The sequence below is a fragment of the Temnothorax curvispinosus genome, unplaced genomic scaffold (genome assembly GCF_003070985.1).
Source record: "Temnothorax curvispinosus isolate PA1 unplaced genomic scaffold, ASM307098v1 QBEX01018224.1, whole genome shotgun sequence".
Lineage (NCBI taxonomy): Eukaryota > Metazoa > Arthropoda > Insecta > Hymenoptera > Formicidae > Temnothorax > Temnothorax curvispinosus.
The window spans coordinates 334,155-406,243 of record NW_020228004.1 but is presented as its reverse complement, the minus strand read 5'-3'; the positions used below and the strand labels follow the sequence as shown (position 1 = coordinate 406,243).

General features: G+C 41.2%; 2 protein-coding genes across 3 annotated transcripts; one reads left to right on the top strand and one right to left on the bottom strand.

The window, feature by feature from the left end:
* Window positions 1-33,695: 33,695 nt before the first annotated feature.
* Window positions 33,696-42,034, top strand: LOC112468196 (tubulin glycylase 3A-like). The gene is given in 9 exon segments (XM_025037267.1): window positions 33,696-34,043; window positions 34,289-34,400; window positions 34,533-34,744; window positions 35,206-35,622; window positions 37,142-37,349; window positions 37,422-37,618; window positions 37,879-38,033; window positions 39,656-39,915; window positions 41,624-42,034. Coding segments are annotated over 9 exon segments (2,220 nt in total). The 3' UTR covers window positions 41,935-42,034.
* Window positions 42,035-42,795: 761 nt separating this feature from the next.
* Window positions 42,796-68,915, bottom strand: LOC112468197 (zwei Ig domain protein zig-8). 2 transcript variants are annotated; one of them, XM_025037268.1, is made up of 6 exons: window positions 66,562-68,915; window positions 55,923-56,089; window positions 48,489-48,699; window positions 47,352-47,479; window positions 45,170-45,338; window positions 42,796-43,252 (listed from the first exon to the last, which is right to left on the bottom strand). In XM_025037268.1, the coding sequence occupies exons 1-6, from the start codon at window positions 66,605-66,607 to the stop codon at window positions 43,146-43,148; spliced, it is 828 nt and encodes a 275-aa protein (XP_024893036.1). In that variant the 5' UTR covers window positions 66,608-68,915; the 3' UTR covers window positions 42,796-43,145. The 2 variants fall into 2 exon arrangements, with proteins under 2 accessions (XP_024893036.1, XP_024893037.1); XM_025037269.1 differs by lacking the exon at window positions 66,562-68,915 and adding an exon at window positions 60,958-61,095.
* Window positions 68,916-72,089: the final 3,174 nt, after the last annotated feature.

Genomic DNA, 72,089 nt, shown 5'->3' with positions numbered 1-72,089 from the left:
GGAATTCACTTTCCACGGCAAATAGAGGAAGCAAAATAAATCTCCCTTGCCTCAGTTCCATCTGGATAGATTCCGAGAATGTTGCGCAACGGCACGTAGCGTCGCTCGCGAACGCCCCGGAGGTGACGGGGATTTCTGAGCCTTCGCAGCGTCAACAATTTCCGTCTGCGTTTCCACTTTTTAATTACACAGTCGTTCGGCCACCAGTGTGTTCGCTGGAGAACATTGTTCGTCGCGCTCGAGAAACGTTACCCTCCATGAACTTACCCCATCCGTTCCATTTTTGCGGTCTCCCCCTATTACGGAGATTGCGTGTCTCTCTTGTATTCACTCTTCGTTACGTACCTCAGCCGTCGTCGACGAGCCGGCTAAGTTAACGACTCGCCTTCCCTTTCGTCGCTCGTTGAATCCCACTCGAGATGACGAGCGTGACGACGGTATCGCATTTTGACGTGAATAAATAATATTCACCCCCTACTTCACTTTGCGAATGTCGCCAGTCACAATAACGTCGTACGAAATGTGACGTGGAGAGTGAATCCTCGTTTCGTCACAGAGTTACGATGCCAGTTCGTTGGGTACATTGCTTTGACGATTTCTCATTTATTAAAGGAGAGAGACTGGCTCGCGAGAGATTATACGTGGGACAAACAAAATGTATACCAAACATATTGCCGTGTTACTTACAGAATGATTATTAGAATTTATTACTAAAGAGTGATTTAACAGGACTTGACGGACGTCAAACGCGCTCCGGGCGCGATGAATCGAATCGCAACGCTCGGATTGTCAACGGGTATTTAAACGGGCGAGAACAAACGAGCGGCGGACGTGCTGGGAAAAGCGTCGAACGCGGCCGGCGAGATTTTTCATTTAAAAAGCACGCTAGTTACTCGGCCGTGATGCATTCGTTCGTGTGTCGGTGGCCGTCGGTGCCGTCGATCTGACGTGAGCCGTGCTCGTGTCTCGTTAAACACGGCCGGTCGGGTAACCACGGCCGGGACTTTGAGCGAGCGGAGCGTACACACGACGCGGGCTGATAAACATACGTATGCCGGCGCGTACACGTACGATCGGCCACGTAGTTACACGCACAGGCGTACATCGGATGATTCAGAGTCGCCATTTATTCATATAACTTCTGCACGCAATATAGAAGATAAATGATGCGTGGGAGGTCGAGGTAGTACGAGTAAAATCGAATAAAAGTAACATTTTTGCATATACGAGTTTTCACGTGCAATTATTTTCGACGAGATATAAAATAAAATTATTTATAGAATCGTAAAAAGAAGTACGAGATAGATTAGTTGCATTTTAAATACGTAAATCTTTCCCTTTTCAGAATTAAGCAAGTATTCTTGTTTTAGCCAGTAATTAGAAGAAATGACACAAAGCAAAATTAACGGCAATACGACTAAAATTTGTAAAATAAATAGATTCTCGTTCATTTGTAAATGTTTAAATGTTAAAGAGAACGATTAGTAATTCCGAATCACCCTATATATACAGGTTAGCAGTGAACTACCCTTCTATAGTCGGCGGTCGACACGAGTTAGGACGATGTGTTTCGATATTTGTCAGGACCTGATCCTGACCCGCCAACATCGCGCAGCATGACCTGGTTACGCGGATGCGCCGACCCTCGCCGTGCGTTCATCCGCACCCCTCGCGGCGCTTGGGGGAGAGTGAAAGACGGTAAGGCGGTTTGGGAAGCGTATGACTGAACCCCCGCATATGTCGATATACGGTCGATTCGACGTTTGGATGTCGGAAACAGCGCATTAGATATTCAAAACGCGGATATATGCAATTTGTAAAACCAACTGAATGACGGATGATAAGCCAAAGAATAGCGCTATCCGCAAAAATTTTCAGTATGCAATTTGCTGCCTTTTTATTTTACTACTGCTATATCGAGAAAGATGCAAACGGAATTTGTCACATTAAAGCAATTAATAGCATTATTAATAACCGAGCGATGTCATCTCGTAACGCGAAAGTAAATTGAACAAATTGCAATGAACTGTAGCAGTAATAATTATATTTATTATCGCAATTAGTCGGCACAGTGCTTGTGATGGCAGATATATGCATTTACGAGCCATTCGCGTTAAGGACGATGTAGTCGTCATTCCGCCATTTCACGTCCTATGCCGCAGTTACTCTTCTGTCCAAACAGATCAGACTTCGGCGGTAATCCTTCGAATCGATATCATGTCGAAACGTCGACGTCGCATCGCATCGCGTCCGCGACGTTGATGGTTGCCGACTTTGGAGCACCACAAACCGCTGCAATGGAAGGCCGCTTTTATGTCTCTCCCTGACTTCTTCATCCTCGTAAAAACAAATGTTGTCCTCTTTTTTCCTCTGATCGATAGCAATTCACTATGCCGGCCATGCATTTTTCGTTATACGGTTGATTTCTTCGCGTCGCATCGATCGCGTCGTGTAGTGCAAAGGAATGGTCTTAACTGAGCGGAAGTCAAACGCCTAGTCCAGAAATGATAGTCCAAATTGCGAGCGAGATAAGAAAAAGTCTTGAAGAGCGGAAGTCAAACGCTTAGGCGTTTCCACAAATGATGGTCCAATATGCACCGAGATAAGAAAAAGGAAAGACCTGAAAACAGCGTAGAAGACCTGCATGCTCGTTGCTACATAAGTCGTGATTTTTCAGTGGATAACAATCAATTTCACTTATAAAAGAATTTCGTCGAAAATTGCTGAATGAAATATCCGAAGCACGCGTTTAATGAAAGCACTAGAAAAGCGCGCGCGTGCGCGAGTGCAAGAAGTTAAATAAAACAATAAAATTGTTTCGCAAGAAGCGTTTCTCTCCGAGGAACAATATTGCTTTTATTTTTCAAGAGATCCACGCCATTTCTCTCTGGCGTTTTGTAGAAACGGAGTGCCGTTTCTTTCGCATACTTTCAACTAAATGTGAGACGGGATGCATACTCGATAAAACAACGGTGTAGTAGAAGGGAAGAGATCCGTTACCGGGTTGCCTATGCCCCGAGAAGAGATACGGATGAGATGCGATGAATTATAAACGGGATGAAAAGTGGATCGCGCGAGCATCCGGTGCGGGTGCGCGCGTACTATCTTTACAATACGACTAACGGGCAATTCATTCCGAGTCAAATGCGGGGGAAATCGTGCGAGCGCGCGCGCGGTTGGAAATAGCGTGAAATACCGACGACACGACGTCCGGTAATCAAATTGCGCTCGAGTAAAAAGCCGAGAATTCGGTAAGCACGTTCGCGCGATCATCGGCGATTGTGCCGATTCCTTTTACCTCCCGCTCCTTCCGCGGTTTGCCAAACGTAAAATACAGCTGGAGCGTCAAATCCCTCTCGGGATTTCCGGGAGAGAGACCGCCGAGAGAGAGGGGTAGAGAGAGAGAGAGAGAGAGAGAAAGAGAGAGAGAGAGAGAGAGAGAGAGAGAGAGAGTGAGAGAGAGAGAGAACGGAGAGGGAGAGGGGGGAGAGGAGGGACAGAGGATGTAAAGAAAAAGATGGCGATAGGTTGGGGTTGGAAACAGCCGACCTGAAAATCGCAATTTCTGCTCTTTTCATCGCGTCGCTTCCACCCCCTTCCTCGAGCCGAGCGATTCTGGCAATGGCGCTCTCGATCGACTGCCTCGGCAGATCGGCGAGATCTATCGTCCTCAAGAGCGCCCTTTGGTACGTCGCATCGTATTACCTTGTCATAATGCTAAGAGTCGATTTTCTCTTTCCGCGACACGGGACGGAGGAAACCACCGGCGCGACGAGGCTGCCTTTGACGCTGCAAATACCCCGGAAATGATTCGGTTTCCTCGCAGTGACTATCAGCACGCGCGCTTGCTTGTGTCTGACGACGTTTCCGCGTGCCGTGTTTCGAGAGTACACTGACGACCAAACATTTCAACGTTTCGTTCCATCTCTATAACGTCCAGAAAATTTTATAATTAAAAATTCCTATACATGTACATATGTATATATATATATCTTAATTTTGGCTTTTTAATTGTATCTTTAATTACTAGAATAGAATGTACGGTCATAAAGTTTTTGCCACAGCACGTTGAAGAAAAAGAAATAGAAATATTCGCGTTTACGTGCTAATACACGCTAAACTCTGATAATGTTAACGCGCGTTGTCGCGTCACGAGAGAAGTATCAGGCATTACCGACAACAGGAGTAGACGGAGAACGCGATCATGGTAAATGGGACGCGATATATATTTCTTCTTATTCGACTGCTTCTGCGACTTTTGCGAGCTGCGAGCTGGGAGTCGACGAATGCTATTCAAGTTAAATGGATCCCGAGCTATTCGCCGCCGTTTTCTCGAGAACGTCGCCGAGGAGAGACGACCGTTTTCCCTTCCTTCTCCTTTTTTCCCTTCGAGCGAAAAGCACGACGCTTTGAGAGTCGCGTCTCGATCGAAAGCCACGAGCTTTTCCCCAGGAACGAGGAACCTAGGACTGTCGCTGTTTGGCTTTCGCCGTCTCGAGAGCACCCCCGACCTAAAATACCGAGAAAGGGAAGCTCTCTCTCTCGCTTTCTCTCCCTCTCTCCCCCGACCCCGTCGTCGTTCCCTCGTTCATGTATTAAGTACAAGAGCGGAGTTATACACGGAGTCGCTTTAAGAAAATGACAGTCGCGCGCGGAGTCTTGTCCGGAGAATCTCGAGCGGAAGCACTCGTCGTCGCCTCTCTGAGCTTTACGCTTTAGCGATTATCACGAGAACGCTATTAGATGTTGGCGAGCGACTACACCGGGAGCTTTCTGACGCGCGTTTGCTCTCGGGGCTTTCAACGGGAAAGCGTCAGTAGTGTGTCGACTGTCGACGCGGCGACTGAGGCAAGTATTGGCAAAGTGAATCGCGCGAGGGTCCGGCGCAACGGAAATTCGCTTTGATTAACGCGCCAGATATACGCGCGAAGCGGGTTGGGAAAATAATTGATACATTTTACGATACTTTCGTTACTTTGTTCACCTCTCTGTAATTGTTCAAGGTGTCCGTTGTCCAGCTGGATTGCAAAACGTTTGTTTTTTAAATAAGGACGGATTCAATATATAGTCGTTCGGACAGCACCCACGTTATTGGGATCTTCATTGCCTTGAGGCTGCGCGTACGGCAAACTGAAAGTTCTACCCCGGTCATTTACCAGTTTGACCGGAAGTCCGATACGCCGAGTACGACAAACAGGTTACAATTTAACGTGGCTGAGTGCCGCTTATGCGATGCAGATGGTAGGGAGCTTAATTAAAAATTGAATCGCGACCGAAATAATACATTGCAGCGAGGTTTCCGCAAACGTGCAGATTGCGAATCTACAAGGTTGAAAACAGACGATATGAATAATTAGAAATACGTGTATTTTAACCGAGATAATTTCAGTACCGCATCACACGGGGATTAAAATTTAAAGCGGGCACAATACCGAATTTAGATCTTGCCGAAAGCGTGTCTCTCATTCGCGTATGCCGATACTCGAATTACAAATACTGCATATACGACGCCGCTTCTTTAAACTTTGAAAGCGTAATGCACTTTGAAATTATATCAAAGCAAAATTACGCGGCCGTTATTTCGCAACTATGTCCAAAGATATGCTCTGTAATGGAAGAAACGCTGAGGCTCTTTGAAACTCTGTTGCGAACACCCTTCAGTAGCGCCAGTCACCTTTGTTATCTACCTCTCTCTCTCTCTCTCTGTCGATGCCGCTTTATTATGAGGAACGACAAATCGCATTTGCGAATAAGAAGGCTGTACCAAGCCGTTTAACATTGTTCGGCATTACATCGGATTCAAGAGAGATCCTTGCCCTTAATTTTGTTCGCGTTTTTTGTTCCGCTCCGGAAAAAATTAATCTTAACGATTTGATAATAAGATAAATGTATCAATGCCTGGACACGTACCTATGTCTGGACATTTTTATCATTTTAGTCCTTAAATAAGTTATAACGCGAATTAAAATCAAAGAATCAAAGATAAAAATATTTTTTCGTATTACATTTTTATCTTTGATTTTAATTCGCGTTACACTTATTTAAAAACTAAAATGATAAAGGTGTCCAGACATAGGTCTTAAGATATCCATTAGTACATTTACCTTTAATACCGTTTATAAGCGATATTATAATATATAAAATGGAATAACATATTTCAGTTTTAAATAGCTGCTCCTAAAAATTCATTAAAAACATTATGAAGACCGTCTCGGCATAGAGGTGTCTGGAGTGAACCACGTAATAATGTCCACGGAAAGATTATACTCAAATTATCCAGTTTCGTTCTGTCTCGCGGGTTCCTGCCGCACGAATGAGCCGCGATATGGCGACGCGATGCAGCTTTGATTGCTTCCCAAGTCAACTGAAGCGAATACAGTTATCCTTTGTCCGAAGTCGTAGCGCCATGGGCGATGTCAGGCCCCCCCTCCCCCCCCATCCCTCTATCGATAGGTCGGTATTTATAGCCGACCCATATTTCATTTAGCCGAAACTATCGGTGCTTTGTCGGCAGGTCCCGGCCAAGCTTAATAAAGCCGGCGCGCTGATACCTTTGTTTCTACCGCAAGGCAATGGCTCACTAGGGCGACCCTAAGAGTCGACCAGTCGACGGACACGGGAACGCCGCTGTCGTGATAATCTCGTGATTGCCCCCGAGCGGCAATTACACCCTCGACACAAGACCGTATGGGATCTCAAGATTACGTCTCCGCACTGCGATTCCGGCCACAGCCCCATCGTCACGCCGCTCGCACGGCGCGGTGTGTTTGTTTGGTGGCGGCGTAACATTCTCGCTATTGTTATACCGCCGTGCCGCCGTTTGCGTAAAATAACAAGCCTCACTGTTCTCGCCCCGGTAACGAGTCCCAACTTTAGAATAATACGGCGCACGTTACGCGAATAATTCGCCGCGTTTCGCACGAGCGCGGAAAAGCAAAATTTCTCCATATTATAGGCGAATTTTTCGATCGTACAAACATCGCGCGTGATAAATAAACGGGAGAGTTTTTCGAAAACTAAAGCAAAAACGGATTTTTATATATCTCGTTATATGTATTATGAATGAGGGATGATCTCCTTGATTTGAAATATTTCGAAGTTGCTCTGTGCGAGATGTAGAGAAGCGTATCTATATACGGACAAGATATGAAGAGTAACGTGAAATATATTTCAGGGCCAGAGGAGAGAGATATTTTGAGTCAGGTAGGTATATATACCGCTCGAATAATTCAAGCAACGCATTGTTTTTACAGCCGGCGTTCTGAAGCGATCGCGAGAATGCGATATCCGGTTTGGAAGGTGTTAGTTCCGGTAACTGTATTCTCGATACGGGCTCCGTGTCTATGGACTGTGAGCTATAAAATTTTACTTCGCTCGTTCTGCATTTGCGTGCAATGCAGCCTTTTCCAAGCCTCATTTCCAAGGAATCGACATATATTGCGCGCTTTCGTTTTACGTCGAAGACGCGTATCTGTAGTATAAATTTCATTTTGCGTATCAATGTATCGGTGAATTTACGAGTCACGCTCATTCCCGCGACGAGTGAGTAAAATCGATTTCCCGGCTCTTGTGCGAAATTATACTCATTATTCAGCGACGTTTGCGTATCACGTTTGCGAGACAATCAGACGAGTACATAAATTCCTATATACAACGAACGTAAATATCCATGAGCACAGGAACAGCAAGCTGGACGTGAAATTATCTGTGATCGTAAAAATGTGAGAAACACGTACGGCAAATAACGATAGCTGGAAAAGTAAATGAAATTAATTTCGTAAAAATACTGATAATGGGAAAAACACATGTTAAAATAACTTTAGATGCTGCAAACAAGGTCGATTGCATAATTTAACACGGAGCTTTACGAGAGGAAGAGAGAGAGAGAGAGAGAGAGAGAGAGAAGGAGAGAGAGAAAGAGACAGAGGAGTCAGAGTTGGAAAACAGAGTTGGAGTGTTGAGTTACTTCTCAATGAAATCTACGCTCGCGGCTCGTATTTTTATAGCCGTTAGGATTACACGTATTGCGTTAATTACTCCTTTGATCTTCCCAATGGCAATTAAGACATTAATTGCGGCCGGACACTGATTTCCCGGGCGCCCTTGTGGCTGACGGCCGCGCCCGCGTGTCTTTACGCCCGTTCCGTCCCGTTAACGAGGCGACACTTGCCAAAGCGATTTCTTCACCGTCTCGCGTAATTTTGTTTGATCGTCGCTCAGTGATAAATGATGCTCTCAGAATTACGAAACTTGCACAAAGAAGGGGAAGAAGCGTATAATAAATTAAGATGTATGGAAAATTCTACTTAAGCGATTAATATATAAATATTAATATATCATATAGAACGAAAAGGAAAAATAAAACTATCCCTATTTCAGGAAATGACGAGTTGTCAGGAAGTGCGATCGTCACCGGGAAACGAACGAGAAGTCGTAGATGGAATGCGTCCCTCACTTGTCGAACAATGGCGAGACCTTTCCATTCACAAAAAAGCTACATCATGACGTAGCAGTCTCCGTTTTGCGTTATTAGCGTTATTCCGAGAGGGTCTGCTCTTGCACAATGGTCCTCCGCAAGGACCGTGACGAGCGTAAGCGATGAAAATACGGGGCAAAAGCGGATCTAACTAACGAAAGTCAAGTTTCATCTATCAATTCTGTTCAGAGATATTTTTTCTTAGAGCCTCATATATCGCCTATCGCGCGTGTAAAATAAAAGAAAAACCGCGTTCAGCCTCGAAAGGGCTCGAAAAATGTTTAGCTTCGAAAACTCGCCATCCGAAAATTGACGATCCTCTGAGGATCGAAGAGTCGCGACTGCGCGACTTCCTCTGCGAGAAATTCGGGAAGCCTCGCGTCTCGTTTCCCCGAGATCGTTGGAGATTAAATGCGACGTCGGAGGAACGTTTAATTAACCAGTGCTTTGACCCGCGCTCGCTTCGTTAGCTCGGCGAATTGTCGTTGGCGGTTTGAGGGCGGTGGAAACCGAGGTTTTTTCGTCTCTCCTCGGCGCGCGGAGTTTCGCGTCGTTGCCGACCAATTTTCCCCGATTCCTCGAGACGTCGTCGTCGTCTCGGTGGTAAGTAAATGCGCGCGCGGCACATTGTCTTGCATATATATCCCGCGGATATGTATACATGCACGGGGCTTGTGGTACCTGAAAGGCATCATGAACTCGAATGAGCCTGCGAGCGAGAACGTCGGAGCTTGTTTATCCGACGCGATATAAAAGCGTACGCGAGGCACCAAACGGCGCCGGTAGTTGTAAACTTCGTAACTACGTGGCTCCCGGTGGCAGCGGCTCGATTATTTATGTGGAGTGAGGGCTCGTTTGCCCGACGAAAGAAAGCTTTAAACGCGCGCGCGGCAACAGTTCGGAAAGTTAATAACTTCGCAGTGGGAAAACAGCCGCACGACTGCACGACCAGGATGTATTTTATTTAAAGAGAACATTTCAACGATGACGAGGAGATTTACGTAAGTGCAAAGGAAAAAAGTACAAGAAGCTTGTTCTCTTCTTTTTCGGATCTTTTCTATTAACGGCTGTAATTGTGTGAAACAGGTGTAACGTGTAGAATCAGAATTATTTACATTTATTTCTGCTAATATTTACACTTGATGGATCTTATTTATGCAGATTTTTCCAACCTGGAGTTCGTACTATACAACTGAATCTTGGTATTCCTATTGTGAGATCTCTCGATTATCCAACGCACCGGTTGAGATAATCGAGACGTTTCTATAATCTCGCGCAGATTGCGGATGCGAGACGTTTGCAGTTGCACCATCCCCCTCATTTTCCTCGATTCTACTTACGCTTTGAATTGCAATTGCACAAATTGGCTCATGAAAGGCATGCCGACGCTGCGCACGTTGTTGAGTTTGAACTACGCGACTCGTCTTGACGAGGATGACGCGCGGCGATGAACTCGCGTATAGACGTACGCTCTCTCGAAGGGAAACAAGAGGAAGAACCACTTCTTTCTAGAATGGATGCGCCGCAAAATGCACGGCTAGGAGAACTCCTACCGGTTCCCGGCAAGTGAACCGTGAAATTGAGGATTTCTACGTTGCTGTACCAGCGGAAAGCCTTGTACGAGCTCGTTGCTCAGTAGTCTTTGTCATCGATACGCGATGCGTCAGACTAAAATTCAGCTACGAAAGCCGAGATACATTCTGCGAATGCGAACGCGGGAAATTGATCAAGATATAGAACCACGAACATACAATGGCGATTGTGCCAAAACTGATTGCATGCTAATTCCAAACATAACAGATAAACGCGATGATCTTACCCTATATTTTCCAACTTTGCGGTTGTAATCTCAAGAAGCACGACAAAGGAAAGAAAACTAATTAGTACTAATTATCGATTTTAATTAAGAAAATAATATGTTTTGAACCATGAAAAAGGATATCGACCGAAAAACGAGTAACAATAGGACGTAAAGATTAAAAATACCATTTATTCATGGTAAAATATTCATGGTAATTTAATTTTTAGGATAAAAAATTAAAAATCGTTTATTCATGGCGAAATATTATTCATAGTAATTTTAATCTTTACATTCTACTGTTGTTCGTTTTTGGTCAATTTTATTTTTTATATAGCTTTGCTTATAATGAGCGGGTAAAGTTTAGTTTAATTTTAATTGATAAGTTGAATCAATTTGTTATACACATATTAACCTAAAAAAGGTCGAGGAATTTAATGATATAAAGTATTCAATCCTTTTATCTTGACTTCTTTTTAAATCATTCTATGTAGTACAAGATCGATCTCAATATCGTGCCAATATCGCGCTCTTAGAAAAATTTTCTTTACAGAATAAATTTCACGGTTGCGTTTTTTCCTCGCTATTACGTCAAGAGTGCTTATTCTTTTCGCTTTTAAGGAACGAAGCGAGATATAACGCGTTCAATTAAGCACGCGCGTAAAAGTGTATCACGATTCCTCGGCGAAGCGGGAGCTTCTCTCGAGAGCTGCCTCTTTGAAAAATGATTACTCTGTCCGAAGCGTTCGTAATTAGTACGCAGTTCCGTGAGACGCTCGGCACGATTCGCCAGAACCCGGTACTTTAAGTCGTTTGAAAATCTACAAAGTACCCTTAATGAAGTTCCCGGCATCGTCTTCTTTCCGACGTCAAAGAGAGGACAATGGACGGACGACGACGAGGGTGAATGGGAGAATAGGGGCGGTATCTACCCTCCCGCCATCCCGTGCACTTCGCGCTCGCTGTATATATTCTGTTTCGCATCGCATTGCAAGTCGGTAGACCGGTCATAATAGCGCGCATCTGTTCGAAAATTACAAGCCGGTGTCTGTAGGGACTATACGCTGTAATCGGATGCAACTGCGAACCGCCCTCGCGAACCGCCCCACATCAGTGTCCGGTTAAGAGTCGAATCATCTTATGGAGCGAGAAACCGCTCGGCGAACAGTTGGCTGATGCCGCGGGCTATAAATCACCACCGGTGAAATTAGATTGGGCGGCAAGTTTGCCGAGAAATATTACAGCAGCTGAGGATCTAACTAAGATTTACACGGCGAATAAATCGGCTTTTAATTCGATGCGTTACGCGCACCGATATAGAAAGTGTTTAAATACATGCATTTTTTTATTGTTATCTAAATTTCAATATGTTTCTTTGCCATAAGATATATATTGCTTCAAATCATTTGTACGCAAGTCTTGAAAATAAATTTCTTTTTAATGACATACTAAATGTGTCTGATTCTTTATAGTTATAGCTGCTTTTCTCCTGAAAGTCTAATGCACATCTTTATCAACCCTGTGAATCTCCAATTTCCTCCAACTTCTGTCCACGTCGCAGCGTCCGTGTCGCAGTCCCTCGCGACATTTCCTTTTCAATTCAGGAACATGCGGGAAACAACGCGAGGGCAAGACGATATACGCCTCACCGGTCATACGGACCGGCGTTTAACCGCGCCGAGGAACCCTAAACGACGCGACACGATTAGCGGAGCGACGACGTTGTCGGCACGGCTTCCGTATCCTGATGGGCGCGCACGTAAAGCCTGATACGGCCGTTCTGGGACCGACCTCTCGACAAGAGGCAACGCATTCCGTCGCGAGTCCCTGGCCTTTGTTTCGTTAATCTCGACCGTAGCCTGTAGATAAAGCCGAGGCCCGCCCCGCCCGCCAGTTACTCCCTGTTCCTCGGGATCGTTATGTCGAACTGCAGCGACAAGGGAGCGACGACGTGCATGCATATATGTATATACATTTATATACACGTACACATGTATAATATATCGGACGAGAGGCACATAAGCCCCGGGACGTTGTTATGCCGTTGGTACCCTCCTATTCAAAGCACTCACCCTCCGACATATCGACCCTCTCCTTCGTCACCTTTCATACCTTCGTCTGGTCGTCTTATTAACCGCGTCCGTACCATCTTGAAGCTTCGCAAAAAAAAAAAAAACTGTTTTAAAAGTTTCGCGAACCGTGGCGGAGTCTCGCCCGAAGGATCGCATCGATTTATAATTCGTAAGTGGCTGGATTTATTTCACGTCCAAAGTCAATGGTAAAATTTTTAAGCACCCGGTGACAAACTATTGATTTTCGTTTCCTTTTCTAGGGAAAATTTACTTCGCGTTATTACAAAAAGATTTAAAGGAATATTATCGCGAGCGTTACAATTATTCCTAGTTAGACTTGATATCAAGCTCAATTACACACCGTGCTCCGAGTTTCTTGCAATTTTCCCCTCGAATTTGGCGAACTGCCGTTTTCGACGACTGACACTGCTCGACTAGCGGAATTGGTGATAATATGCAAATGCCTGTAACTCGCGGAGTTCCCCTCGGTCGTTTCGGCCGCGGCTTTATACACTCAACGCAGTTGCCATTGCCGCCGCGCCGTTGAATTTTCAGTATTTTTGTAGCCAGTCCGATTCCTGGAATTTTTCCAGTTGCCACGTACACCACCGAAGTACTTTATGAAAATTGCAGCCCGCTCTCGCGCGCTCGTGGGAAATTTCCGAGGGATTCGCGATCTCGCGGTTGGTTCGACTCGCGCGTTATGCCACTCGCTAAAAGCCATTCTAAACCTAGGTATGTGCCTTGCCCGCGGTCTCGGTGCCGATATAAAAGCCTTGCGCGCGATCGAATCGAGCGCGACTCGACGTCACTCTTGTTTACTTTCAGCGTTCCTCCTTCTTCGCGAAGTAACTCCATGTTCGTTTAGTCCTTAATCTTTGACGCAAAAAAAATCATGAGCAATATTGATCTTTCAAACCAAAAAGCTTTACCTTTCCTTCATATACAATTTCTCTTTTTACTAGTTATCAGTGTTTCTTTTTTTATCGACTATAAATAATTAGATTACTTTAATTCTTACTCTAATCAGCGATTTTGCCATCATCATTTCTGAGAGCGTAATTTCTCTTTAAAAAAGAGGAATGTTCAAAGATTAATGCGCGAATGTGCGTATTCGATGAACACGACAGAAAAGAGGAAAAAATGCGTCATCGCTCACGTCGATTGAGCTTTAATAAAGCAACCGTGCTCATTTCTCTTTTTCTCTCTCTCTCTCTCTCTCTCTCTCTCTCTCTCTCGCGGCATTAATCGAGTTCCTTTTACTCCGGGCATAATTACGTTTCCTTCAACCCCCATGAACGAGACGAGACGAGACGAGTCGAGACGAGACGCGACGGGACTCCACGTCAAGTTGCGTCGATCGCAGCTCTCCTTTCACGGGGCAGCATCTTGATAAAACAGGCCGCGGAAAAGTTCGCCCGCCGGTGCTTTCGCATGCCTTAAGAGCCCTTTAATGGTCGCTAAAGGGAGCTTATTGAAAGAAAGTTACCTCGCTTAAATCCAATCTCTTTTGCGCGAGGGGGCCGCGCATTCATCGCGCGCATGAAACCCTGAAGATCGTTGTCGTCGTTGTCGACGCCGCGCACCGCGACGCTGACGACAGGAACGGCGCTCTTAATCGACAACGTCGACGCGTTTCGTTACGGCGATCGATCGCCGATTGGCAACCACGACGGGGTATTAAGTTGTGAAAGGCTGATTCCCAATCCTCTTAGGCTTCCAGGTTCACCGCGTCACATCAACGCCAGCTCTGCGCTCTCTCGCATCTCGTCGCTTGCTATGCTGAAATGTTTTTTCGCTCTCAACGTTAACAAAACGCGAAGGAGGATGGAGAAAAGAGGAGGAGAGCGAGAGAAGTTTAATCGGATCCATCTCTCGCGCGCCTGCACAAGTGGATTGTTGCGCTGTGCAAACTGTTCTTTTTGCGCAAACAACACACAATGTAACGAAGATCGTTCTCGCATGGCGAGCGTGTTGTGCGAATTCCCGCTCCTGCCTAACGAATTTGACGAAAATCGAAAAACAGAAATTTTATCTTTTATTTTCCACAGTGTATCTATGCGTATACAGTATAAAAATAAAACAATTATTTACCTATCATAAAAGTGCCAAATATATATATATTTTTATTGTAAATTGCATGTTAATTTAATAAGTAAAAGAACTGTTATCTAGATATTCTAGATAAAAGAAAAGACTAATTTTCACGTAATTTAAAAAACCGTAATTTTGATGAGTAAGAAAAAATAATTTTTTCTTTAAATTATTTACTTAATTATAAAAGTGTTCAAAATATAACTTTTTTCTATTTGTAGATGATTTTCCATCGAACTTGTTAGGCAAACAATAGCTTTATTCACTGCATAGAAATTATGAAAGCAGTAACATTGTTATTCCAACTGTTAATATAAAAAAACAAACAATTCCAATTTTTTTGCTTAACATTTTTACTTTCCACTTTTGCTGGTCACTGTATATATTGAGCAACTAATTGCAAGAAGAACAGGGAGACTGAACTGAAATAATTGCGCTGAATTTTAAGCTTCTAGCTTAACACGCACACTCTTCAGTTGACGCTATTTTGTATTGAAAGCTGTTCACATGACTGAATTTGAAGAGAATAAGGGTGAACGAACAACGTATATAAATGATAATCGAATTATGATTGACAATGACAACCAAGCTGCTAAAATATCGTTGGAGCTACAAAGATGATTGAAAAATATAATCTGTCTAAAAAATTACTCGTATTTTTATAATTTTGATAATATGGGGAAACATACGTCCAGTTGAAAATTTTCATTAATTTATTATTAGAAATTAGAATTAACGTCTGCACGCATACACGAGAGATTACAAAAATGTTTCGAAAAACCGCGTAAAAAAGCGCGTAAAAAAACTGCGTAAAAAGAGAGTTGAGTGTATAAAAGTTTTAACTTTCCAGGATGACCGAAATTATTCTGTAATACGATACAGTTTTGTTTTATGCGAATATTCCTAAGAATTAAAAACTAATCATAAGTTAATTTATCTAGCAACAAATCATATTGAGTCTATAAGTAGTTTCATGTATTACTATATGCAAGCGGATGATAATGCGAAATATAAAGACTATTCATGTTGGAGCAAGCTAGACCATCTTAAGTACGATCTTAAGATATTATGAACCAATCACAGAGCTGTATTAGCATCTTAAGACATTATTAATTGTAAGACGGTCTTGAAGTAAAATTTGACTATATGAATACCGGCCTATAACATCCATTTCGTTTTCTGCAGCTAAGTAAGATATCGCGCATCTCAATTTTTCGAGATATGCAGAAATATGCGAAATCTGCGGAAACAGACTTACGAGCGATTCGTTTAGTGACGACCTCGTTTATCTACTTTAACGTTCGCTACTTTAGAAGCGGGTAATCGGCGTTCCAAAACTTCGAAACTGGGAGATGTTTGGCGATGTTAGTCGGACATTCCCGTCTCTATCTCAAAACAGGCAAAATTTGAAATCCAGAAATGTACCAAAATAGCAGTATTTCCTGCCATCAATATTTCTTTAGTTATCTAAAAATGCCAATTAATAATACCAATACTTGCGACAACAGCAGTAGAGATGTAACAGCAATCATTCTGTTTTTTTCCAATTACTCGAAACATTAAAAAGTATATTATGAATACGTTAATACAATTGCAAATGTGTTTGGCCGCTTTCGACGAGAGATTCGATAGTTTCCACCCTTTTTCGCGCGCTTTTTCGGAATGCACGTTCTTTTTCCCTCCGAGCTTCGGTCCAGCGTATCAATCATGTACACTTCGAGACATTCTCGGGCGCTTGAAAAAAATCTTCGCGGGGGTGATTAATGGCCAGCGAATAATCCACTCCTCGAGAAAGTGAGTTTGTTACAACATAGCACAACTTCGATAACTTATAATTAATTCTTTATAACTATTTGCATATAATATCTATATTCACAACATTTTTCTTAGTTCAAAACAATATGGAACATTTTTATTATAGATATAAAAAAAATTGCCTTTCTTAACCCTTAAATGCCACACCTCTCAAGAATCTCGTAAGTTTACTGAGGGGTCTAAAAGACCCAGCATGAAAAAATGTCTCCTTACTCATTGATTTTTTGATCTTTAGTTATGACAATTTATTTCAATGTTGTTCAAGGTCTAGAGAAGAGTATAAAATGCTAATATTGTTCTATTAATTTCGACATAGTATAAAAAATTAAGTAAACTGAGTACTGCTAAGTGTACACACGGGTAGGTCAATCACTCAACTATCATCAATGGGAGCATGAGCTCCATTTTTGCAAGAACATTTGAAAACATTTCATTCTAAAGGGTCTGGGGTCCGCTGGACCCCACCGGTCATTTAAGGGTTAAATTCAATTGTGCCGAAATCTTTAATAGTTCTCATCGATTCGTTGTTTCAAATTATTTTTGATAGCACATTTTGAATATCACTTCCAATAAGAGAAAGCGAAAGATAACTGACGCTATTTTTACACATCCATAATATACATTTTTAAAAACAATGTTTAATATTAGCGGTTCTTCTTGTCTTATAATTCATTGTTTTATCTTTAGCCTATTATATACGTCTATAGATATCATGACAAGAGCATTATATGTATTCAAGTAAACATCTGCGGGACGCCAGATACAGAATATTAGTTTTTATTACATGTTGCTACGTCAATTTTTCCGTCTAGTTATGACGTTTTGAAAATCCGACACACGCGCAGCATTCATAAAAGAACGTCGCGTCAATTTTTTGCGTGTATTTTGACAGATGCGCTAATACGCTGCTGAAAAACAGTGTGAAAACACATGTAGTACAAGTGTTTTAAAATACGATATGTCAAGCGCGCTGTCCGATTTCGCCTTTATATCGAGATCACTGGTCGATAAAGTCGTCAATATCTTCGTACAGAAAAATCATAGCGAAATAATCTTGGTCTCGTTGAAAAGCTAAGACTATAACGCTTTCAATGAATACAAGATCACTTGTTTCAAATGATTGATTCCTGAGATATTGTCGATTATTTACGAAAGTAAGAAATTGATGATTTTCCGAAAATCGATCTCTGGCCTTACAGTAGAAAATTTTAATTATATTAGTTTTGAATTGTATTATCTCGGCTCAGAAAAGTTGTAACAGCTTAAAACAAATTGCATTGAAAAAAGCACACTATATCGTGTTTGCAACAATATTAAAACCAACTACTATTCTATCTTCTTTTATTAAAGATATTTATTAAAAACTAAAATATTAAAATTTTTAATTTTATGATATGCTCATATAGTTATTCAGTTTTCAAATAAACATTCAGCAAAATAATTGTATTTTTTTTCCGTTTCCAAAAAAAATGTTCTGCTTAAGTATAAATTTCTATTAAATTTTATAAGTAAAATTTTTCTTTCTCTTTTTATCTTATTTAACTCTTATTTAAATCATTCAAGCAAATTGAATATACAAATAACAATTAAAATAGTAAACAATGATTGATTTTACCTCGTAATTGAACCTCGTTATAGCCCAATGCCTCATAAGCTTGCATTTCTCTTTTGTTCCTTCGTTGCATTTGCACATCTCTCATTCGCAAAAACACGGTTAATTACGATCGCGCGCGGTATTAACCATTCGAATACTTCACTCTAGTATCATGCGGTATGGTGCAATTAATTACACCGAGTTGATAGTTAATTAAGACTCGATAGACCATTTGAAAATATATCATCGGAATGCAGTATTACGTGTAATACATACCTATACATTTTGAATGCAAATCCCGCAAAATATGCACATCTATTATTAATAAATCTATATAATTATATGATATTCCGTTATGAGTCTCTCGATCTAACGATTTCCATATCACTGTATATATGCTCTCAATCCCAAAATAAAAAAAAAATTATTATTACCCGTAAATATACACTTCAATGAAAACAGTAATTTACAACTTCCGTTCTTTGATGCTTTGATAACTGTAGCTAAATGAATGTCACGTGCAGCAAAATATCTGCTTAAATGGTCGTCGCTTCAGTCGCACACACGAATCCCTCCTCGAGAGTTAATCAATCACGAGTTGAGATACGTTAATCTTTCATTTGGAACGATCGCATTTCGAAAAAATACCAACATGACATACGGGGAGCGATTCGCACTACTCACATCTCACTACCCGAATGACACAACGACTACGCACCAGTGCACAGTATGCTAGGTATATATCGTGTTAAAAATTAAGAGCTGACCCGCGAAGGCCGAGCGCCGAGCGTAAACAAATACGTCATTGCTACAAGATATGTGCCATAAAATAAATGTTTATTTTGAATAATATTCTTTACCTGTATTTTAAGTTAGTCTCAATGAATTATCTGTCACCACACGTTTAATTTAACATTTGCTTAACTTATTTGTGTATAAGTAAAATTTAGTATTATTACTTTGTGTCACAATTTTGCGTCTCGAGAGAATTAAAATTATGTGGTTTTAATAAATTAAATTTTTTTTATAATTTTAATAAATCAAAAATATAATCTAATTGCCATGAAAAATATGACGTCTCATATTTTATTAATTTATTATAATTATATTGTTTTTATTAATTTAAAGCGTTAATTAATTTAAACATAATAATTTAGAAGCAAGAAATAATAATAGTAAATTATATAATTTACATTATCTGATTATAAAAAAAACTTTATTTTTTAATTTTAAATTTAACATTAAATTTCTTAATTATTTTTATGTGGCATGATTAAATGTAAAAATATAATTAAATATAAAAATTTTTATAAAAACAAATAATTAAATAATATTATTAAAATGCTTATAGTAATTAAAATTTAACATTAAATATAAACTTGTTAGTATCATCTGATAATATATATAATATCTAAACACACTAAACTAAAAGACAAAATTAGCTGAGCAATTATTTGCGTTAGTAATACCTAACAAATTTATAATTCATATACATTTATCAAATACAGTCATATTTTATATTAGAATTTTTAATTTTAACTTATTTCTGAACTTTCTATTAAAGTATTATACTTATGGGATTAAATACATATAATATTCTAAATTTCTAGTCTGTATAAAAAGGTAAAATAAAATTACACTGATATAAAAGTATTCTTGCTACTAAATTATAATGTGACATCTATGTTTGGTAGTAGAAGAATTAATCAGCATCATTTAAAGAATGATGAAATGTAGATGTGCATGGCAAACAGTGAAACAAGAGCGTGCCCGGCTGATCGCGAATGCACCGTCGTTATTTCTAGGAACAATCTTGCTGCGTTTTCCGCAATTTCTGAGAATGTGCGTGTGCATAATAGTATTTTGCGAGCACACGCAATGTAGATCGCGAGATAAGGAGCACGTCCAGCGGGCCGAATGATCGATTTCGCGCCGTTAAGACGTCTTTAAGACATGTTAATATTTGGCATTTTAACATTGCAATTATTATACAAAAGTAAGCCTATCAAAGTGTATTTATTAATCAGATAAAAATAATTATGGCACCGATAACAATCGCGTCTGTTATTATACATGCGCTTAAGAATATTCGTGTTTGACTGGTTTTATTATCTAATAAATATATCTCTTCAAGAGGGAGTTATATATGTATTCCCGTTATTCAAATTATGATAGATGATACTATAGCGTTTGAAAAGAAATGTTAAATATCTATTTATGCTTTAGCAACATCTATATATTCTCCGTGTATCATCACGAAAATATCAGAGAGAAGAGAGAGAGGGAGGGGGAGAGACCAAGAATTTGCTGGTCAGTATGTTTCCACGATTGATTATAGATTTCTCTCTAATGGCTAACTTCCAAGAAAGTCCGTCCAAGTACTTAAATTTTTTTTAAGTCTTTAAAATTCTCCTTGATATCCGGCATTTTATTGACGATAAAATATATTTATTAGCGTAATTTGCCATTCTTCCTTGAGTTAGTAAACACGTGAAGCATTTTTATACTACAGATGTTTTGTGCTTGATAGTTTGTGCATTGTGGTGAATGCTTACTTTCACTGGTTTTATTATTCTCTTTTACTATCCGCTTTTGGCGGAAACTGTTTACTCCAGCGGAATTTTGCTGAAATATACATATTTTCAAGTCATATTTATGTGTCAACTTTGGGAAGTTGTTAGCTGCAATTGTCCGTCGAGAATTGGAAGAATCAGTTCTAAACGTATGCGGGTACGAACAACTATGCAAGTATACTCTATAGATTTTACTCGTTATTCTATGTATATCGATTTTCTTCGCGAGCGCGCATCACGAATCACGCCTGTGGATTACCTGGCGTGCCGCGAATTCGGCATTTATCCGATGGCGCGCGACGGAAAAAAGCCGGGGCGCGTTCGATGCCGCGGAAGCCATTACACAGATAGTCTATTCGAAGGAAGCCAATAGATCAGGGGGAAAATGGGTTAGAGCGCCGAAAAAGTACATCCAGCGTCGATGCCTCCGGCCGCCTCGCGGCCGATAGATCACCGGTCTAAGTGCACTAAATGTCCCTTCCCCCCTCCTCCCCCGTTCGCCAGTTATTATGCGGCAAACTGCAGTGGGTTTTTCACGCGGTGATACATTTATCATGCCAGACGCCATTGCCAGAGGGCATGTAAAGGGTGCGTTTGTGTTTGCGGAAGGAAACCGCGTACAAAACAAGTCTTGACACGCTTGCTCACACAATACGTTGCGTTAAGCCATTGTAAAGATATCGCGGCGCAAGTATATAGAGTAATTAACTGTTCGAAGTCTCTCCCGTGTTCACTGTTACAGAACGGACCGAATATGGGCGGCATTGAAATCTCGACGGTGAGAAATGGCGTTCCTCGTGAAAAAATTTTCGTTTGAAAAAATTTAATCGCGTTTCATAAAGTTCGCGTAATTACATTTTTTCTGAAAAGTGACAGAAAAAATTTTTTTCCCGTAGCTCTTTCGCTACGAGCGGAGAGTTAATTTGTAACATGTCCTGCCGGGCACGGCGCCGGCGTTTCTCATCGCGCGAAGTTAAGAGATCGTCGCGGTTGAACTTCCACGTCACCGGGGCCGGGGGGGAAAAAAAGTTATCATAGCTCCCAGGATAGATTTCCATACTGAAGCGCGGATGAATGACGGGCAAATGGAAGCGGCGCGGCGCGGTGGACGTCCGCTCTATATGTGCCTGTGATATGCCATCCCTCGAGCTTACCACCGCGCGATATAGAGCAGCAGTGCGTGGTATTACATACGGTAATTGATGCCCGGCTATTTTTCCCGCGGTAATATATCGCGGCGTTGCGCAGCGCAACTCCCGTCTGCGCGAGGCGTTACATTGTAACTAATGCGCCGCGATTTTTAACGCCCGCGACTCGACATATCGCCGCTTGGCGCGACATTTCGCTCACAGCGGGATGTTAGTTTCATATCTTCGTTGAATGCCGCAAGGAGATCAGAATCCTGCGGAGTCTTTATCAACGGCGTCGTTTGTAATCTTATCTGCAATTTTTGCGCGCGTGATGGTCGCGACAATATAGTACCGTTTTTATAGAATATAAATTTACGCATATACAAGGTGAGAAATATGGTAATGCTAATTTAATAGCGTGAATTAAAAAAAGCACGATTCGAGGAAACTTTTGGATAACAATCTTACAAGTCATTCGAGTATCCACGGTACTCATTATTCGTTGGCGATTATCCGTAGTCGCATCGCGACAGCCACCCGTTGATATCTTAAAAAATGAGCGCACGGTCGTTAACCCGTTAATGCTTTTCTAAGCGCACTTTTATAGCATAAATAACCTACTTCGCCATACGTGACATGCTAGTCGTCACGCCGCATAAATGCATGAAGATGGAGTAATATTTCGGTTACGCCAGCCGTAAATGCCAACAATCCGTATCGATCTTCATAAACTTTTCTCTCGATGCACCGACGGAACTGACATTGATGTCCAAGTTCGCGTCGGCTTATTCATATACATGTTTATACTCCGTCAAATTTCTGTCAAATACCTCCGAATATGCGGAATGACAGTGCGCAAAAAGTCTTTTTATCTTTAAAGAGTGTACTAGACATTGTCATTCCATGCTTCAAAATATTCAAGTCAATTTATATTTATAAATGTTAAAAATTATAATCTGGTATTTAAATAAAATTCTCCCGAGACTGTCCTCACATTTTTGTCGTTGTATTTTAATTTTAGATGAAATAAAAGTTTTTATTTTTTTCTGAGATTTTTCCTGAGTATTATTTCGCGATTTTATCTTCAAATTCGATACGTTATAAATGCCATAACGATTACTTTTGTAATATCTATAATTGAATTTATTTAGAAGACTTTTATGAAGATCGTGCACGGTAATCAACCATTTGGTCTTCAACGTCGCGCGAAACAACTGAAGATGCTTTACGAGTGCAACATGTAAGGCGGTAGTTACGACGGTAGTTGCACGGTGATTAGGTTTTATTACGCCGACGGCAGGGAGTGGGCGTATGCCCAGTAATAGAGGAAATTGGTAATAATTTTCTTGTAACGTCAGTAAAATGAACGGTGATGATAAGCGTAGACGATACTTCCCAATTGCCTGGCTCGTCCTCCTTTGTCTTCACGCGCACCAAAACGGATCGATCTCACTCGCTTAGTATCTCATCAAACCTATTCGAGGCAAAGTGCCCCATATTTCTTTGCGACGCGTCTGCTTTTTCGTGAAATAAGTATATTTATACTGCTCCGGGCTTGAAGCTCCGCGAAATCACGTCGCGATAATCTTTGAGACACCGGAGTTAACGGCATTATTATGAGCTAAAATATAGGTGCACACACACGGTTGTCGTCTCTATCTTTGATATAAATCTTTATGATCGGCGAAACTACCGCGTCTCCCGAACTTCCTACACGGTTTCGTGGTACCCCCTCGGGGCGGGGGATTAAAGCGACCTGACGTGGAATTATCGCGGGGTGAAAACCACCCCGGATATGCTCGGCGAAGAGGACATCCCGGAAAAATGATAAGTTGATTATCTCTATCGAATTTTAAATCGACTCTCCGAAACTCCCCAATGGTAACAACATAGTATAATAAAATTTGTCAATTTAATCCTTGACGCGAATACTCTCTTTACACTTTTCGGAGCACAATACGGACCGGTGTGGATCGTTAAATCGTAGCAGACAGCTATTATTTGCTTTGTGTTTAAACCGGAGCCTGTCAGGCATTTGTTACCGCGGAGATTAATGTGACGGCTCTGAAAAATGCGTAAGTAGCTAATTGCCCGTCGACGATGAATACTTCTTCGCGCGCGCGAGAGAGACGCTCTTCATCCTTGGCCGACTGCGGCTGCTAATGAGGCGAACGATTACACCGGGCGCTTTTACCGGGCGCTCGGGTGTTTGCCGGCTTCTTGTCTCCGCCGTGCGCCACGAAGAAATCTCGTGACGAGTTGTTCCTTGAGAAAACGTTTGTCTCTCCGAGACAACGCGCGCGCGACGCCGCGCGTTACACCGATTCGGGTCGGAATGCGGAATGTACAATTACAAGAATAACAGCACAGTTGTTTGTCTTCTCTTGGATCCTTAAAATAGGATTACAAATAACGCTTATTTCGGGGCGCGGGACCAGGGTGGGAAGGAAGGAGAGGAATGCGGGACTATGTTTTTCTCACGTAATTAGCCGTGAGAGCAACTCTACGGATAAACGCGTCGTGGCGTCGGAGAGATGGGAACGGGACGATTCCTCCGAGATAGGCAGAGAAAATAATTAACCTTACCGTTTTTCTATTGCGAACGAAAGTGTCCCTGGTCTTACGCGATTCTCGCGTCGGCGTTTAAAGGCTGGTAATAAAAGAAACGGGGCGCGCGCGCTATCGTCCCGCGAAACGAGAGACGCTTCCTCCCTTTTTTTCTCTCTTTCTACGAGAGGACGTACGAGAAGCGTTGGAGGAGCGCTCAAGTGGAATTTAATTCGACAAAACAGCCACGCATACCGACCCCGAGGAATCCGAGTCGCCGGACGATTTTCTCCGAGTACATTTTTAAGGAGTAATATACGGCGGAACGAGGAGACAGGAAATATAAATGCGAATGAATTATGAATACCAACTGTTGTGAAATTATTTCTTTCTTGCGTGCTTCAGGAAGATTAGTAGATCGGACCGAGGGAAAAAGATAATTTATATAAATTTAATTGTCGATTAACGTAAAGTATGGAAATCAAGATAAAGACTCTTAAAAGAAGAGCAGTTTGAAGCGATTTATTTACATAATTGTGTCGTTAACATTAAATTGTATTTATAAATTTGATTACGTTTGACTGATACGTTATCCCGTATACCGATATCACACAACAAAACGTGTAAAATTCATGAGACAGGGGAAAATAATGATATCGGACCATTATTTGGTTCCAACGTAAACTACTATACCTCGAATTTGACTTTAAAATAATTTCTGGGTTAGCATTGCGGTCCCTTGGATAGACATGCGGGAGTGATATTTAATTCATGACTATTCACCAAACAGCAGCGCGCGCGGCGCGCGCAGTTGGCAAGTTTAGCGACCAGTTTCGAGTTTATATACGTGAGTAGGAGCGAGCGGAGCGCGACGAAAGTCAAAGTGGAGCATTTCGTACGGGAGAAGAGTCTCAAAGAGAATTGCGTGTAACGTACAACTTTGTCGCGGATCGCACAAAAGTGCCTTTAGCGATGCGGTATTGACAAATACATACAAAAGCCTCATCGACTTGGATTTTCTTTCCATTTATATGGGAGGAGACACTGTGAAAGCCCTTAAACGATATTGCTTTATAACGTCAACATCATTAATTCAAGCGACACGTTCACGTTCAACATTATTCATTGAATTCATAAGAATCTTATGTATCTTGAAGCTTGATTTATTTTAATTGTCATTATTGATTATTATTCTTATTATTATTTTTTACGTTGCGTTTTATACACTAAAAAATAAAATTACACAACGAGCGCTTAAATTGCAACTATTTATCAGCTTATCAGTAAAAGATAACTATTTCACAATGTAGTGTACAATTCCAGCGTTTTTCTTTTTAACGCGACATTCATCTTACTCCACTTCGATGGAATGTCAACGCCGGGGATTGCCGTTAAAGCTCGTAATTAGAAACCTCATCGTCTCTCACGACGCAATCATGCTGGGAGTGCGCTCTCGTGTGTTTCTTTTTCCGGATTGTGGCAGCCGTAGCAAGTAAGAAAGGGTCGGGTCCACGTAAGAGATCGGCGCGTGACCAGGGTTCTGCAGAGCGCAGTGTGTCGCAGAGTTAAAGCGGGTATTTCAAGTCGAAACCCGGGCATCGACTACCTACCTCCGACTTCACCGGTCACGCCGCGCTTTGTCTCTGATTTCCAACGAAAGCATTCTGGAGTTATGAAACTCCGGAGACAGAGGAACTCCGTATTCTTTCCGGACGGTGATTCAATATCTTTCGTGGCTGGTGGTAAGGCCGTGTCGTATGAAAGCGGAAGAACGGTGAGAAAGAGAGGAACCGAGGAGGGTAAGAATAAGAGGGGGGAGGGGAGAAGACGGAGGAAAAGGCGAGAATTGGATTTTCGCGTCTCCCTAAAGCTGACGTGATATTATCCATCGAGGGGGCGGGCACTCCGGGAGTTACTAGGATCAGCTGCTAAGTCCCTCTACGACGCGCGAGTTATCGCTATAGTGGTACAAAATGATTTCTTGGGTAGGAGATATATGTAGGCTCTGATCTTCCTTTGCGGCGTTAAGGCGTAACATGCGTTACGCGGACAAAATATATATTGCCGCGATGATAAAGATCGCAGATGTTCGGAGAAAGAGAAGTTAACGTAAATATCGGCCAAGCACTAACGGGGATCGTATTTATTTTTCAAATTTGTTTTAAGGAAAACGTGAGATTTATAAGATATGTGATTTATGGAAACAGAATGTTTCGCAAAACTTCTCGGAGATAAAATGTAGGCCATCCACCAGACGCTACCCGAGTTCTTAACTTTATTTGGGTTATTTCCGTATTACTTTCAGCAGTATTTCGTAATTCCAAGAAGCAAATCAAAAACTAGAGAAATTCATTACCTACGACGCATTGTTTTAAATTGAAAGTATATTCAACCAAGTAGCTGACGCTTTATACGATTTTGCAAGAATTAATGTTACCTTACTTAGTTGAGATGTAAATGGAAATCTAACGGAAAATTAAAAGTAATTGTCATTTTAAAAATCAATATCCACGCGAGAACGTTGTGTCTTAATTAATATTTTGTTTAGTATCAACCCCTCGGAAAAAGTAAAGTAAGATTTTACGGTTTACTGATTAAAATTTCGGATTAATTACGTTATTCGCTGAACGAAGGATGCCGAAGTGATGTCCACATTGGAAATGCATCGGTTGATCTCGTTGTCAATGTGAAGCATACGGGGGCACCTTACTGAAACGATTACGGTATCTTTGGCCCCTCGATAGGATTAGAAATCCCGCATCTGGCCCGGGTTTAGATTGCGTAACTATTAACCGACTTGCAAATTGCCCTTATCCAATTTCTCCGTTAAACGAGCGCCGTCGACGAACGGCGATGCGCCCGTTCGCCAGCCCGACGATATCCGGTCGCGATTAGTCGACTTCTGTTATCGTGGCGCGGAACCGAGAGAGAGCTAGACGGATAGGATAATCTGATAATTCCATTAACCCGCATTGTGTAATGCCATAAAGTTTCGCCTTAAACCGCCACGCGACCGCCACCGTCATCTGCGGCAACCTCGGCGGTCGCGGCCGTCGCGCCGCTTGTTCCGCCGAAAATTACGTTTCGTCGCGCCGTGAACCGCACCGCCCGCGCCGCTGCGCTGCGCTGCACCGCGTCGAGCATCACGAAGATTAGCCATGTTAGTATCCCCCTCGTTACCCGCGCCACGTTCTTCATTATTTCACGTTATGATTAGCTAGGAACTGAGCTACAGCGAATCGATTAGTATGTTAATAATAACGTAATAGAATGAATGCGAGGAGACGGCATGTAGTGTTTGTAATGGCGCAGATATATTCTAACACGTTCTCTTAAATTGGATTTGTCTGTAATTTTTTTTCGTATTTTGAATTTTTTGAGTTTAATAAACATTTGTATTATTGTTTGTGTTTTTTTAATTTTTGGCAAAATATTTTTATGAATCAATATCCTGATATTATCTATTCTAATAAAGTAAGATATAAGCTTGTTGCAATATGAAGAATTTTTTCTACTGTATTCGTCTTTTCTTTACAATAAATGTTACATATCACAAATAAGCCGACATGTAGTGCATAGAAACAAGAGAAAATATTTTTATAAATAATGATATGGTATTAATGCAATAGCATAATATTGTTTCGTTAATATAAACATACTTTTAGGTACTTTATACTTGTTTGAAGCACACAATCGCTTTGCAATGTTACTTCAATGCGAATGATCAATTCGAAATGACCAATGCGAAAAATATCAGAACGAGTAGGAGTCGATCGACGATAAATTTACGGGTCACGAGTGAACAATCGTGATTTATGACCAAAACTAACTCCTGGTGGACTTGGCTGAAGCCTCCCGACCTAATTTACGATTAAGTCGGCACCATTGCACATGATATTTTTTCGAGAGTATCGTCTCCGATAAAATGATGATTTCATCGAAACCGACATCGGGAATTGATTCTTCGCCCCGGTATACTTTTCCTGTTTATTCCTCGTTCGCTTCGTCGAAGGCATATCTTCGATAGCGAACTCTGTGAGTGTCGGAGAGTATATCCGGGAGATCTGTATTCGCGTGCTGCGCTAGTTCGAGATCAAGCTTCGGCTTCTCCGAGCGAATTCAATCCGGCCAACTCGGTAATTCGTTCCCGGCGATCCTGCTTTCGCTTTGTCGCGAGCGTCACAATTTCTTCCTTGTTAGCTAGCAGAAATTCGACGAAAAAGCCGGACTCGAATTTCGCGAAAAGCGTCTTTGTTACTAAAGGAGTTTGACAGAGAGAAAAGGAGAGAAATATATTATATGATCCAATCGATCACACCTTAAATCATGAAAAAAATAAGAATTTTTTATCTCAAAGATCAAACGAATCTATATAATTTGCAGACAATTTAATAGTCTTGTGCTTTTTCGCAATTGTAAAGAATAACTGTATATAAAAATAAGTAATAAATTAATAAAACGAAAAGAAAACAAGAAAGAAAAACTTTCCGTGTTTGCGTAGTTTCGAGAAATTGAATTGAATTTTTAAAAAAATTCCGATTTTTATCAAAATCGATTTAAATCCGTGTCGGTCTCACGTTACCGCTCTGGGTGGACTGCGGTGTTTACCTGCGACGCTTATATCGATCGCGTTCTCGCAGCCACGCGGAATTACGTTTCGTTGTAGTAAGCCCACGCTGTGGCAGCGGCACGTAACGCGAGAACGAACGTCATTACGCCGCTATTTCATCGCGAATGACATATCGCGGCTAAGGGCGGGCGTTACAGCTTTGCCATTCCGGCATCCGGCGTGGCCGCCGCCGACCGTTCGTGTAACACGCTCTTACATGGATGGAATTGCTTCTCCGCCGCGCCCGCGCCGTGCCGAGAGAGATGCAATTCTCATGTGTGGAAGACCGATTATTCGCCTTACTCTTTGCAAATCAGGGATATTACGTTCATTATGCGCGAATTGCGTGAGGAAAGGGTCAACGAGATGATGTATGTATAAGGAACAGGGATACACGTTTCCCGGATTACCCGTGCCTCGTTTCATCCGCGGATTTCTTTGTTCCTCTGCAATATTCACGTCCCCCTGAATTATCCATATCCTCATCTTCCGTACTCTTTCGAGCATTATCACTATTTATAATATCCTGACGGAGAAGATCTGAACATCCGTTACCTGCGCGAAATTGCATCGCTAAACGGAGGAGCTACGGGGCGCACGTAATTAGGTGAAACGGCGCGACTTATGCCAGTTAAATTACTACGTTCGTTAAGCGTTAAGCGGAAAAGGGGCCGTCGCAGCGCCTGCGTTGGATTAAGTTTTTCGGCCGAAAACTCGCATTAGCTTAATAAACGTGGCAGTGTCCATAGACCGCGAAGTTGTGTTTCGGTAATTTACAGCTACTTTGCTTGCACGGCACGTCGCCGCGGCGCTCGCACAGCGCGCGGGTGTCGTGCATGCACAACGAAATTGTAAGTTAACTACGTAATTCGTTTACTAATTATCGACACCGCCGCTGGCGTGCGATAGCAGTGATTATTACCCGGCGTTTTCCAAAAGCGGGTGATAAGGTAAAACGAGTAATTGAAAATGTATATAATGCATCGGGTCGAAGTTTAAGCGTATTATCCCCGCTGATGTTATCGCGGCTGATGGAGCGGTAAAAAATTAGTTAGTCGAGTTTGACGCTCCTCGATGCTCTTCGCTGGAATTGGTAATTAGCTAAAAATTATTATCGATCCGTAAATCGTATTAAAGAGGCCCACGCTCCGCCTCGCGAACCCGAATTCGTCGACGAGATGAAGTAAAACCCACCCCGTCCGCTTCTTCGATGGCTCACAACGGAGTTAAAGTTCTCGTTTAGCCACCAGGCTCAACCGTGTCTCGTTTTTGTCCTGAAACGATGCATTACGGTAATGACCCGACGTGCAACAGCCGCGTGCAACGCTGTCTCGCTAATTTCATCGCGCCGCATTGCGCTTCGAAACGCGTAACCCCCGCGTCGCGACGCACTGCGTCGGGAAACAAGATGCGGGAATATATACAAGAGTAAGTACGCGAACGAGTTAACCGGCTAAGTAACCACGCTCGGTGCACTCTCTAATCACCAAAGGCACCGGAGAGTGCTTTTAAACCTCCCAGCCTCCTTCCGCAGTTACATCCTTATTCATATGGAGGCCTCTATTAGACCTTCCATTATTCTGATTATATCGCGAAAGAGAACGGAGCGGCGGAAGAACCTCGTGAAATATATTATTTAAAATAAGGTTAAGCACATTCTCTTTACCCCTTTCACCCTCTGAAAACCCCGGCGGGGGTGCTTTCGCCGTTATAATCCCGACTTATCGATAATAATTGCTTCGCGGCGAAAAAGTTCGAAAACTCGTGGGCCGCGCCGCCACGCTCTTTAATAGATTCATCCCCTCGTAATACGGTTCGCGGTTGGGGACGAAAGGACGATTTTCGGCGACGAGCGTCGTTAAAAGGTACGGGGTGCGCTTAATGGATTTGTTTTATTATTTCGCGTTTCGTCGAATCGGTGTAACGTGTGCGGCGCGCGAAAACGTTTCATATTGGATCTCGCGCTGTTTTAATCCGACAGCGATAAAATATTGAAGCAAGATATGGAATTTATGTGCGGCACAGTGGATATGTGTATATGGGCTCGGGGGGTGAAAATAAATGCGGCACGCGGAACGGTGTCATAAATCCACGCGCGGTAAAACAACACTTTGAACGTTTATTTCCGCGAATTTTCGCGCCCTCGTATTTAGAGCGCGCGCGGCACCGCGCCCGAATCGTCGAAGATGTCTGGAATTCGATTATGAAATCCAATTTGAACGCAACGATGGCTCCGAAACCCTGATTTTCATTCTGACGTTCCGTTCCGTACCGACGCGAATTCTGGCTCACTTTGGAAATAATGCAGAGCGCATGACCCACTTTAGCGATAACTTTCTAATGGTTAGTTTTCGATTTGAAATTTTACTATAAAATTCCACATACAAATTCTTTTTGTTACTTTACACACGTGTCTCGTGTGTTAAATTTTTATATGTGTGTGTCAAACTTAAGTCCATTTCTATCAATGCATGTATATTAACTTTAATCTTGGTTTAACTAACTTTTTATCCTATTCTAATTCTTATAGAACTTATAGAAAAAGATAAAAAGTAATCCCAGACAGCACGTATGTCTAAAAGACGTCGTAAAGACATATTTTAGACATCTTTTAGACACACGTGTCTAAAAGACATCTTTACGACATCTTTTAGACATCTTTTAGACATGCGTGCTATGTGGGAAGTTAAATCGAGATTAAAGTTAATCTACATTGGCAGAAATGGACATTAAAAAAATATAATTTAATTTGATATTTACATGGCATTGTGTTTAGAATACGAATATAACTGTTTAGTTACATACTCTTGTGTATGTTACACATTTTCTTTATTTTATTAAACACAGCTTATCTAAATATATACAAGAAAATATGTAAAAGAGTAATTTGGCGCATTATGGAATTTTTGGGCTGCACGGAGCTCATTTCCCTTCGCAGAAACGCGTGGTTTTTTCCCCGTTGCTGTACGCTAACGACTTTCGCTTTGAAAAAGTCCCTGGAAAGTGCACCACCGGTTTGCACACTCGGAAGGAATTAATAAAATATTCAGCAAAGCATCAGGGATCGCTTGAATCTAGCCGCTCATCGGCGGCGGATACGTGCACAGGAAAATAGGAAGAAACATGCCCGTGATCGGCGAATAGGGAACCTAACTGGGCCGCAACCAGCACACGCTTCCCGGCACACAAGAGTCATGAGCTAAATCCCGCGGTCCGTCGAAGCTGTCAGAGCTGTCGTAAAAATCTTCGGTACGATTCGTCGTCGTTTTCAGATTTCGATGCCTTAACCTCAAGTCAGGGTGGATTATTGTGACGGATTTGGAACGAGAAAATTAGGTATTTATTTCGCTAGAGATATCCGCGAAATGATTATTGGAATTTCGCGCGGACCTTGAGCTGTTTTTCGATAGGCGAGAGAGGCAAAAATACGCGCTGAGAAAGTAACATCGCGGACACTGCGCTATTAACGCTCATAAAGCGATCACGTACTCGTGGCAGAATGCTCGTAACATTTATTTCAATGTTTAATTGTATTAGCGCGCGATAGACGGTGATTTAACCAAACGATTTGCCGCTCGCTCCGAAGGATTTATCGCGCAGTTACGCACGCGAGGCCGTTTCCATCCTGTCGCACATGCGTTACGGACATTCGGATTTTGCTGGTGACAATGTCATCTGGGCAAACTTGCCCTCCGTCGCGTGATCGGTCGCGGCCCGTCCTCGTGTCGTTGTCAGAATTTTGGGAGAAATTCCAATTACATACACACAACGCGAAAACATTTACGGCACGTCAAGTTACAAGAGATTCTATTTTTTTATATTTTATTATATAAAATGTATTCTATTAGACACTGGAGTTTACCAGAGATTCACTGTAAAAAATTTTTGTAAAATTTACAACTATTATAGTGGGTAATTTGAGACCCACTATAATAGGTGTAAATTTCCACACATTCTTAATTTGTGTAATTGTGATACAAAATTACTTTTTCCTTCCGTACTGTAATTTTGTAAAATTACAACTATTATAGTGGGTCTCAAAATTACCCACTATAATAGTTGTAATTTTACAGAATTTTTTTACAGTGTTGGTTTATTATAGAATTAGGAAGAAATAAAGAAGAAATAATAGATAAAATATAGAATGACGAATTAGATAGGGCTAAAGGAAAAGTGTTAAAACAATTATGGAAAGAAAAAAAGGCTAGAGTAAAGAAGAGTAGATAAGATTAAATACTAAAGTTGAATGGAAGGTATAAGTGAGTTAAATTATTTTGTAGACCAAGTCCGCTCTTCTTGGTATAAGCTGAAGTTAATAAAGATTGATATACAAAATGTATTCGGAAATATGGAAGAATCTCCGTACGACGTATAAAGAATTAAGCTGACGCGATAATCGATTTTCCACTAAGCAGCATTTTCCCGCAGCTTTAAGAACACCGGTCAACATTTGTCCGGTGCCGCGTCTAAACCACGCGCTTTCCACATAACAGTAAACTCACCTGGCACATACATCAGATCCCTCTAATAACAATACCACGCGCGTCGATCCTCGGATCCACATAACGGATCCTAAAATTGTTTGCATAGTTCATTAAACGTATTACCTCGCGTGCAGGACGGGGGTGGACCTCTCGGATTAATTATTCGACGAGGCATTTCGTCGGAATAGACGATGGTATAGGACGCGCGGTCGCGCCGCTATTCGCGCGACCGTTGCACTAAATGAACGCAATTAGCCGTTAATCGAGTGACTGAGATATCGCTCCGAGTCCTCCGGTTTAATCCCGAAGTCGAAGTCGCATTACTGCCCGCACCGTGGGAAACGGACTCCCCCTTCGCGTTAATTCACGCCGGGCCACGTCAGCCGTCTGATAACTATAAATGACGAGTTACGTTGACAAATTACGACAAATCGCGGCAATTTAACATTTGCTCGTTCGGAGATATTAGGAGGGAGCCAGGCGTTTCCCCGGGCGTAATCACAATGGAGTCCACGTGCCGGGATAAGAAGTTTCAATCCAGTTGGAAATTGTCTCCTTCCTCGATCGATCTGGATAGGAAGGACAGCCCCGTGAATCCATACCATCGATCCGTCCGCGCGAGAATGACGCGCCCGAGGTGGACGCTTCCGGACGCGGACGACCAGAGCGAGGCTGGAATTAGCGGCTTACCGGAATTCGAGTGCGGCGCGTACGAAAATTCCTACGTGGACGCTTGTTCCTGCTGTACTTTTTCCGGGGAGATAATCGTCGCACAACGTCGCTGTAAAAAAGAACGGTCGAGGAGAGAGGCTTACGAGAAAATCAAGGCGAAAGTGGAAAACGCTGTCAAGGTAATTTTCCTGGACTTAGTTATACAAATAGCAAGACTATTTACATAAAATACACAAGAAATAGCAAGACTATTTAAGCTACATTATTCCACTGTGCTCTTGGAAAATTAAATTGTCCGTTTTTCCTTCTCTCTTTCTCGATGTGACTTTAAATGTGGAATTTAATCGATTGATAGAAAAACTGCGTTAAGTTATTCACGCACAATTCAACGCATTTTTATCAATAAACGTCAAAACATTCGCAGACGCACAAAATATTTCTCCTGCGAGGCGAGCTGCCAAAGCTGAAGGAAGCGCTGGAGGCCCGAGGGTGGGTGCAAAAGTACGAGTCAACTAGAACGAGAATGCTGCCATACGGTTAGATTGTAGATTGCGGACGATAAAGTTAATGCGCACCGCCGGCGGAATACGGTGCCGAACGCCACACCGCACCGGAGGATGAAATATCGTCTCTAATGTCTACCATTTTCTGTGTTCTTCGACGATTAGGTAGCGCGGCTAACTTAGAAGCTCACTCCCTCGGCGATGTCACGCAAGCGGATGGAACGCTGAACGAGAGGGCTGTGATTTTTGCCCTCCTGCGGCACAAGCCGCCTGACTTCATATGGGACTGCAGGAACGACTTCGTCGAGTGGCATCGCGGACTCAGCTGCAACGTTCTGCTCAACAAATATCAGAGATCCTTCGTTTATACTTCGAAGGTACTACCCTCCCTTACCTAGAAATTTAATACTGTAAGTGATTACTTGGCTAGTGATTAATTACTTATTTTGAGTATTAAAGGCACTGTTTTTAATGCTTTTAATACTCAAAATGAGTAATTAATCACTAGTCAAATAATCACTTACGGTATTAAATTTCTGTAAGGGCTAACCAGCCGACTTCGCTGAATGGGAAACACAAATGTTCCAGGAATATTTCCTTGAGCCTAGATATCGCTAACATATTCCGCTCTAAACGTTACCGCGTAGTGTTATTCCCAAACACCTGTTATTTAGCTGTTTTATGAATAACGTTTTATGAAAATTGCTTGAGCCGAGTCGCGGCTCCTTCGCATTCTCGGTCGGAATTGCCACCGTTCCGCGATAAAAGTGGTATCGTCATCGTCGTCGCGTAACGCGCGCGATAAGTAAAACGTTCCCGAATTGCCGCACGTGTGTAGCTCGGAATGGCGCGCTTACTGGAAGACGCATATTGGTTGTACGAGGAGAACGTGTCCGGCGCCCTGTTCCCGCGTACTTACAGTCCCAGCACGGATCGACGAGCCTTCGTGGAGGACTTCCGACTGACCGCTGCCGCGGGTCTCCTCAAATGGTTCGTTCGCGGTATGACCGCGGCCGAGGACATTCTTGTGGTCAATTCGGAAGGACGACGAGCGATTCCGATTGCCGGGTTGGAGTTCGCAGTGAAACGTTGCGAGGAGTTCGTCGCTACCGCGACGCACGAGGATATCGATGTGGAAAAAGGCGAGCAGCCGTCCGACGAGGAATGGGATCGTTTCTTGGACGATTACGCGGCGGCGCTTCACCAAGGAGCTGGTGTTGATAGCTCGTCGGAAGAAAGTCGCGAGCTCCTTCAGGTATCAAAATTATTACGCGGTAAACCGCAGTTGGCTAATAGGTTCGCGAAAATAATTCTTGATTCTCCTATATCCGTAACGTATAGAAAATTCAACTAAAATTAACCAGCTCAGGTTTCTCCCCTTAGCACACTCTGCACGTTAATTAATTTAATGTCGGATTATCGCGAGAAATCGCGACTGAACGATTCATAATAATATTCAGTAGCATGCCTCACTCGGCGGTTCCTCGTAATACCATCCGGTATTAAATTAATTAATGTACAGAATATAATAAAGGGAGAAACATGAATCCATACATTAATATCGGCGAGTTGAATTTTGGCCTTGTAAGAACCTGTTACCATCAGTTCTTCAATATTTTATTACAGCGATGAAATAACAATGAGGTAATTTTGCTTTACACATAAATTTCAATTAAATCAGCAGCCTGCAGACCCTCTTGGATTGATTTCAGTTTTTATGTATTTTTATTTGCCTCAAACATCGCTCGTGTCTTATATATGAAATCCAGGCTTCTGAAGACGAAAAAAAAGAAGAAGAAGACGCTGCACTTTCGGCAGAATCGTATCACGTGTTGAACGATCGATTGCGTTAGAATGGCGTGTTTATTTCGCGCTCCCCCTGATTCGCGCTAATAATAGACGCGGTTACGAGGTAGCGTAGGCAACAAAACCAAACTGTGTTAATTATTCAAGGCGCACGAAAACATCCTTGCATTAAACATGTTCCGAGATGCTGCCACGTGATACCATTAACTCTTAACTGATGAAACAAAATTAAAGGGCTTGTGATAACGAAACGCTAAGCCGTACGAGTGAGGGAAAGACGTACGAGATTCTTAACTCTGATGTTTATTTATTGATTCCGCAAAAGCCCATTTTATTCTTGTGTGCCGGGAATTCCTTATCCACCATTCCATTTCTCATAATAAAATTTTATTACGGGTTGTCAGACCTTCGGTTCAATTAAGTGACCTCGTAAAAAAAGCGCCACGAGGAGAGAGATCCTTGATTTATCACACAGATGTGTTACAGCGATAAAGTCTCAAGAAGTTCCGTGTCGTGCGCGCGCGTAAATTAGAAGGAGAGTCAAATATGTGCTTAACACTAGTTTCTATTTAGGTTGTCGTCGAAAGTACTTCCGTCAAAGGAAGTGCGTAATTGACACGTATTTGCGGTGGACGATATTTTGTTCACGTAGCAGACGAATTTCTCACGATCGAGCCACCCTCCTTCGATTGGAGAGGAGAGATACGAGGAGGGTGGCTTCTTGGAAATTCGACGTCACCTGACAATCTCTCACGATTCCCCCGGATTGAGACATTCCGCGATTTCATTAAATTAATTTCGCTTCGCCGACCGTCGAAATGTGGCCTCCGCTGACGGAGGGAGATCCAATTCGCCGCGAATGAATTTATTCGAACTTTCCGGAATTAAAGTCGAGAGATCCACGTGCCCCGCAACGAAAGCTGAGACCCTCCTCGCATAAATCGATATCAATATCGCTCGTTTCGTAGAGATGTTTCCTGACCGCCGTCGCGATTTTGGAGAAATTAAAGACCGTCGATCCGCAGTATGAGATGAGCGACATGAGAGGCATTTGGATCTTGAAGCCCAGCCATTTGTGCTGCGGCAATGGCATCGTTATATCCCACGATCTCAAGGATATCTTGCGTAGAGCCGAGCAGAAGCCCAAAGATTATTATATCGTGCAGAAGTACATCGGTACGGATGTTTTTGTACAAACGCGCTTCAAGGATCGCATTCAACTTGTTAGTCGCGTCATTTATATTTCAGAACGTCCCCTGCTGATCAAAGAGACCAAGTTCGACATACGACTGTGGTACTTGGTAACGAGTACCTTCCCTCTCACAATATGGCTTTTCAAGTAAATCGCATCGCAATTAAATCATTTTGCATATAATAGGAAAAATATTCCTTTCTATTTTATCCTTAGGAATAATAATTTTTTTCCGGTTCGAAAAACAAACGTTGTTTAAGAGAGAGTTCGAGCTTAATATAACATAATAAGAAAATTATAATAAACATTATAATATTATTGGTTATTGTTCTTAACATGTCACGTTTTTTTATGTTCTAACTCTATGTTAATTTCGCTTGATTAAAAAAAAAGAAAGATTTGTTTGAATACGTACTTCAACACCTCTTTGTTACAATCTACGCTCCTGCTCTCCCCAGAGAAGCGTTTCTTCGATTCAGCTCCAAGCCGTACACTTTCTCGACCTATCACGAGGCGATTCACATTTGCAATACCGCCATCCAGGAGAAGTACGACGACGAGAAGAGACGCAGGCAGCGACGCAGGCAGGGGGACCCCGAGGAACCCGCCAGCAGCAGATCGGTGCGCGATCAAGGATGGGACTGCGAGAAGCTGAACGAATATTTGAAGTAATCTCTCGTCCGTAGGCGAAGACGTTTCGATTATCCATTCGTCACGCCGGTCGGCGGCCGTCCGGTCCCCGGAGGCATTCCGAGGAAATTGATAGGGCCCGTGTGCAAATACGCTTTCTTCGAGGAACGCGTTTTCGTCCGAAAACGTTCGGGCAAGGAACCCGTTTCGCCGATGATAATGGCCTCGCCGCGCCTTCCCCGCCGTTCCTTTCTCAAATGACAAATCGAATAAGATTTCTCGATGACATTATGTACCTATATTCGACGCCCAAGTAATTGTGAATAAAACGGATATATATTATCCGCCGTTACGCTCGTGAATGGACCCGGTATGTCGATGTGTTCGTGCGTGCCACTGTCACGCGAAAGAGATATTGTTCTCGAGACTTGCACCCGGGGAATGCTTTCCGTCAAAGATTTCGCTGCTGTTCCATTTTAACGGTAATGACTTTGCCATCGGTTATCTTTGTCACGGCGGCTGAAGCAGATGGCGTCTTAATGACAATCGGATATCGAAAATTGAAGTATCCAAGGGGAGAGAGAGGCTAATAAAAGATAAAAAAATATTTTATTATTTCTGCGAATATGCAAATCGAAATTTAATAGTTTGCATTAATCTATCATTATATGTTAATTTTGCGCACTTTGCAATTTTTAATCCTTGAAAAACTTAATTTGTTTAACTTGTTAAATTGTTAATTTTATACTACCCGATTTTATTAGGAATTGTAATTCTTACAACAATATTATGTCATCATATTTTTATCCATATTCTGATCGTTTGAAGAAGAGAGAGACTGGTTTTTAAAACAAATATTGACTCTACAAACAATTTTAGATCGCCGATAAAGAAAGATAATCCTGACACGGTGTAAAATATAAAAACTTACAATATTTTTTAGTTCATTATTTATTTTGGGGAACCAATACCTGGTGGAAAAAGATATGATTGTTTGCGAAACCATAGTTTATTTACAATAATTGCACTTTTCAATGAAATATGAGCTTTTATTTTGATTATTGACGCTGAGTGGACTTCTCCATCGTTACAAATGTTTCAATTTGCCGCAAAGTTTTTCGCTAAAATTTGTCCGATACATACAAAAATCTATTTTATTCAATTGGTTTCATCTGAATTAAAAATGCGCTTAAATCATTTGTGTCTACATACAATGCGTATCTCATGCTTTTAGTTATACAAGTTCTAAATTGTGGTATCCGTTTCCACTGAGTGACTGAATTTATTTTTAGATAAAACAGAACGTTCTCCGATTTCGTATTGCAATGTGGACCTTGCTGTCATAATTTATGACAGCTTTATTGATTTATAACTTATTTATTTTTTCGTTGTCACCTTTTATCAAAAATTAATCAGAGGTCTCGAAACATGTAACGTTACTTTATTAATAAATTCGATGTAGAAATAAATAAAGAGTAAATTTTTAAACTGAAACAACAGTAATCTAATATAAATAGAGGAAACAGAGACTCTCATTCATATATATTCAATATTTATACTTTTATCTTTAAGTCAGGGACTTATATACATATACTATATAATATATATAATTCAAATAAGAAATAAATAAATAAATCGTTAATCGCGCTTACTTTCTTAGATCCATAGGCCATGAAGGAGAACCGTATTACGATCTGATTTACCCAAAAATGACGGAGGCCATCGTTTTGATGATGCTGGCGGCGCAGAATCACATGGAGAGACGTCGCTGCAGCTTCGAATTGTACGGCGCCGATTTCATGCTGGCCGAGGATATGTCGGTCTGGCTGATCGAGATCAATACTAATCCCCGTATGCATCCGCCTAGCTCTAGAGTGACAAGACGTCTTTACTCTAACGTGCTGGAGAGCCTGGTGAAAGGTGAGCGGGGAAACGGGTATGAAAAAGTTATCAAGTATCGTGTCCGAAAGAAAGTTTTTCCGAGGTGGCGACGAGGGGATGGACGAACCGCGTGCTTTTAACACCTCGTTTCGTACGAGTTTTAGAAATCGCGAGTATCGCTAACCGCAGCCGAGCGATTAGACGAGTTACGCGTCGTCCGAGACGGCTCTCTCTCGGTTTGGCTCACCCAGGATGATAACGGTGACCATAATTCGCGGCGACGTAACGTCGATAAGCGCCACGTGCCCTACGTGATGGATTTACGCGAGGAATTAACCGCGTTAGCGAGATTTCCCGGGCGCAATTATCGAGCCCGAAATGGCCAAACACCTGATTGCATCGGTTATATCTTTAATATCTTCATGATCGTACGATCTCTGATGGGGAAAGAACATTTTATAAATTTAAAATCATTGCATTAGTTATGCATTCAAATATATATAGTTGAATTGATAGAAATAATTTTACCGCCTTTTAAAATAAATATCGATTACTTTTCAATAAATATATTTGTAAAATGTTCTTTCAATTAAGTTTAAATTTGTTAACCGTTTCGATATTTATTGTATTGTTTATATTACAATATTCTATAACAAAAGGTTTATACAGTTGTAAAATGATAAAAATCCTGTATGTGTAATGTGTATATAATAGATATTAAAACATATTTATTTTCGAAACGCGCGTATCAGGTTTTTTGTAATATACAACCTGATTTTATAATAATATATAGATATTAGGTTAACACACACACACACACATACACGCACGGAAAGAAAAGATCCAATAAAAATATTAAATTTGCAATAATGAAATTCTTTTATTATGACTACCAATAAATTTAAACAATAGAGCTTTATGAGTTATGGTTCCACACACGCACACATAATCAGTCTTTTTAAATTCTCCAACATTCAAGTTGAAAAGAATTCCATTCTCCTCATTCTTTGTCCCTCATATGCATGGCTTTTTATTATTAAATTCAATATCCTATCTCTTCTGAAAAAGAGCTGATATATGCCGTTTGTATTAATTTATAAAATCGCTTTCTGGCCTTCCTTTTAATTCATTTTTGAATATTTAATTTTCTGAATCTGTCGAACGCAAATATATTAAATAAAAATATTCAACATTTATAAATAGATCGCTATATATTAATTTCTGTAATAACAGCGTGTATCGCAAAAATTGCTAATTTTAAATAAATTCTTTAATAATTAAAGATAAATAGAAGGATCATATATTTAAAAATACCGGCTATTAGTTTGCGTTCAATTTCAATATTCGGAATAAATCAGAAATCTTTTTTGCTCTCACACTGAGATTTAAATGCCGAGAATTTATCAACGTGACAATGATTTAGTACAATGCAGTTAAAATGAGAATTGAGGATATAAAGACAAATATAAAATATTATATATTTCAACTTAAATAACGCTAATAAAATGTAAACAAGAGTTACTGATCTCTTTTACATAATGATAAGCATTACGTAAAAGACTCTCTTATGCAAAGCGGCATGAAAGAGTCTAAAGAAAACTATGCCGAGTATGCGGCAGTGCACAGGTTTCTCCTAATCTGCTAATCTGTTTTCTGCAAACTCCATCACCGTATAAGTTAAGAGTAGTTAATTTTGGTGGTATGGTGCACGATGAAAATCCTTCGATCGCTTTGCCGTTGCTTACAGTGATAATGGACGTGCCGGTGAACGCTTGCGCCGACACGGGTGGCTTCAGTCTGGTCTACAAGCAGGACATACCCGACTTCCAGCCTTACCTCGGTCCCTACCTTTTCGTAGCTGGCAAGTCAATGACACTGCACGAGCGGTCGCCGGAACCGACGACGCCGAGAAAAGAAAGGAGGGCAAACATTTGCGGTCCCTGGAGCAAGCAGCAACGTGCAAGGACCGTCCCGCCCATGATCCTACGCTCGAGAGAACCGAACGTGGCGGATCTTATTGACCATTTGAACGCCGGTCGATGCACTGCAGCCAATTGACGTGAAACGACCTTTTAGTTGACGCTATATATATAGGGTAAACATGAAAGCGATCGGTGAGTGCCAAGCGACTTCTTCGTCTTTCGAAGATGCGTATTCAGTTGCGATAGTTTTAGAACAGCATTTAATATAGATAATTGCGGTGCACGGAATTTTTGTTCGGCATGTTAAGCTTTAGATGCAAGGGATACACGTTAAAATTTAAACGACCGTGACGATATTGATGAAAATGAGACGTTCAAGGTGGCGTACGCGAAGAAACTGCAGAAGACCTTCGTTTTCAGATTAATCGAGGGCACCGCCGCGCGATTGAACGCGAAATTTACGCACCCGTATTTTTTCACGGTAAATTTAGCGCCGCGCCGTAATTAACGAGCGTAAGATAGCGCGGTGTAATTAATGTTGTCATTAGCGAGGCGGTGTCCGTGCGCGTCGGCATCCCACTTCTTTCCGCGTCCCTGAGGAAAATCGCGTGGCTTGAAGATGCGCTAGCTGGGCGCTATTGAATATAGCGATGTAAAGTTACCTCGAAATATAACGAGGCAAACTTCCTCCGGTCGCGTGATTGACGGAATACTCTTGCGAGAATTTTGCGACGCGATGCATAATCTTGTCGGCGACAGTTTTCATCTATGTTTTCCAAGAGAACATCAGGAAAGATCTACTTACCCAGCTACATATATTGTAATCCAAGAAAGTAGAAAATTTAAAAATTATTATCGGAAATCTCTAAATTAATGTAAAGTCATTACTTGTTTCAGCATGTCGATTCTAAATCAGACCTCACCTTGGCAGAAGATTTACGACGCGGACGGCTCGACGCAAGTCTCAATAACGCCTGCAATAACCAGACGATCCAGATAAAGACAATCGTTTTATTGATATGTACATACAATAAATTTATTTACAAATAATACAATAAATTTTGACGTCGTAAGTTATTTGTTCTTGATGATATATGTTAACAAAATACTACGCTCTTACCGATTATTGTGCCGTGCTGATATCTGAAAATTCTTTTGGTCACGGAAGTTTCGTTTTTTTTTCTTTTCTTTTAAAATGTAAATGGTAATGTTCGGTTTTACCCTGCACAAATATTTTATCCAAGAAACGTTTAACGACGTTAAATAGGCAGCCCGCGATTCTCGGCGATCGCGCTTCTCGTTTCATCGTGTGTGTCGGGGTAAAGTGTATTTTCCGTACTTCTCGCCTTATATAAACATTATATTAGCTATTACTAAAATTATAAAACAAATCGGCCGTGTCTCGGTGTACGACGAGCTACCGTCCCCATGATGCATCGCGGCTGGATGTTCCTCTGCAACAGAAATGTTCATCGATTCGACACGGCTATCTACGAATGGATTACGAACGGATTATACGATTATGTATGATTTTATCATGCGTGCTAAAAGGTATTCAAGACCTATTATATTATTCATGTCTCTCAGCGCTCTGCAGTTTTTAAATTGAGATAAATTAAGCGGATGGAAAATAATTATAAAATGTAAAAAAAAAAAAAAAAAAAAAAAAGTATACGTCTCGTACACTAGAGTTTTTATTTTTTGCCCCAGAATTTTATTTGCATGTCATCTCGGAGTTTTGTGAACGCGGACTCCGCACGTACCGCTAATCTTGTGCCATTGTTATATAAAACTTTAAGTAATTATCCCTCCCTGTCCCTCCGTGTATCCCAGAAATTAGCAAATACCAACTCAATCGAAAACCGATACAGATTCCTCGCAAGTCGGAAACTAATAATGCACCGAACGTTTAATCAGTTTAGACGACAGGCTAAATTGAAGTTGCCGATGCAAAACGAGTTTAAACGCTTTCTGGTAAATTACGCGGACAGAAAGGGAGGACAAGGTGGTAACAAATGAACATTAACGCGAAACTTTACATATGTACATCGTGTACACGGTTTGTTCTGCTTTTTGCCCAGGAACAAGTAAATATTGTTACAAGCAGAAATATTCAGATAGGAATATGCGTTGTGCTGAAATTTGGGGGAAAAAAAAGAGTATGCGTGGCGGATGCAAGAGCAATATCGCAGATAAATGATGCTGACACACACATGATGACGATAACATATCATCCTTTGTTTATGTATCGGTGCACATGGATGGACCGTTTCATTCTGACCAAACTGTCAGCTGTTGTTCTAACCAACACGCTTCAAATTTATAATTAATATATATCGGCTATTTGATTACGTGTGCATTGATCCATTCATCATGCATTATGGATTAGGAGAGACAATTACGGACGAATCTTCATAATTGGTAAATACTGCAAAATTTCATCATTTGTCTGTAATTATCACTGTTTTTCAAAGTCTAAAATAATGCTTAACATCTCTTCAGTTCATCGTAAATTTTTGTTAAGCATTTTTTGTATTTTAAATTTTCTTAAACAAACTGATGCATTAGAATCGCGAAGATAAAGGTGTAATATTCAGAGATGAAACAATTCGCGCAATCAACTTGTAAGCTTTACGTAAAGTCGCATCGCGCGACTTGATTGCTTGCAGCGTGAGAGGCAAAACTCGTAAATTCCGCCGGCTTCAAAAATATATCGAGTTACGAACAAAACGGAAAAAAGCATCTTCTTTCAGAACGGACGAAACAATCCGCTTTCGTTTGATTTTATTTCGCTCGTAACCGGACGCATTCGAAAATTGCGTGAGATTCCGCGCGAAAATCAGATTCTGTCATTGCTTTGTCATCGCGAATGCGATGGCGACGCATCGAGTGCACGTTCGACGAGAGAGAGAGAAAGAGAGAAACGAGAAAAAAACAAGATTTTGAAATTCGCGACTGCACGTGGAGATCTATTCGCGATGTTTCGCGTCCGAGCAATCGACTGGCCGTAACCATCGATTTCAGGTTTAACGCGCGACTTGCCGGATAAATTCGGAGCTTGCAATATTTACAGAAAAGTCAATCAACGTTACTTCACGAGTTCTTTCGTCGTGAGATGTACCGCGAACGTCATTTCTCTCATTTCATTGTAATTGCGGTAAAGCCGATTGGAGCTCGAATTTTTTCCAATTTATCGGTAAACCGCAAAATGTTGATCAGAAAGCTTAAAAAAAAAAAATAAGTTTCGCGTCGGCGGATCATGAAAAAATTGAAAAAGAAAACGGGTCGCAGAGTGCAAATAAAGATTCATCGAAATAATTGTTTTACAGTGAATCTGTACAGGTGTACACACGTAGACAATTTCAGCTTACCGTTAACAACGTGCACCTTTATGCTGCTGGGATTCGCGTTGCTCGGCTCGCACCGATAGATCCCGGAGTCGCTCGGTACAGCTTTCTGGATCATCAAACGACTCGTTGTCTCGGGCCCCTTTTCAGTGACCAGACTGATACCGCCACGTGGCGAATCGAAATTGATAACCTGGACAGAATTACAACCCGTATATTTTTTCAAACGATGAAATTACATGCATGATATATTCACGATTAATTTGAAAACAGAACGCAGATATACGTATCTACGAACGCTATATAATAATGGGAGGACATTAAATTTACATATGTAATATAATCGAAAATGCTCGGCAATAATAACATTATTCAATACAAAATGATTATGTGATTAAATTATTAATAAAGAATCTATTAATTTGGAGTTACAGTTTACTTACATATATTTCACCTCTCTTTCTCTCTATTTTTCTCAAAACTAAATTCTTCCTAGAAATAAAAGTTTACTTAAAAAATTACTGATAAAGAACTGTCTAAGAAATTAAATTGATAGCTGAAGCTTTCTCTGTGTCATGATTAGATGCTGAGAATGAGATGGTACCTGTCTCAACTACACTATTGTAAGTTTCTCAGGAACTAACAATAAGCTCCGCGAAATGATAGCTTCGGGGAAGTCTGGTAATACCGAAAATAAAAGCTAACTCCTCTTTTGATTCGCGTCGCCTAATATCGAACATGTAGGCGCCCGCGCCGTATGCGTCTCACCTGCAATCGTCCCCTTTTAACGCTCGCGCGCGCCTGTTTCCTTACTTTTCCCTGGAATCCCCGCTTTTCCCGACAACGCAATGACGCCCCTTTGGCGGAAGATAAAAGGCAGAACTCCCTGCGCGGTACGAGGTAAAGAATAGCAAGAAAGGTATATACATTTCTTTCGTATTCTCTTTGAGGATAGACACGCGTAACGGCACGCCCCGTACGGCACTCCCGATAGAATGGAAAAATATCCTTCGTCTTTCCTTTTTCGCTTTTCTTCCAGTGCTTTCCATTTCTCTCTTTTCCATATAAAAAAAAGACTTAACTCGTACCATACTATAGTAGAATTCGTTTCGCCGCGTGTGTATCTCGCGTTGCGGGGATAAATAATTGTCCGCGAATTGAAAGCGCCGCGAAGAATTAATCGGAAAATAATTTCGTTCCTTGGCTGCCACGCGAGCGGCCAGTCTTTCATTTCGTATTTTACTTTGATCAATGTGCGTGATAGTATCTTGCGAAAATTGCGTTACCTGCTGTTTTATTCTAGTAAAAAGCACGTAGCCGGAGCGAGTGTGGCGCGTATCTCCGGCGACCGATGGCATGCCGATGTATCGGCAATCAGCCGAGAAATTAATGTCTCTCTCCTATTTTTTTTTTTCTATCGATCGCTCGCTACAGTTTTTACTACAAACCGCGCGTACACGTACGGGCGTCTCATTAACGCGCGCGGAATAATTTCCGCTCGGCCGATACCAAACGCGGAATTACAAATATCGGCCCGCAGAGGGGAATTTAAAATTATCTCGTCATCGTGAATAAAACGCGGCGCGACGCCGCGCGAACGTTACGTCGCAAAATTATTCTAACGAGTTCGTCAATATTAATGGGTTCCGCGGTGTAGTGCGCTCTTTGTGCCCCGTGAAATGCGCGTTTACAATAACTTTTGTTGCGCAAAATGGCATTAAAAGCACAAAATGCATTTTCCCATCGCAAAGAAAATACGCGTCGACAGACCGTATTAATCATGCGTGCCTGTTGTTGCCTGACGCGGCAAAGAGCGTCGTTATGCGACTCGTCGCGTAGATAAATTGCGGTCTCGGAAAATCGGAGATGGAACACCGAGCCACACAGTCGGGAATTCCGGTCTGGAAGATCACTGTGCAAAAATTATAAAACTAATACACAAGGACAGATTCTATAGAAACAGATTCTATAGAACTTGTTATAATTTATCTATTTTGTATAAACGAGATGTGCAAAAGAATAATTAGAATCAAATTGTAACATTAGAGTCTCAATTTTTTAAATCGAAATTTTAATTAAATCCTATTAAAAGTTTTGCTACGACCAAACTTAAAACTCAGAATCGTTAAAAAGTTCAAAGATTTCTCGCTTTTACGCGTAGAAATCTGTTATCTCTCAGTGATTTATTTGCGGAAGCAACACTCACCTCCGAATTGTGACTCCAGGTCATCGCCGGGGGTGGTTCGGGGGCGTATTTAACGACACACGTCAGATTGATGGTGCTGCCCTTATTGACGAAGAGGTCTGGCGCTCCGATTATAATGGTTACCGGCTCTAAAACAAAGAACCATCAATTTGAGTCTGTTGTAATTACCTGACGGTCGTTATTGAGTAGATCGATTAAATAATACGGTGATATAATTTTCGTCGTATATTTTTATTATGTTCAATATTTTTATCGCTCGACACTCAATTCTGAATCGAGCCCATCGTAGAGCGAGCTTTTGGGTCAAGTCGTGTCGATAAGATCCTCTCTTTGCCTGGACGGCCTGCTTAAAGTACCAAGGCGGTCATTAACGAGATATCTTCAAAGATATACGATCTCACACACGCTCTTTACTTGAATATAAATGTGTGAAGCGCATCACCGTTCTTTTACGTATATCTAGTAGATATTTCTTATCACGCTATTATATCGCAATTTAACAAAATACATTTTTTAAATGTTAATTTAATATTCAGAAATTAGTCAGCAAATTTTAAGATATAAGACATAAAGCGCATTGCTTTCCGATTAAATTTTCACGTAGGAAAAATTGGAGAGCAAGAATTTCGATTCCATTTATTTAGCCTCTATGAAAAGGATATAAAAAAAAGATTAGAAATTCCGTATTACATATATGCTTTCTAAACTCCAGGACTAATTATGAATAGAGACTGCTCTTCTCTGTAGCAGTTAATTAAACGATGTTTATATTATACGCAAACCAACTACAGGAGGTTCAGTTGACAGTTCTGCACTTTCTTCAAACTAGCAGAAAACTTTTGAAGTTATATTGCATCCAGCGGAACGTTTGAGTCAAACTCGTGATGTTACTAGGAAATTTATATCGCTCCAAATAAATACGCCTCTCAATGAAGTACGACTTTGAAGTTTTGTCGCTGAAGTGAAAACTTGAAGGAAATTAGAAATTCGAGAGTTTTGCAAATAAGATAGATTAGCTAGTGTACACGATATCCATTGGGTATTGGACGTACAAGTCACTCTTCCAGATTTCCACTTCTTCCTCCACTTTCGGGGAAGTAAAAAATTAATATTACATGGAATTAAATATTTACTCACCGACTATCGTTAGATACACGGGGTGGCCGATGGGCGGGGTCGTAGATATTTGGCACTCGTAAATCCCGGAATCCTTACGCTGAGGATATCGTATCCTCAAGGTCCAGTCCTCCGTATGAGGAGAGTGTAGTGCCTCGAAACGTTGATCGCTGGTATAAGTGTAACGACCAACCGTTAACAGATGTATGTCTCGGTGCCTCACCCAGGAAACCTAAAAGAAAAGATATTATCCGTCATTCTCAGTATACCACTTACTCTTTTTCTGTGCACGGAAAAAGTTATTGCATGATGTTACATTAACAGATTTAAGTCTAATTGAGAATAATTTTGTTAATTCAATAAGAGTATTAGTGAAACAAATAACATTTTATTAAAACAAGAGCATGACGTATATGTGTTTCATGCTATTAAATTAACAAGGATATTTTAAATTTGACTAATAAATATAATACTAATACATCATCTTCCATGTGCGATTGACATGTTATCCCATACTTAAATTAATAATAATAATTAATAATAATTAATTCCCGTGACACTTGTTATTAATGATAAGGCAGCTATATAAAATGCATTGCCTTATAAACAGTTCAATTAAGATATTTAAGATACATGTACATTCACAAAAATATAATATAAAATTAGAGAAATAAAACTGATTACTCTAAATATAAAATACGCGCTTCAAGATGCACGGATTTCACGTTATCAGCGATCAAAGCACGTGTATGTATATAGGCCACGGCCATGTGAGGAAATAATATTATATACCTACATGCATAGCTGGACTGTCAATATCAGGCGCGTTACTGCCCTACGATATATTTATCTATCCTATGGCGTTGCCTGCGGTTTGCATAATATATCGTTTAATAAATAAATCGAAAGCTTATTTATTGTTTGTTTAATACCGTCGCTCAACTGCTGTTAAATTTTTACTCATTTAAACGATTTGACCGAACCTGCAGATATTTCAAGTTAAATGCACATAAGTCTCATCGAAGTTTCAGCGCACTTAATAATATTTACTAATTTTATCGCGTCGGCACGCAAAAAACGCAGACGAACTTATTAGATCGTTGATGCAGTTTCATCGATTGCATTCTCCGAAGTAACATTTACATTCGATTGACCCTAATTAACTCTGGAAATTGGTGAAAACCGCGTAATGACCGATACTCGCGAAATAATTTGTTTTATTCGTTATTGATATTCCATCCAACGGTTTAAAAAGTCAGAAAGTTTTCACCGACTCAAACACGAATTGATTCAACGAGAGATATCGCAGTTTTATGAAATTAAAAACATAAATAATTTTGCTCGTTGTATACATAAAGTAATTATTGCACAAACGAGTGCTTGGATATCTCTTATTATCGCTCATTAATTTTTAATTTGACGAAGTTTTTGAAAATGCATATAGGCGTAATGATGTTACGTATCAGTGAAAAGATTAATAAATTATTGAAATTTGATTGAAATTTGTTGCTCTACCGTGGCTCATAAAATATATATCAAATAAACACTAGCAAAATAATTAACTTCTGTCCTTTTAATTCCGGATATGAAATTTCCTCCATACGGGTGAAATTGATCAAGCTAAAAGCGATGAAAGCCAACGATGAAATCTCATTTTTTTTTCGTATTTTTTTTTCTTATTTTATCTCTTATGATTGAGGGGATAATGCTTATACATATATATTGGTGATATTAAATTTTGCTTGCGCGAAAATTTTTTGTCACTTGAAAGATGGGCATTTCAAGATCCGTACGAATAATTCATCGAAACGGATGAAAATTTCATCAAGCTATAAAAAAACGACATATTTCCGATGCGTTCCTGGGTAAAATAAATCCAAAAATGTACACGTAATTGAAAACCTTTCTCTAGTTTCATAGTATTCCATGATAAAGTTTGGAAAAGTGAATTTTTTTCTATTGCGGTAGAAGAGAAAGTATTTGGCGTGATCGAACAGGCTGAGCGTACACCGCGCTTTTCGGATCGTTTTCCGGGAACTTCGATGTATTAACCGAACGCGCGCGGGTTGACGTCCTCTCGACGGGAGTGACGTTGCCATGGAGAGATTCGTTTTGTCCTGGTTCGTCCTACTGCATCCGGCACCTGCGCCAGCTGGAGCTCTCGAGATGACACGGCCGTGTTATTGGCATTAGCGTTGCCGGCTGAAAGCCAAACAAAATCTATCTATCCTGACGAAGCGATGGGGTTGCTGGCGCTGAAGAACGGGTGGAAAACAGAGGCGTCGCAACTGTCGTGCGCCGCGCGCACCTCTAACACGCCGTGCGAATGCAAAATCGGCTTTTGGTAGCCGGCTATTGAAATCGATCCTACAGATTCGGGCGCTGCGAGGGTTTTCGGTTTTCGCGATCGTCTCGCTGTACCTGCATGGATTCAGCTGAATTCTCCGTCTGCAGCTTTAAAGCGTGGCTTTTGCAAAATTGAAGGATTACATTTTCTAACTCGAGCGACGCAATAGAGTCAAACGCTTTATACAAAATTGAAAGCTATGAATATTTTACGGCAAAACAAAAGCTTTTTTCCTACTAACAAGAATTATAAAATAAAATATTTAATTGGAATTAAAAATTAGAACTGTGTGTAGTATACTGCAGCATAAAAGTACAAATATAATTTTCAGTAGATAGTACACAATTTATCCAGTCGAGAATATCTCGTCTGTGTATACATATCACATTTATGTGTATACATATTATTATCACATGCGATATCACATTTATAACTCACATATCAGTTTCGCATCGAAGTGATAAAGGATTTAAAAGCCACGAGAACGTGGTTGAATCACGTTTCTGGATTCGCCTATACGGGATTGCATCGGGATGCAGATATGATGTCACGATGGAGATTTCGCATTGTCCTATCTCAGCACCGAATCCCCGACACTTGCGCGAGCACCCCGCGTACTCCAGATGACGCGTATGTGTCATTGGCATTAATCGCTGCATTGTTTGGCGAAATTCAACCGAAGCCTCCGGTTGGCAATGGTGGCACGATACTATATTCACCGCGCTGCATGCTTATATAGGACTTTACGATAACGGAGAGCGAAAATACGACCGTGCATTATGCGGCTCGAATGCTCAATATTGCAGTATAAGAATTATGTGTATTTTGAAAGATCCCGCTTTTGCGTATTTGGGGAAATGTCTTCGTGTGTTTTCACCGAATATATATCGGATACACCAGTTTTCCAATCATTCATACATATATATATATCAACTGTCTCGTTACTAATAAATGGTTATTATCCGTTGTAGCGTATACACGTTACATTAATTTAATATTTTAATATATGACAATAATAATTTAATAATGTGATAACGCTTGAAATTGGCCCAGAATAAATGGTTTACGTATTTACAATATTAACGTGCAGTAAACTTTAAAGCCGATAATCACACAAAATACTGTGCAAATGTGCTCTCTTTGTTTAATCGGATACCTCTCACCAATCACGGGTTCTTTTGAAATAAAAGAGAAGACTATGATTGACCGAAACGTTTACGATATAAGGTATATACGTCGATCTTCGTACAGAGCAACAAGAAGAGCAACAAGGCGCGCTTTCTAATAATCTTGAGTGCTTTGTAGCGCAGCGTAGCTTTTATTTCAGGAAACAAGCAAAAACTTCATCCAGAACGTACTGACAGCAGTAATTTAGCTTAGCGCGACTGAAACGAAGTAAAAGCGCGCAACGACGCGCATCTTGAGCGATAAAATTCCAGGGTTGGGATCCATACGGCAACGCATAAAGCTCAGGGGACTTAACTGTCAAGGGATCGTGCGGAATAATCTTGTTCAGAAATAATGTCAATTTTTCAAAGCGGCTTATATTGCGTTGAATAAGTATAAAAGGCACCTGTGTCTTTTTAAAAGCTCTTCGTTTGCTTGTTATTGTGCCAGAGTGTGAGTTTCTATTTATAATAATTATAATTATTAACTTAACGCTCCGAAAAGTTGCGTCTATATTTCACGATTTGGTAAATGTTTGGAAATACAATTCCACCAAGAACCGCAGTTTTTTGTAGTAATTAACAAAACAAGCTATAAGAAGAAACATGCACAAGTTTTGGGGGGAATAGGGGCTTAAGGTTTTTGTAAAAAAAAAGTAGAAAAAAATAAATTTATAAATATAATAGAGAGAGAGAAGATTATATGGCCTAGAATAACATGGCTTTTTTGTATCCGTTAGTTAATCCCGTATCAACTGATGAATAAATTGTGAAACTTTTCTTTGACATATTAATTTTTACATAGTTCTTTTTTATTAATCGGACGATAAGAAAGATCTTTGTATATTAAAGTAAATGCTTGGGCGAGGGAGAGGTTCCGCTCCTCTCCCTCTTTGCAACCCCATCTCGAAAAAACTAACTTAACTCATACCTTTTTTAAATTAAAATTAAAATTAGAGCGCAGTTATCATTCACTTCCATCACCAACAGTCAAATAAGTAAACAGCAAACAAAGCGTTTTTATCATTCGTTTAAAGCGTACATTTTACCGGTCGATGTAAAGCAAATATTTTCTAGTTTTTTCCTACAAAAACTTTAAACTCTCCCTTAAAAACATATGTATATATCTTTTTATGGCTTGTTTTGTTAATTACTACAACCGCGGTTCTTGTTGGAGTAGTATTTCCAAGTATTTATCCACTATTCTATACCTATAGCATATCGATGTCGTCGACACCCATTGCCATTGGAACAAATTGGGCATCCAAAACACATTTCATTCGATTTAATTTCGCAATCAGAGCCACGCGTTGACAGCACGTAAGTAATTGTGCACGATTCAAAAATCCGTGACGAGGGAATCAGAGGAGAGACTTCATTCATAAATCATTAATATTCATATAAATTATAATTATTACGGGAATATCGGTGGAACCATCGAACGGCATGCATAAACGCGAAACCCGTAGTCCGTGTTTACGATTACACTTCGTTTATCAAGTTTTTATATCATTCGTCGAATCTGCCGTTAATCAACGATCCATTGTGGAGATTTAAGCCGATGCGTTTTCGATGCGTGAGCGCGTTTACGAACCGTTCTCATGTTTGCGCAATGAATAAACTGCGCGATCACCAATTATTATCGGAAGGCCGCAAAATGGATATCTGGAAATGCAAAAGATAATCACGCGGTCAATGATTCGCTATGCTGTTATGATGTCGCTGGGATATCAGTTCAGGAGGCAACGAGTTTATCTATACAATGTACGAACCATAAATTGTAGCATACGATACGCAGCAATAATAATAATTGAATGAGAATTCGTCAGGATATTTAATATTCCATTTTTATTCATGTAAAATAAAATATCGCGATAGAACATCAAATAATGCAAAAATATTGAGATATCAAATAAATATTTTTATGTCGAAATTACTGTCGAAATGTATTATTGAAAACGATTTAAATTTAAATATTAGACTGAAAAAAGAAGAACACAATACTACTCCAGATTAATATAAAATTAATCTTTAATATTAATTATTATATTATTATTATATTATTAATATGAAATAAATCCTTATAATACTATTTCATGTTAAACTATTAAGTCCTTACTATTAAAGTTTTAAATACCATTATATTCCATCGAAACAGCGGAGATTGTAGTCAAGATGGACTGCATGATCTATCTTTCGCGAAAGAAAGCCGATTTCAAGCTAACCTGAACGGATTACGATGTCTGCTAATGAAGACGACCATTATCATCTAACATGTATTTGCAGTAGCTTCTTAGTTGGTCCGAGCAAACAGCCGGTAATGATGCACCTTCGCGTTAGCAAGCTGCGTCGATTGATCTTCCATCGCGCTTATGATAGCAGCGTCATATATCATCGGCGGATCCGATGATATCATGTCAACGAAGTAAGCTCGAAAGAACGGATTAAAAGGGCGTTGCAACGGAACTCTTGCAAACTCGAATGACGAATGTTCCGACGCACTCGTATTCTGCTTCGTTTGAAATAAGAATAAACACTTCGGCTTCGATACACCGCGGCGAGTAATGAAAACAGAAGTGTTTGATTCGGTTCAATGAAATTAAGCGTCATGCATCTGTTACAATCGCGATACCAAACGATCAGCTCTAAAACGGAAGCTATCAGCGGGACATTTGATTTCCAGGAAGAAGAAAATGCAACGGAGTAGTTCTTTGGAAATTACCCAAGTTTTATCACGAGTACACGCAAACCTGAAATTTAAACGTAATAAATATGTGGTTACAGAAGCGCAAAGACTATCGATATATGCGAAACCAGTTTCGTGGCAGAGCGGCGTTCTTAAAGAAATTACGATCGGTTGATCGTGTGTAGTCATGCTATCTCGTACTTATGCGATCAATCGCTAATTCTTCATTCTTCATTCTCAATACATTTATTCGGCAAGTTTAAATGCAAATGTGGAAAAACAATGTGCTAAAGAAGTAATGTCTCAATTAAAAGTGACGTGACGATACGATCAAATGTTAAGATATTTTCAGTTACAGAACAGTCTATAGAACAGTTATAAAACCGGTAGTTCTATAATTGCAGGAGAGGAATTTTCAAAGCGACATAATTCATCGACGCTCGATACACAAAAAGAATGCTTCCACTCACTGTATAAGAAGAGCGGTTAATAATGCAGGAACATAAACGCTAACATCGGCTGCCTTTTTCATGAGACGCCGCGCGCCGGCTCCGTGCACGATGAAGGAACAGTAATGTTTATTTAATAGCCCCATTTACGTTGGACGAACCGCGCCACGGACTTCACCGTGTAAGAACAGCGATTTTATATTTCATAAGCGAAGCGTGTCCCCATAGAGCTGCACTTGTTCGCGTTGCGCGCATGATCGCCATCGTTGTAATTATACCGAGTTGTAATTATAACAATAAAGAATAAAAATTGTGAAAGAAAAAACTCGATAATATAAATTTTACACGTGGATTAAATTAATATTCACGATCAATTTCGACCAGTTAAATGCTCTAAAATCTTAATAAAACGCAATGGCACGAGGTATATCGTGATTCTCTCGCCAAAGTACCCTTTTAAGAATAATTAGCTCCTTGTATTTTATCACAGTAATTCGCGCTTGTTACTTTTTTACTGACACTTTTCGTACGACTCGGATGACACTTCCAACTTTCCATTCGTGGACCATCGATCGATTAGAAAGTCGTTTAACGGGTCTCTTTGGTGGCGAGCGAGCGGGCGAATCTGGCGACGTGACGCGCCGTTAAAGTATCCGCTACGATCGCGAGGAAGGGTCGCAAGGTCGTTCGTGCGGCCCTACCCTTAAATTATTCAACAGCGACGTGGGGTAGCTGACCAGCGCGCTGTCCGCTTAAGATATAGCGCCTCTGGTCACGAACCAGACGATGGATTTTCCGATGGCTCACCGTTCGATTTCCCAAGTTCTTCACCTTGCACACGAGATGCACCGTTTTCCCCACCAGACCGGTGAAGTTTGATTGCATAGAGATGTCGAAGTGAGGCCCGGTGCCCGGCGTCGGCCATTCCTCCAGGAAATCGGTCCGAAAGTTTCGTAGACATGACGCTATACCACCTGAAAGCAAACGTGCCCACATACGATTAATGCCGATCCCTCGGGAGGAAACCATTATCGACAGAAAATTTAAGATTGCGCGGAGAACAGATTCATCTGATGTGATTTGCAGTTAAAAATAAGATTCCCTGATGACGAGATTATGAGATCAATCTTGCACAGCGTTACTTCTCGTTCTTGATTAATATGGTCGAATGACAAGAATAACGCGCCGTCATTTTCTATCCCATTTTTAACGCGGTCACCCCCAGATTGCCAAACTAGCAACGGAATAAATGTCCCATAATTTTTTACGGCACGTCCGCGCGCCCGAAATGTTCCGTACGCTCGAAGTCGGCGTCTATGGAATGTTTTGAGCGTCCGCCAACTCTCGGCGCCCGGCGGATTTACGATGTATTGCATTTTCGCGCGAGGCCACTTGAATCTCTCGAAACGGGCGTTACAGGCCGAGAAACTCCGGGGCATCAGCCCGTTAACCCGTTCGCGTCACATCGAAGATCGTACGTAGCATCAACGTCACGGATTGTCGCGTCACGTCAGTTCGCGCACGTGAAAGTTCGCGTGGCAGTACGTTCGCGAACGGACCTATTTAAATACATCACATTATATCTTGACGTGACGGTAACGTTCCTTTTCGTGACGGCAGCGCGACGTTACGGCCGGATTTCCCCTGAAATCTGCGCGTTACCGTGCACACACGCATACTGTGCATTTACTAGCTGCTAAGCTTATCGCGCGTGCTATTCGAGAGATATTTTTTCTCGCGTATCTCGTGAACGTTACACAGAATGTACGGAAAGATTATCCTATTGAAATAAATTAATTCTACGGAGGAGACCGCCGCGCGCGCGAGGTGGGAAACACAGTGGCGGATTTATTAATAGTTGTACGCGAAGCACGCGCTTTAAGCATCAGATTAAGATATTAACTGCAATATCGATCGTACGCTAAAACTTTTTTAAACCGTCTTTTTTTTTAAACCGTCATTGCGGACGTATCCAAAATTCTCGATATTTAAAAAATATTTCGCTGCAGCGCGATACAGTTTCTTTTGAAACGTGCGACTTGTTTTTTTTTTTCATATTAATTCAATGTGTCTCTTTTCTAACTGAGCTTTATTTTTCTGCATTGAAAACTTTCGTTTCGAAAAAATAAATCTTGAATAAAATACGGATTGCAAAATTTTCGTTGGAAAAAAATAAAAAACTCGTAACATATTTCAAAAGTAGTCCTAGTTTCCACAGTTATCGTTTTCACGTTGGATTTCGTTAACTAGTAACGGCAGTCTTTGATTGAATTCACTTTTCAACACACAGCTGGCTTTGTTGTGACACAAAAATCGACGAACATTATTTGCAAAATAATAAACGCGGAAATGGCACACATCTGGTCCATGTGACTGTTTCGCTGTAATTTTCGGTTACAAAGGAATATTATCATTAAATAATATATATAGCGCAATTTTATCAGCGCAATGTAAATATTTAGTTGGGAGATCACTCTTCATATTATAGGTATATTATCATTAAATTACAGCCAGTATTTCGAGCCAAATATTCATATAATTTCTCTTATTAAGTTTTTATTAGCTTCATATACTATAATTTTAAAACAATGCAGTGTTATATCTTTTGTATGAAACGTGCAATTTGTGATTAAATACAATTTAATTAAACATCTTTCTACCACTTTGATAAATGTACCCCAAATGCGTCCCAGTGAAATACTTGTGCCGTATATTTTTTAAATAAACAAACATTTACATTATTAATTTATGCGTTACGTTATATGCAAAAGTATATTTTTCTGGAGAAAAATATGAAAGAAGGAATGGACATAAATCTTTGGCACAACTTAAATTGCAAGTACCGGTGCTGTTGCGCGCCATTTCGAGATAACTAATGCAACTGTTCTCTCCGGAGTTGACAATAATTCATCCGTTTCGCACGTAATCCGCATTCTTACACTCGAATTCGCGATTCTTGATTAAGACGAAGGAAATACACGAGGCAACTGGCGGCACAAATACCTGGAGCGTACGCACGAACTATCGCCAACTCCGGAATTGCACTTCCGGATCAGCTGTGTACGGGCAAGCACTTTCTCAGTTGCGAATTATATTTCGTCAAGTGCTTCACAAAGCCAGACAGCCGTATGCCGCGAATTTCCGACTGCGCGATGTTTAGGGCGAGTTCGCGATTAGTGCGGAATTGCATGTACTCTCGCTCGTTGCTCAGAGTTGATTTCAACCGGGATGGAGATACTTGCTCTACTTCCTCACCACATATTGTCAGCGAATATTTAACCACAGAAGAGATCCTTGGAATTATCATAATTTAATTAGGCTGGTTTTAGGCGTGATTCAAGTTGCAGAAATGTATTATTCAAGCTCTAGAGTAAAAAATGCATACCGAGATTAATTTTAATCTTTTATAAACTTGTAACAATTGAGAAATATTTAAAGACACTGAAATCTTGAACATATTTGTATAAAGAGCAGATAAATACATTTAAAAAATAGAATAGAAATTATAATTATATTTGCTCATTTTTTTATCACAATCAATGTTCTTTTTTCCACTCTTCTTTTAAAATTACACTCGCGCGATAAAACTGACGTATTCTTCACGTTTTTAACATCGCCGCAAAACAACGGTTAATCTCCGAGACTTTAACGAGAGAATAGCTTTCGGGCCCGTAAGCGCCATGAAGTTTAAAGGCGACGTAGACGTGCGCGTAATATCAAACTTCATCGATGACGGGATTAAGCATAATCGCCCCCGGCACACTCTATTTCTCTTCGTACCTCCAATTTCGTCGAACTTTTCGAAATACTGGCCGACGTGCCGCGACGTGCCGCTGCGGATAATACGAAACTTCGAAACGAATGGATTTTCCGCGTAGCGTAACGTCGCGCGCGCGCGTATTGTCATAAAATAACCCTCGTAATTGCCTTTCAAAACTTTTCGCTAGTAGAAGCACTTCCGTGACGGGAGAGCCGGGTTCTAGACCATAGGGTTCGTGAGACCACCACTCATTGAGTCCGAGGCCTCTCGCTGTTCGGTTCCTTCGAACAGGCCCCCTGGCTCGATGCAAGCAAGCTACACTCGCGCGAGCCTCATCACGTCGTTCGTTTTCCGCTCGCGAAATTAATTTTCCTATCCGAATTCTTCCGTAGGAACTTTCGCCGCGTTCCACGCGAGAAAAGTTCAGCCTGTGCTAAAGCCTCTCATCGAAATTTCCGAGCGAGGAATGCCCGCCAATTCGAGCGACGACATTTATTTCCGTGCCGACGTATTCAATTAGGACTGGTTCAATTGAGACGTAAACTACTTAACTGTAGTATCTTCTTTTTATGCTCGTCTATATTTTTGAATACCTATATAACTGTACCCATAAGATATTTCTAGCAACTAGCTGTCTATTCTGTATATACTTAATTAAATCTTTCTGTTTTCAAATTATTTACCTATATTCAGCCCGTTCCAAAAAACTAATTTATTTTGATGAGAGAAATAAACCACCTTTATACTACTACAAATGACTGTTGATATGAATTAATCTTACGCGATTGCTATTACGCTTTGCGTTCAAAATAAAATGTTTAAATATGTATACGCATATTTAATGCGTGTATTAACCGGACGCAAAAGGGAAATATCAAGTTATTAATCATTTTTCGTTCCATATGCAAATTAAATTATACGGATGTGGAAATAGCTGATAATAAGTAGTCACGACATTTCACGTTTTACATTTCATTCCGATGCAATAACAATTTTTCGTGCGACAAAACACCTGCGTTTCCGCATATCTTGTCGATAATTGTTATGATTGTTAATGCGAGCGAACACAGATATGCAGATGATTTAAGTGCACTTTCCGCCGACACGTGAAAAGCGATCCGATTAAAATCTCCTTAGTAGGGAGTTACGTTGTTGACGCAATGGACTTGCTACTGATTTGAACGACCGTGTCGGTGGATTGGGTTTTATGGTCCTTTTAAACGGAAGGGAGTTGAAACAAGTTCCCTGCTGATTATCGACCGAGAGCCGTTCTGTTATGCCAGAAATTAATTTTGTTCTGGGAGCTGCGCGAACATGGACTTTCCCTTCGTTACGTATCGACAGTTTCGGATGTCACTTTATAGCTTTTCTTTATTAAAATTCGAAAGAATAGTTTAATTTTACGTAGCAATTTACCGGCTCCCGTTTTCGCTGAGAGAATACTTTATTAATATTTATTTTTTTTTAAATCCGGACTTCTCTATTAGTAAATTACTCGAATTTTTGTTTAATCCAATCTTTGCGATCTTTTTTTAATCTTCAAATCTTTGCATATTTTTTTCAATTTTCGTGATCAGTCTGTCAAATAATATTTTTCATCTATAATCAACTTTATTTCTTCAAAATCGCTCGTGTCTATCTGTCTGTCTGTCGCAAATATACTGTGTGTAAACTTAGACACACACATACACACACACTCTTTTTTCTCTCTCTTTCTCTCTGATCGGCCCTCGAGATATACTGAACGGAGGAGATAACTAAAGATAAAGACGCGTTTGCGAAGCAAGTTTATCATAGGCGATGGATTATCCATAATCCTTCGCCGGAAATTAATTTCGCGCTCGAATCCACAGGAACGATTTTTGCGCGAGTTCGATCATCCGCCCATCGCGCGCATCATCGTTGTCTTTCCGATCTTCCTTGATGGAATTTCAACAAAATCGTTTCGGTACTACCGAGAAAAGGATATCACTGCAAACTGATCGAAATTGGAACCACTTCAAGTCGTGAACTAATAGAGAGAGATATCCCTATCTGGATAGAAATGTGGGTACCAGTGTAACCGATAAATCTATTAGTAACCTTCCATCTTTTCTTCACTGCGGTACATCAGATCGATGTCGGCTGAAGCTTGTTCGTAAATTGTAGAAAGTCGCTTCAATCCAAAGAGGATAGTGTAAAGTATGTCGGTCGGTTTTACACACGACCGTTATAATTATTTCATACTCTAACGTCCCGTGAGAAAGTCCCGGGCAACGCTATCGCGACTCATCCGTCAACTCAGAGGTGAATTCTTTCGGACATTGAAGGACAACGGTTGGCTTGGCCAGCCGGCCGCAAAATCCTATTTCCCGTTGTTCCTTGTCTCTCCATTGCAATCCGGCTTCTTCCCCGCAGCCGGATAAGCCAACTTTGTTTCCTAGCACTCGAGTACCTCGTATTTCCCTTTTTATTTCTTTTTCTTTCGATGGACAGCTAGCGCGAGCTTCTGCGGGCAGCGGTTACGTTTCGACGGTTGAAAGAAGAGGAAGAAGAGAGCGAAAGAGGCAAACTGCAATTACAAAAAGCTTGATTTCGAGTGTGTCTGTGTCATTGGTATATCGGTCGAGACTGTCGGAAATGTTTGGAAGATCCAAAAGACTAGTATTAATTTGATTATCGATTCGCTGCAGTGAGCTCATTTATTTAAAGATCTGAGTAGATTAATCAAGTCACTGTTAGCTATCTAAGCATGCGCTAGTGTTTATAGTCATTTTATAACAATTAATGTTAGTGTAAAGAAGTAAATTATTAAATGTTATAATAGGAATAATAATGGGCACGGAATCATATTTTAAATTGCAGATATGATTTGAAAACAATTGAAAAATATAATTAAAAAGATTTCTGTTAACAATCCAATTTCATAAATCTGAAAATACACATACTAAATATCAATGTTTTTATTTTGTTATTTATTGTGTTTTATTGTGCAACGTTGCAATTATACAAAAGTATTGAAAATTTACATAAAAGAACAATTTAATAAAGTAGAAACCCTTTCACACACAAATGTTCTACAGTGAAACGTCGTATCATAAAGTTAACAATAATTGTTAACTCTATTTAATTTTGCAGAGCTCGAAGCGCGACCATATTTCAACAAACTTTTGCGGAACAATTAGAAAATATTCGCTAAACAGTTCGTAGCTGCAAGAGAAGTTTCATAAATAGTCGAGTAATTTCGTGTTTGAATTCATTACATTTTTGATGAGTCCCCCGTCCTGGGACCTCCATTCTTATTTGTACTTCTGACTTCGTTATAAAGATCCATTGTGCTTCAATGCGCACCTAGATTTCGTATATCGATCTTATACGGGAGGGAATCTCCGAGCCATAACGAACGATTCGTATATCCATTCATTTATCTACCCATATAGCTAACGTCCCGGTCCATGTATACCTATCTACCTGTTTACCCATCTACCTAATGTACTACTTGCGCGTCTCGAAGTTAGTAGACTTTCCGTCTTCCATCGGGCATATACGCCGCACACCCGGGACTCTCTCGATAGGGAGAAGATGGGGCGTAAGTAAGTAACTATCGCGAAAACTTTTCATGCTGCTTTTACTCCCGGCTACAATATGCTTCGCAAAATGGAAATAGCGTTCGGCACGGCTATCCTATATATGTGACCTCGCGCGAAGCTCTCTGCCATCCGGCGGCTGTCAGTGTCGCTAATTTCCGATCAGTCATACGAAAACAGGCGAGGAAGCTCTTAATTCTTCCATTAATCTCCCGTCGCGCTATTATTTACCTTGCAAATAACTAACGCGAATAAGCGATGTCACACGTCGTTCCTATTTTTGTCGAACGTACTTGCTCTCCTCGATCGTTGACGAATCTCGCTGCCAATATCGTCTCGTTAGTATCGCCGCTAATGAAGAGACATATCGGCGGATGTAGGATAAACGCATAATTCCTCGACTCCATAAAAGTCTGCTGTAAATTGCGCAAGGTTGGTGAATTGCGTAAAGACATACGTTGACACGTATAGCGTCGTCTTCTCGCGGATGGTGAAGCGAAGATCAACACATGTCGACACATATCTACGAGTCTCGACTTTGCCGTTGCGATAATCCGCGACGTCCCGGTAGCACGGCTCGTTAAATTTTAACACAGTCGATACGTCTGCGTCGCATAATTCTCTGTCCCTGATAGTGTTAATAATGACACGTCGCGCGACGGTGCGAATCATGACGGGCCGAGAGCGCTGCGAGAGGCTGTTAATGAGTCGTTAGATAATAAACGTCTGAGGTGTGATGAACGGCGGACGCGTGGTTACGACTTTCTCGCGACGACAGGAATCGTCGGAGCGGCGAATCAATTATAACACAAATATAAACGCAATCATTTATTTTTGATTAGTCGCGCGCACGTTATATATATATGTATGATGTGGTGAACGAATGTAATTGGAAAAGAATTATTCAATTAATTTACGTTACTCGCGAGTTGTTAATGCGTCATCGCAATCGAGATATTTTGGTCTCTGTCATTATTTTTTTTCGGTAAAATTAGAAGCGCATGTTTCTCGTAAAAATATCGTATATTTTTTAGCGTGATAATATATATTATATACCGTGTTACATTCCAACGTGGTTGAATAAAAGTTACGTCTTTCGCGGCCGATGCGCGACAGTAATTAACTGAAATTTGAATTTTAACGACGAACTACGATGCATGGTTTATCGCCGTCGTTGTTTTTAATTATGCCGTTACGTGTGAAAACGAACGAGTGAACGGGTGCACGGCCGAGGATGAAAAAAAATGACATTGCTTCGCGATGCGCGAAGTATATGGAATGCGATGGCATTAAACACAGTTATACCCTCCCGTCTCTTTCTTCTCTTCTCCGGACGCTTTAGTCGAGCTGTGTAACAGAGTTGTCGTGACACATTTCATATTCGGCGAAACGCATACACGCCCGCGACACGTGGGAAAATCGCGCGAGAGTTTTCGCAGCGACGTTGATTTTATCGAAGAAACTTCCAGAGCGAATTCTGCGACGCGCGCGGATAAAGACGAAAATTACTACCTACGCTAATCCGCGTGTAATTCCGTCTTCCCGAAACTTTACCGACGATCCTTATGCAATCCGATAAGTCGCACTCAACGCACCTTTACTCTGATGATACTTTCCTTTGAAATTAATTCGTAATCGTCCTTACGTTTATACATTTTTTATCTTTAACAGCGTTGATGCAAAGCGTTAAAACGTTAGACAGAACGTTGCAGCAATAATTTAAGTTTAATCAAAGTATCATCTTACTTCAACTATTATTTAAGTGTTGGCAAGAGTAACTTATCGCATACGTATATACATGTATACACGTACGGCCGCGAAGCGCCATACACTATAATTGAAGCTACATGCTACATGTAGGTCGGTTAAAATATGCACGCGCTGTCATTGCAGAGTCGATGCTCCTTTTTTTTCGTTTCGACGCACAACCCCCGCGAAATGCTATTTTATACGCGCAAAACGAGTAAAATGGGAAATTTCACTAGATGAAATTTCAACGAAGAGCGCGAATTTCATAAAATCGAAAACTGCAGTTTAACTGCTCAAAGCGATTGTACGTCGTGCCGGTGATTAATATACATTTTATTGAAACTTTTATTTGCAGCTGTTCATTCAGCTATTTTAGCTGGGAATTAATACAAACGCGAATCCTGATCGAACGTGCCTATCCGAACGTTTTTGTTCGCTCATCTCGACGATATTTGATTTAAAGTTCACGAATGAATAGCGCCTAGTTCGCAGACTCCGCTTTTTAAACTACTTTTTTATAGGCGGTATACTGATCAGCGAACTTTTTGAAGCCATGCCTTGTACATTTTCACGAGAAAGTTCGAGAAATTTGTCGTTTGCGCCGAGTGTCAAATATTGGCGTATTTCCGAGAAAATTCTCGACCTTTTTATCTGTCTGTTTCTCGTAGGGACACATGTGCTCATAAAATGCGTTAATAAATACATACTATACAAATTTTCTAAGACAAGAAATATTTGATTAATACACTGAGAGAAATAATTATTTTTTTCAAAAAAAATTTTGTTGATTTAATAAAACCGGAAGATTGTATGTTGCCAAGCAGATAATTTGATTGGCTTAACAAAATATTTGTACAAAATATTTTCTTCTTTTGTTCTTTTTGACTATTTTGTTTGTTGACTATATTGATTTGTTCTTTTTAACTAAATATTTTATACTATCAATTATACATAATATGACATTAACTAAATATTTCTTTGAATAAATTTATTATTTTTAAAAACGTTAATGTTCTTGGTTCAACAAAATTATTTTATTGAGTTAACAAAATTGATCATCAACTTGAAAAAAATGATTTTGCATGATACCATTTTCAGAATTCAATTATTTCATTTTGTTCAAATAATAGACGTGTACTTAATTCAATAAAATAAATAATTGGATTAATAAATTAAAAAATCAACAAAACTGTTTTGTTGATTTAATAAAACCGGAAGATTGTATGTTGCCAAGCAAAATTGTTTTGTTGATTCAACAAAATTTTTTCCTCAGTGTATCATTAAAAACTCATTAAACATTTGAGGAGATAGTAAAAATAAAAAACGCGGTATAAAAAATAAAAATATATATAAAATACTAAATAGTGAAGACGCTTATGACTCACAGCAATTAATAAATGGGTTTGCAATTCATTAAAATATCAATACAATCCTCATGTTCAAAAAAGTAGACGGAATAATGTCGGTTTCGATAATTTTATGGTATACGCAATTATGCAAATTGATTCGGCTTTTGCCCTTTATCCTAAGTACAAAATCTGTTATAATTTCTACATAAAGCACTAGGCTGCTGAAACCGACTACAATACATAAAACTCATTAGAATGTTGCATATTGCATGACGGTTTTATATGTTGTCCTATTCTCTAATTTTGTAAATATTCAGCGAGGTTCGTTACGTGTGGCAGTGCAAAATATATTTTTAAAAAGGTGCAAAATATATTTTGATAACGTGTATGTTATATATTCTTCCGACATAATTTTCCATAAAAATTCTCGTCGGCGCGGCGGCAGCTTCTACGATCATCGCGCACATATACGCAGATTGTTGTACGTAGACACGTCGACGAGCTCTTATTTTTGCGCAGGTGACTTGACTGCTTCGAGTCACGAAATATTAATCGGGGGGACGTACGTGCTTGGGACTTGAACGTAACGTAACAGCATATATACGGTAGTTAAAGCCACGTAATATACCGCCGTTATTAGGCTCCTCAATAATTGCGCGTGCAATTAACGTGAATACGTCGAGTATTAACGCATCGATAGCTCGAGAATCGTGATCTGTTTGATTTACCGGCCGTTACGAACTTGGATTTTCCCAATATTTGAAACATTAAGCTATTAGATTAGCATAATCGCAATATACGTATGTACATATTATAATGGGAACGTTATGCTAATATTTAGAGTACGCGAACAAGGACCCTAAGATAAATCACGTCCAAATCGAAGCATTTGCCTAATATAATTATATTATTAAAACGCGTGTTTCCGTAGCGTAATTATGTAAGATCTTTTTCGCGATGCAGAAAAATACTTCGATATATGCGTCTATCGTAGTCGATATAGATATGCACAAGGTACTCACCAAAACAAATTATAAAACAGACAAGTGTGGGAAGAGAAGTAGACATCGCTTTTCCCCGGCGTGGCTCATTCACATATTGATATACTATCTCAGACGCATCGCAGTCGTTTTCAGGAGGCGCTAAATGGCGACGGGAGTGGATGCACTAACACACACCGCGCATCGACGATCGCGACATTCCACGTACTCTCGTTTCGGAAACAGAATCACTTTCGTACCACCGTACATCCATGCACAACCACTCACCCGCGAAATGGGGATGTCGTAATTTCTCGCTTTAACGTCGCACAAATTAGAGAACGCGGGGGGGCGTCTCAATTAGTTTTCCCTCGTCGATAAAATCGCGCTAAACGAAACGACGGAGCCCACCGCTTGATAATTCCCTCACTATCACAAAACAATTCTACGACGATACCACATTCTCCCAATTACGGAGCGACGTCGTTAATTGCGTAGCGCGGAAACCGTATCGTGGTTTCGCGAGTCGCGTATCTCGTGCGAACCGCCGCATCTGCTACGCCGAAAAACCGATGCTTCAATAATAAATTAATCCGATATCTGTAATTTATTATTCACGTCCACACCGATCGAGAAATGTTGTCGAATCACTGGCGATCTGCGAACAACAAACTTGTTTTTTTTTTTTTTACATTGTGCGAACAACAAACTTGTTTCTTTACATTGCGGCGCGTCGACGTCAGTCGCGATAGCGATAAACTTCGACCTGGTTATATTGGCCGCGCGTTGTCGGCCCCTCTACTTAGGCCGATCTCCGCATCGCCGTTATCACTCGGCTCTTCCGACGGCGATTATTCCCCTGCGATCCATATTGATCAATGCCATTTCCATCCGACACTAAGCGGCGTCTTCGTATCTCTCGTTACGTCGACGACCATAAGATCGCTGAGGATGCATTAGGCCGGTGGTCGTCGTTATTAATGCAATCCACACGATGCGCTGGACGTTCCATCGATCATATTCCACCGTGGTTATTTGCCCCGCGCGGCGCGGCTTCTCGCCGCATTTTTCCGGGCTCGCAATTTCTCTTCCTCAGGGGATCGACTTCGAACGTGCTCCGATAGCGGCGGACACAAACGAGAGAAAGGCGCTTCCTCGCTTCCTCTTCCCTTTATTCCTTTCTAGCTGTCGTTCGACGATTGGTCTATACAAATCCGCTCGCTTTCACGCTCTCTGTCCGCCGCGCAAAATGTTCCTCGTTCGATTGAGCGCGTTGGCGAGAGACAGGTTGCAGATTTTTTTTCCAACCTTCCAATTGTGTATCGATGTCGGTGTTGCGGCCTAGGTAAACAAGCCTCGCTCGAACAATGGCAGTGTTGTAGCACCCACGAGACGACGCGCTTCACGAGCAGCTTTTAACTGTAACATCTCCCCATCAGCCGTCCGATTCCCCGTAGATGTGACTTTTTTTCCACCGTGTTTTTCTCTCGCCGTCTGTTTCGACCCTTCCGTCTAACGCCACCGGCAATTAAACGCAGACCCTCGAGAGACCGTCGATGACGTCCTTCAGGGGTAACGCTTCTATCACGGAGCTGGAATCTGTTTCACGATTTCAAGATTTGTGTTCGGCAAAGCACTGCAGGACGGAATTCGCATACGTATCTGTGATCAATGATCTTCTTATTTAGATTGGCAGAGTTTCTTTCTCTCTCTTTTCAAATTTATTATAATTTTTCGAGCGGGCAGTGAAAGACTTATTGCTGAACGGGTAACTTAGCCACTCCCGCGAAACCGAAACAACGAAATATTCGCACGGTTGTCAAAATTTTTCAGAGTTCTAGAATGTCCAGCGACGCTCCGATGTACTTCTGCGTTCTCCACTTTGATTTCACAGCAATCACGATCGAATAATCGAAATCTTCCGGCACGATCATCCACTCGGCGCGGCGCCAATACTGTTTTCAGACACTGCTTCACTGTACCATCACCATCCCTTCGTCATCGTGGAATCGTGGACCGCACAAGGATTCAGGAGTATTTACGCGCCGCGTCACTGTCTCGTCGTTACGCCGTTTCGGGATGTGCACGCGAAAACGGCCGGAAAATCGTCTACGGGAGCGGACGTGGGCGAGAACCGGAGGCGAGGTGATAATGCGCACGTACGTCTCCGTCAATTCCAGAGAATCGCACGGGGACGGAGTCGGCGGGGCGGCGTTTTCATGTCATCGCTATTGGCAATTCCACGAAAGGGTCCGCGACGGAGGTCCTCGGGAGCGCGAACGGGCCCCTCTCGCGCGTACTTCGGCCCCCTAACACCACCGGGGAACGCGACGCGCGCGACGCGACGGGGAGAAGGTCGCGGCTCTTTCGAAACGGCGATGCTCCCGCGTCGACGATAGCCGAGGGACTACATTGCGCGAGCGCCACTCGGACGTCGAGCACGCAGCCGCCCCGTTCAGCCCGCGGAACTGCGCCTGTGTGCACCTGCACCCACCCGTGTGGGTGCCTGTACCTGCGTATGTGTGCCCTGCATGTGTGCGCGCGCGCGACTTCCTCCCCATAGCTCGGTTGTATATCAGACCGGTTCCCCACCCCCGCGAGCGAGCCGCCACCCTTTTACCCCCGTTGCCTATCTCGCGCGCATCCCCCCCTTTCCTCCTCTCCGCCTCCTTCTTCTTCTTCTTCTACTTCTTCTCCCTCATCTTCTTCCACTTCTTCTTGTTTGCCTTATTCTTCTTCTTGTTTCCTCCTCTCCTTGTTCCCCCGTCGACCTCTTTCCCTCATCTCCGCTCTCTTTCTTCGTTCTCCTTTTTTCCTCTTCTTCCCCGTCGGTGCCGGGGAAAATCGCGGCCCCGGTCCGATAAGGACGCGAAAAAGCGCGAATCCGGTTATAACTTATGGCCGAGATAATTAAAAGGAGTTACAGAACGATAATGGAGTGCCACCCCTGTCATCTTCTTGCGCGACCTCCGTGCACCACAGTGAGAGCTGATCGTCGTCTATCCGCGCTGACTGGCGGTCGCTGAGGATCACCCATTTCTCGGGTCAGGTCGGCAAGTCTCTCATCGCCCAACTTCCTGACTCTTCTCGCTGATGCGATCCCGAAGACATTCTGTCATCGTGAACACTTGACGAAAAAGCCGCTAACTCACGTAGATAACGGCGGATAAATGTAAAGTACTTAATTTTATACTTACATTTCGTCTCACTTTTGTTTTCATTTTCTTTTATAATTTTTCTTGGTTTCTCTGATTTTTCCTACGCATTCGCTGAACGATTTTAATTATTCTAGATAAAGAACTAAACAGTTTGTCACGTTCCTCCTCAGAATGGTGAAACACGTGCAGATGGCGGGACGAAATTATTATGTTTCAGGACTACGTGCTAAGGACTCGACAGGATCCGCTCAGTTCGGTTGTGCCGCAGTCACGTGTCACCCAACTATACCGACCACATCGGAAAGCCACCGCGGAAAGATCAATAGGCATATCCCACGAGTCTTCGGCATTCCGAGAATACGCCAAGAATTCCGAGAATATTCCCATACCGCCTGAGGAAAATTAACCGACTGACCCGTGATCTTCCCGTCTCTTTATGATATTGACTAGCGATTACCGGAAAGCGATCGGTCCTGAGGATTCCTCCGTCTCAGGATGAATTTTGCATTCCGTCAAGGGCTCTCGCCTAACAGCGCGAGAAGGCGAACACTCTCCTGTAGATTATGGATCCTCGTAAGAATCTATAAGGAATGAAACGATCTGGCGGGACGCCGTCAGGTATGGGATTTTATGAACGCGATCGCCGCAGCGATCCTTGTCGCAGAGCATCAGAAGCGCACGTATCCTCATCTTGCGCCGGGTCTTGTATCTTAATTGTTCTCCATCGGGTATCGATTACCGACGTACAACGATTCGATGCACCGCGCGTGCTAAGATTAATTGTTATATCGATCTGCCATGAATTTTAATGCGCGCGAAACTCCGCGGAGTAGTACTACTTGATTAGCATTCGCTTTGTCAGAGGTAAGAGCACATTACAGCGCTTCCCGCGACGTGTTGTGAATATTGTCGTCGACTTCAAGTGGATGTACCTTTCTACTTCAACTACTTCCTCTCGCGTCTCGCGAATAATTTCACCGCTTTGTTCCGCGTCGAGTCATTGCTTTAATTACTCTTAGATTGATCGATCAAATCATATTTCACGTCTATATTAAAGAGATAAATAAAATTAAGCGTATCAAAATCATTAATTTATGTTAAAGTTAAGCGATCTAATTTAGTTTCAGATACTTTATTTTTGCAGGTAAATAATTTAAAAAAATTGTGTTTTGAAACATTCGCTTCCTGTTATGACGTAACAATATATCACTTTATTTTCAATAGATTCTGATATTGCAAATCTGATATTAAATTGCGTATCGCAATTTAATAAATTTATGCGTTTTTAAATTGCAGCACATTTCTGTGCGCATCGTTTACAGAAAAATGCATCGTTAGTTATAAATTTTGTGATCATAGAGATGTATAGGCAACCTTAAACAAAAAAATATCGCTGATAGCTCCATGAGAGAGAGATTCTCTCGTGGATTTTGTGTACGGCTTTTACAGCTCACACGGCTCGATTGTTGTCAATGGCGAGCTTATCGTTGACAAAGGCACGACCCATACAGACAGATCGATGGTTATATTTCCACGCACGTGAATTTCGAAAACGTCCGTCACGATTTATCATCTGACACGCGGTAACCAAACCAACTCGTCCAAACCCGCGAATATTTGCGATATTTAAATCTACGGACGCATGTCATTACATCATTCATGCGCGTTATACCGTAAAAACCGATATTCCCAGCAAGAATGAACATTCGAGACCGCATCAGTGTAAATTTCAATTCGCAAACAAACCTTTGTCGGCCACCCCCCTCCCCTCCCCACGAGAAGGGGCAATGCACCGTGACTTTGAGATGCAATTTTCGCGTCCCTTGCCAAAGGACCACCGATACAGGATGCCAATCAGGTTGGAATTCACGTCGGGAGTCGTGCTATCCGTCCGGTTCAATAGGCATTTGCCTCACATTTCCGAATTCCAAGGATATAATTCCAAGAACCGGACTGTTCAGCGACGCGATGTACGAACGTCCCTTCCCTGGACTTTCATACTTCAGACTTGTGTGGTCAAGAACTTGGTGATCGGCTGGCGAGTCACGAGTCACGACGCGGCGCGGGCTATGAAGAGAGATCAATAGGCAGCGCGTCTGTACGTTCCAAATTCCACGAATGTTCCGAACAGCCTGCGCCCCTGCGCTTCCCCCCATCTCTCGATCCTTCACCTTATGGTTACAGCGCCGAGTGAAGTGGGCCCTTCTCCGTCAAGAGAACAGCGTCTGCCGGCTACGAGACGCAGGCGAAGCCTCTTGCCGCCGATTCCAAACTATTATCGTCGATTCTAATGCGACCCCTAATGCGAACTCTAATGCTTCCGCTGCCTCTTCGTTGTTGAGACTATTAGTGCGCATTGCAGGATTTCAAGATTTTCAAGTTGTTCCTCGATCGATGCGCACTTGTGATCTG

What these genes read in the sequence shown, in the direction of transcription:
- LOC112468197 (XM_025037268.1), bottom strand. Translation starts at nt 66,607, where the DNA reads ATGTCTACTTCTCTTCCCACACTTGTCTGTTTTATAATTTGTTTTG. An exon ending in AGAACTTGGGAAATCGAACG is followed by an intron (nt 48,700 to 55,922) that starts GTGAGCCATCGG and finishes CTTTTCTTTTAG; the next exon opens with GTTTCCTGGGTGAGGCACCG. An exon ending in CGTGTATCTAACGATAGTCG is followed by an intron (nt 47,480 to 48,488) that starts GTGAGTAAATAT and finishes TCTTTGTTTTAG; the next exon opens with AGCCGGTAACCATTATAATC.